A 71,167-nucleotide genomic window follows, 5' to 3' on the forward strand; every position below is an offset into this window, starting at 1 on the left:
ACACGCATTTGAACACACTAACTCACAAACTGCATCTTTCTAATACCATCTAATGAGGTGATGACCAACCACTTGTTATAATTGCTTCAGTCTCCTTTTAATTTTCAAGCTTATTAATCATATGTAGAGTTATTTAAGAATGCATAAATTAATCTTAGATTAAAAAGCCTATCAAAGCTTCAAAACAATTAAAGAGTAAGGTAAGATTTCCCCTGGGCTGGCACTTTTATTTTAATAGAGTGTTCAGGTGATTATCATACTTTGATGCAGCACTGTGATTAATGCAGACACACTTTTAAACGAGCTGTTCTGGCTTGCACACATAAAAAGGTAGAATAAGCACGAACCTGACGATGACCTCACTGACTTTTTTTTTTTTTTTTTTGGAGGGTGGGCTACTTTTCCCATTTCCTCGCCTGTAGGTGTGGTTGAAAATCGCTTTTTACACACCACTTCCTGCAGAGAGGGAGTCCTGCGAAATAAGTCTGTAGCATTAACAGGAGGTCGTTGTCAGTCTTTTGAATACTTGAAAGCATGCTCATTTGGAGTGGTTCAGTCTGTCAACACAACTTTTGATTCATCTGAATGTAACACCGGCTGTTAACGGGGTTTACTCTGCTGCTTCAGTGATCAACGGATATTGCCATTCAATCTGAATCTGGTTACTCATTTGAGATGAACAACACCATCGCATTCTCCTTTTTAGCAAAAATAAAAGAATATTTTTTTATCATACAATGTGGACATTAATCCCATTAATTTGCATTCGGCGAATATAAATGTTTCTACTTCCACATTTAACGCTGACTGGACAGAAATCTGCATTAAATTCATAATTCTGATATCAGTAATATGCATTTTTATTAGCATTTTGCAACTGTTTTATTATTATTATTATTATTATTATTATTATTATTATTATTATTATTATTATTATTATTATTCGCGTGGTATCACATGGTACACCTCTCAGAATAAGTGAACAATTACAGATACGTTGTTATTACCGCTCTGCCCCACTGGGGTCGATGGGGCCAACGGGATCGTGTCCTGTTACCTTCATTAATATTACATGACTGCCTGTCGCAGCACTTGTGCCAGATGAAAACAATTAATCCAAACCTTTATTGGCTTTTAAAGGGTAAATGTTGGTCGTTTATGGCACGAGGCTTCACAGTTTTCTTCTCGTGGATGCCTTTCTTTCAAAAAAGAGGGAAGGACCCAAGCGAGAGATCACCAAAGTGACCTTATAGAGCAGCTGGTGATTGTCACAGCGCGCGTTTAGGCCGGGGAGCTGGTAAACGGCGTGTCCGTGGGAACACAGCACATGATGAAGGCCTGAGCGCCGTATTCATAGGCGGACGCGCACAACAATGTGTTGGGGGGTCCCTGCTGTTTTTAGCGGAATGCCTGATCCCACTGCAGCCTCCTCCGTGCATAATGCCAAATAACCCTGAGAAGGAGCAAAAAATAATGAAACGCATGTAACCGACACCACATCATGACGGAATTATGATAAAATATTATATATATTTTTTAATTTAAATGTATTTTTATCATATTTAAAATATAAGAAAGCCGATTGCTTTAAAAAACAACAACAACAACAACAACGATTTATTCATTTATTTAATGTATCTTTTCTAAACACTTTACCCAATAAACCTCCAGGCTGCTTTGAGACTAAGCACTCAGATCAGCTCATCTTCATTGGTCATGAATCCATAGTTAATTCAGACTGCCTGTGTGAGTGGGAGTGTCTTGCCATAAGTTTTGCCGTCACTTGATTGCGATCGTTGTAGTGGAGTGGGGGGGCTGTACCACAGTCTGCCTGCCATGTGGACTCTGCTGCTGCTGGTGGCGCAACACAAACCATCCGCACACACTGAGAGGGGAGCAGAGAGGCGGGAGGGAGGCGGTGCTGCACGGACAACTGCGTCCCACTCCTAAAGCAAACATCTTCAAGTCCTCCAGCGCGGAGTTGTCATTGCTCCGACATTCACTTGATCACAGCTTTGTCGTTCACGGCGGAGGGGAGCTGCGCGAGCGTCTGAGGTGAGTTTGGGAACAGACTTTGGGCAGCAGATGCACTGAGTGTTTTTGGGGTGTTCCTTATTATTTACGCGCAGTCTCTTTGATATAATCGTGTTCATACACTGAAGAGGTTTAAGATATTAAAGCAAATATAATTCCGTGAACTTTAAGCGTGGAATAGCTTATATGATTTCTCTGCAATGTCCTAAACACGAGTGTCTGCTTTAAAGACTAATTTCTAAAAATAAAGCATCAGCTTCGTGTGTCTTAAATTAAAAACGAAGGCCTGCAAATGACTTGTCCTCGACCTAAAAACGCTGCAGTGAAAGCTAATTATAAAGCTGGAGTTTTGGCGTTCGTTTAACTCACGTGTTCATATCAAACCTTGCTTTTCTTTTTTTTTCCCCTGCAGCTTCTAGGCCTCCAAGGATGGACTCGATACCTGCGGGGCGAGACTCCACTTCCTCGCCAAACTCCAAACAAGAACTTTCCTACCCGAGCACTAACTTGAAGCCCAACCAGGTCGGAGAGACTGTGCTGTACGGAATACCGATCGTGTCTTTGGTAATAGACGGCCAGGAGAGACTGTGCCTCGCACAAATATCCAACACCTTATTGAAGAATTATAGCTATAACGAGATACACAACAGGCGTGTCGCGCTGGGGATCACTTGCGTCCAATGCACCCCTGTCCAGCTGGAGATCCTGCGGAGAGCAGGGGCGATGCCCATCTCCTCCAGGCGCTGCGGGATGATCACTAAACGCGAGGCAGAGAGACTTTGTAAGTCCTTCCTAGGAGCTCACTCGCCCCCCAAACTTCCGGAGAATTTTGCCTTTGATGTGTCCCACGAGTGCGCCTGGGGGAGTCGAGGCAGCTTCATCCCGGCCAGATACAACAGCTCCAGGGCCAAGTGCATTAAGTGCTCCTATTGCAACATGTACTTCTCCCCGAATAAATTCATATTTCACTCCCACCGCACGCCGGAGTCCAAGTACACGCAGCCAGACGCAGCTAATTTCAATTCTTGGCGGCGGCATCTAAAACTAACAGATAAAGGCAGTGCCATGGAGATTTTACACGCGTGGGAAGACGTGAAGGCCATGTTCAACGGGGGGAGTCGCAAGAGGACGCTGCCAGGCAGTGGGTCCGGGTCTAGCTCTCCTTTGAAATCACACGAGCCCAGCCGTCCACAAAGCTCCCCGGAGATCCCCGCAAAGATCCTAAGCTGCGAGGGCAGCCGGGGTGCTATGACGAGCACGCGCAGCTACCCGGTCATCCCGGTGCCCAGCAAGGGCTTCGGGATAATGCAAAAGATCCCACCGCCCCTCTTCCCTCACCCATACGGGTTCCCGGCTTTCGGCCTGTGTCAGAAGAAAGAAGACGGCATGATGGGCGAGCAAAGCAAAGGCGGCCTCCCGGGTGTGCTGTGGCCTGCCACCAAGGACAGCGCCTACCACTCCTTCCCCATGTTCTGGCCCGCGGCCGGCGCGCTGCCCATGCCCCCATATCCCCAAACCCACCACAAGCCCCCTCCAGAGCTGCTGTGTCCGCCCAGGCAGACTGACATGGACATGTCCGAGCACAGTGACCGCAGCACCAACACATCGAAAGACAGCGCGGTCGATAATGACCGATGCTCCAGCACTCAGTCTCTGCGCAACGAAGAAGACAAGTCAGGGGACGAGGGGAGGCCGGCGGAGGGGGTGCCGCTCCAGCCCCGGAAAATCAGCTACGTGTCGGCGTTCAGACCTGTCATCAAAGACGCTGACTGCATCGCCAAGCTGTACGGCAACAGAAGCGCGTACAACGGCTGTCGCACCGGTTACTTATCGCCCGACTTTTTAAGCGAGAGCTCGAGCTACCGCTCTGTGTCCCCGTGCGTAGACAGTGAGGGCGAGCCAGACGTGGACGTGGAGACAAACAAAACGCAGGACGAGGAAGAGGAGGAGGGCTCCCGGCCTCTGTCTTCGGTGTGTCCTCGGACTCCCCTAGCTTTGACACACACCGTTTCACCACACGATTCTGACTCTAAAGGCCTGCAGGAGAGCAGCCTGGTCGATTCCCAGAAAACGAGCCTGCACGTGGCCCAGTCCTCTGAAAGAGAACTGCAGACCAAGCAGTTATCAGAGAGCCACATAGCTGCACCTTTCACCGAAGTGAGTGACTTCAAACACGGGCGATAATTCAGAGCTGTAATTTTCCCCTGAAGATCGGGTTCTGTTCTTTTTGCCTGTATGTGTACGTTTCAGCAGAGAAATGTGTGCTTGTGGGGGAATTTCTGTCTATGTTAAAACAGTGTAACACAACAAAAGGCATTTCCACATCACTTAGGAGGGGGAATAAAATCTTTTATCGTTTCTCTAATAAAATATCTATACATTAATTAAAGGTTTTCATTATTCATTTTTTTTATGTTTTACTCCATTACAAATATTTTTTTTTTCACCAAACTTCAAAGAAGTGGTAATTCTTTTTCCTTTAGGTTTACACACCAGAGAGGAGTGAGCTGCAACAAAGGAGCAGTCCGTATCAATTCAGAGCTGCGAATTACCCGCCTGGAGTAGGCCTACTTACAACAAACGGTTAGACTTTTATTTTCCTGCCTTTGTTTAAAAAAAAAAGAAAAATGAAAAAAAAAGGGAGGGAAAAATTATATCGACTTATTTTGTCTTAAGATGAGAGTGCAAGTAAAGAAGAGCCGTCTTCCACAGTGGAGGAGATCGAAACGAAATCTTTTAACGAACAAAGCAGCGAGGAGCACCAGCGAGAGCCGGATGAAGGTAAGTTACACCGAGGTCAGAAAAAAGGGATTTCAAACAAAACAAAAAAAAAAGCTCAGTAGATGTGGGACTACATTTTTGCCGAAGAACTTAATTTATATTATGTGTACTCAGGCGAGGACGCGCCACCCAGAGCTCTACCAACACAAAGGGACATACAAAGTCTGGCAAAAGGTAAGCTATCTACTGCTTCTAATATTATTATTATTATTATTATTATTATTATTATTATTATTATTATTATTATTATTATTATTATTATTTACATTTGACGTAGCCTACATTATTGAGTTTTTCTCCATCACATACATTTATAAATATAAAAAAAAAGCTCATGAGAGGTTGTAGATTAGCGGGCCTAAATTTTATAAATCAAGCAAAACTTGAGTCAGTTTCAACGTCCTGTCGCTCATCTGCACCTTCAGAGTCTTTGTATTTTCGAGGTGGAGCGACCTTTAATTAAAAAATTAGAAAAACTGAAGTTAAAGTTAATAAGACAACACCTCAGACTTTCCACTTTCATCTTTTGTTACATAAATGTGGGGTTTGGCGGGGGTGTCGTCTGCAGTCCAGGAAGACCTGCTCTGAATTTTCAGTGCAGATGATGATGATGATGTGCTCATCACTGTCATTAAAAATAGCAAAAGTGTCCTACATGGAAGCTGATGGGAAAGCCCTCATCTTTTCTCCTTCAACACCCGGCGTTTTTGTTTGATTTTGATTTGTTTCTTTTTCTGTGTTTATTTATTTGTTTATTTTTGCAGAAGAGCTACAAAAGCAGCTCTTGGAGCAGGTGGAGCTGAGGAAAAAGCTGGAACGTGAATTTCAACATTTAAAAGGTAAGCTAATCTCTGCCACGGTGCATGTAAAGGCAAATGTTCCTCCTCTCTGTGACTGAGGCCAAAACATAAGCCTTAATATATCAAATCCACCTCAGCAGTAGTTCCCATGTGCTGCAGCGGAACTAAATAACTGCTGCTTTTAATCTGATCTACCTTTGCCCCTTTTTCATATTGATATACTGAATATATGTTTTTTTTTTTAAATATATGTGGACAGCAGAAAAAAAAGGGTAACTTTAAAAAGTCAGTGTTTGATTTTTATGAAACACTAACTGAAAAATATCTATAATAATATAATTATATATAAAACGGTTCCCCATCCACCACAATGAAAAATGTTACAGAACATTCCCATCTGCAGTCCATACATTAAGACCATCTGGATATGACACTAACAGCTTCACACTGGCAATGTAAAGATCATGATTTTGAAAATGAAACTAACCATGTCCTCAAGAAGCAGCTGCATTCAGGTGATTAATCAGGTGAATATCAGGTGAGATATGAGCAAATATTTTTTTTGTAACTTAAAATAATTTTATCCACCTTTTCTTACAAACAAATAAATACCTTTTTTCTGAAACATATTATATAGCAATATGAATATTTGGCAGACTCATATAAAAATTGAGAATTGATGTAATACCCAAAATATGTGCACTGGTTGCAGTACAGGTAAAGATGAATAGAAATTAAGATAAACCTGCAAGAATGGAAACTAAACGATGTCACATACAGGTAGTTAAGTGATGATGAAGGCTTCCATATATAAAACTATTTGTTTTTCAAAATTTTTGGAAAGAAATTAAACCTATATGTGGCCCATTTAGCATATATATATATATATTAAAATTATTATTAAAAATCTAGGGACAAGACAGTAAAACTTGTTAATGTTAACCCTGTAATATCATTAATATTGGAAACTTTTTTTAAAAAATTTTGATACCTAGCATAATCATCCTATTACTATATCTGAAAGTAAGACTGTTATGAATATAAGAGTGGTGAAGAAACATTATCAAACAAAAATCTGAGCAGATGTTATGATGTAACATATTTAAAGGGTATTCCGTTTATATTTCTCCTAATATAAACATGTCCTTGCAAATGCTTTTTTTAACTTTCATCAGTGGCATCAATATTTTAATTATAGGTCGGATTTATTTTCATTTAAATGCTATAAATAAAAAAAATTATTGTCATAAGAAAATGTTTTTGTTTCCAGCTGAAGGCATGCCCGGGTGTTTGCTACCGTTGATGCCCTTGGTTTGTAGCTTTAGCTTGAGAAGAGCGCCCTCTACTGATCAGCTGCCCGACAAGTTTAGTACATGCATCTGTTATGAATGGCATCAGCCTCTTAAAAGCCTTAATTTATAAGAAACTATTGCCTCTCTCTAAACAAACATTCCACTTTGTTTGTTTATGCTGTGGAGGTTACATGATTGTTTAAAATGACAAAGATCAGAGGTGCAAACATTTCCTACATGGTTCTGTCAGTAACTTTGGGGACAGCGGTGGCTAAAATGAAGGGTTTTTTTTCTGTCTGTGAAATAATTGTGGTTGGTTTACTGACTCAGATCTTTTATTTGCTTCTCAGATAATTTTCAGGATCAAATGAAAAGGGAACTTTCCTACAGGGAGGAGATGGTCCAGCAGCTTCACATAGTCAGAGGTGAGAAAAATAAAGCAAAGGCAGCGCACACAACAGCGTTTCAAGATGTTTCTAACTGTGGGATTTACAGATATTTTATAGCTTATTTTTCATGTAAAATCACCGGCGACAGTCTATGTGCTCAATTAGGTTTATTTTACTGTTTTCATATATAACGGACAAGCCTGATTTTTCACATGATCTCTGTTTTTGGCATCGGGGGTGCAAAGTGGTGAACAGTATCATAACGTAACTTTATATCAACAGATATTAGTGGCCAGCTCTTGCCTCTTGCGTGCACACTTACCCCAGTGAATTGCTCCAGAAAGAGAAGGTCGAAGGGTAATTGTGGATGGACAGGCTATTTGAGTGGATGGTCCACAGCCTCTTTAAACGCTTCCAAACTACTTGTTTTGAGCAACTCCTACTCATATCATGAATCGATCATATCATCATTTAACTGTAAACGTGCAGTTGTGTTTAACTTGTCTTATGTAGGTCTAAATATTTAAACAGCAGCAGCCTCGGTAATCCCCAGCAGGATGATTTACGCTCACATGCGCGTGCACTATTGATTGTTTGATCTCCTTCTTCATAGAAGCTCACGACGCTTTACACCATTTCTCCTGTAAGATGTTGACTCCTCGCCACTGCACCGGATCCTGCTCCTTCAAATCGCCTCTGCTACCACCGTGAATCAGACACAGGGGCGCGAGGACGCAGCCACAGCTTCTGTTAAAAACCACACCACGGGAGATTTAAAAACCACCACGGACACTCTGAGCCAAGCTGAAAGTAGTCTAAAGTGTAATTACCTGTAATATTTTAAAAAAAAAAAAAAGTTAAAAAAAAGTGGATCTCCACCCTCAGCGTTTATGTATCTCGCATACAGTGATTTGTTTTATTGAAATTATCCCATCGATTATTATAATTTGTGGCAAAGTGCAATGACAATGTATGTTTGTTGTAAAGGTGGGTTATTATTTCTTCTTCTTCATTTTTTCCTCCCCCTATCAACAATAGCAGCTTTGATTAGACTGTTCATTGCTCCTTATCCTCTCAGTATTGTAAATAAGTCTACTAATTTTAATGTGTTCTTCCATGCAGGCCAGTAGCTTACCTTGGATGTTATGCACTTTAAACGAGTGGTGGGAATTACAGTAAAAAACAAAGCAAAACAAAATACAAAAAAGCCTCCGCGTTGAAATACAGCATATTTATTTCTGTAGCGGTCAAACTATGCCTATTTGCTGTTGGAAATTTGAAAAACACAGAAATTAGTAGGCTGAATTAGTGCATCTGCGACCTTGTAAGCAGTGACATATCCTATTAAGAATAGTCTATTCCTCCATGTAATATTTGTTTTTGTCGCTAATGAATAAATCATTTTATTTAAAGAAGTGTGATTTATTTCCCCCCATATTTACATTTCTTTTTACCTTTTTGATTCCCACAACTTTTTTTTCTTTTTTTTTCCTGCAAGTAATCAATCAACACAGGATCTCGTGAGCCAGTGGACTCCTAATTTAGCAAAACCCACTTATGTGAGTGCACCTTTCACCTTTGTGAATGAATGAATGAAGCTATATGCTGTAAGCGTTATTTAAATAACTGTTTGTGGAGGGGGAAATAATGCCATATCCATGAGAAAACAGCTTTCTACACGCGGAAAACAAGCAACCCGAGGCTATTTTGAGTGTGGAATATTCGTCTAGGTAATCGACGACTGAGACCTAGATCCAACTTCCCAGAGCCCAAGGAAACAACTTGAAATGATCAGGTGTTTAGTTTATATATATATATATATATATATATATATATATATATATATATATATATATATATATATATATATATATATATATATATATATAAATAAAGTGATAAGACAAGGAAAAAGTGGCGGATTCCCAAGTTAAGATTGCCAATATTAATTACGTCTAAATGACTTAATTATATGGATCAAATATTAACATTGTCAGTTGACAAATTAAATAAAAGATTTACAAATTATAGCACGAATAAAGGGAAGGAACACTGCGTCTTAAGCCTAATCGCGACCCTGTTTTATCTTTACGTACTGCAGAGCAAAACGCATCAAGCCAACTAAGATCTGAAGGTGCGCCCTGCTTTTGTTCAAAGTAGTCTGTAATACCTCGGAGACGCCCTGTGGTCGTTTGTGTGCCAGCAGCGCCCCCTGCTGTGCACTGTGGAGAATGAAAACTGACTTTTTATGTTTCTTGAGGATGGCTGTTGCGCCTGCGCAACCAGTGTAACAAGATGGCGGAGAGTGCGGAACTGAAGGTAAAGCGAGTACATACGTTAGCTTGATAAATAAACGTTTCACACACTGAGATTTCAATTTCAGGTGTTAGCGCCGTTGACACTTAACAGTAGACACCCGAAGAGTGTTGTTATGAAGGCATATGATAAGAAAACAGCAGAGCAGAAACGACTAGATAGACAGTTAGCTGACGAGCTAGCTCGGTAGCACTAGCTTTGTTATTGTTGCACACTCTGCGTTAGGCTCTGTCTGTGGTTCACCTGCACTTATATAAGGTCGGATGTGGGCTTTAGCAAGAGATGAAGCTAATATTCCTGTCAGCGTGTGAAACCCACTGGCATTGTAATGTTAGCCTCCTAGCCTTAACAGTAGTTCGCCGTGCGAACCGCAGTGTGTGTTAAAGATGGGCTCTGTCTATTCCCTGGAATCCTAGTGCAGGTTAACTTGGATTGGCTATACTTTTGACATCTAGTCCAACAAATTACAGACACTGTCCACACTCCTGTTTTAGTGTAATCCAACGCGATTTGTTTTCAAACACAAGTTAACACAATGAAAAGTCTTGTTTTGTTTCAGTGAGGTCACACCAGCATCATGCGGGCGGTGTTAGTTAGTTTTTACTTATTAAACCACAGCGGTGTGTCCCCACTTTCTAATTTAATATTGTTAATGGATTATTATTTCACTGTGGATAATTACACTACATGCAAAAGGCTTTCATTTTGATCTTCACTTCAAATGAACTAATATCTGCGATACTCACACGTTGCATTGCCAAAGGTGATCATATCAACTGTACTGTAGCAATCATTGAGGTTGATCAGTAAGTGTTACTTTTGTACAGCATAAAATGCATTTGAGATGAGCTCACTAAAGATTTAAATCTATCTGTAATTTCTAAGAGTACCGCTTTTGAGTTAAGAGTTGGATTTGCGCAATACTGCAGTACACTTCTTTAATCTGGCTTCATCATTATGTAGGGAATGTGTTATAAAGGTGTTTTCATGCGTGATTCTGATTTGCACTGCTGGTGTTGCAGTTAAAAGAACACAGATTCTAACACTAATTAGTCATTTGGTATTTAAAACCACCAAGACTGTCTTTATTAGTGGTATATACTATACTGAGAGAGAGAGCTCTCTGTGATCCCTTATTCTTGAATATGGCAGGCACCACCCTGTTATGGGAGTGTGTTACAGAAAAAAGAAATGCCATTGTAGTTATCTCCAAACTATGTTTTAAGTTTTCTCAAGCCAGCTTTAATAAGTACATATTATGCAACTTCACAGTATAATTTGCACCTCTAAGGCGTCATGAGAATATTTTCCATTGCTTAAATATTTATCCCGGGTAGGTCACTGATTGATTGTCAGAGGAGATTACCAAAATATTTGCATATGGACTATATGATTGCAGCCTGTCCTTTTAATGCTGACGTTGCTTTATTTGTCTGCAACGCAGTCATCCACAAAGATATTACAGCATGTAGTCAGCACAAGAATATGAGTGGAGGCTTTACAGTAGAATGTAAGATAGTAGAAACTATTTAAAATTGACTTTTATTCTCTCTGTGTCTCAGAGGCTGTCATGCAGGCTAGTGTTGTTGCTTTGCTTCACTGCATTTCACTCTAAAATATTTGTTTTGTTTTTAAACAAACATAAAAGAAACTCACGTCCTGCTAAATCCTTGAAAAAAATAAAACCACCATATAGTTTAATGCAGTCTGTTGCAGCGTTGCCACCTTCATTGTCAAACATTACCAGAGTTAGATTATCTTGGACAATGTCTCAAAAAGTTTCTGTAGTGGATTCCATTATTTTGTACAGCTGACCATGTCCACATCCTGTTTTACCACGAGCAACATGTGCTGATGTGTTATGAATTAAAAGTACAAAGACGTTGCATTTAGAAATGTGCATTTCTGCATCTAACCAAAAGCCTGTCTCTTCCATAGTCATCTCAGAGGGGCTATGTTTACAGACAAATATTAATGACTCAGTGAAAATGTTGTGTGTGGACATTGCAAGATAGCAAAGGATTTAAAAGCATTATTTATTTATTTAAAAATAAGAAGAAGAAGAAGAAGAAGAAATTATTTAACAGTTGTATTTAATTGACAAAATAGTTTTTTGTTTCTTTATGACAGATTAGAAATTTTTGTTTTTAAGTTGTTATAGATCTTCTTTTCCTCACTCTTCATTTTTCACCAGCAAATGGTAATGAGCCTTCGTGTTTCTGAGCTCCAAGTGTTGTTGGGATATGCGGGACGGAATAAGCATGGGCGCAAACATGAACTTTTGACCAAAGCTCTCCACCTACTCAAGGCTGGTTGCAGTCCCGCAGTGCAGATGAAGATCAAAGAGCTCTACAGGCGGCGCTTTCCAACCAAAATGGTTTCGCCAGTGGACCTAGCTCTTCCCGGTGTTCACGCTGCAGCCAGCTTGCCCACTGGCCTTGCCCAACTGGGGTTTGACAGCCACGGTTCCCCATCACCGCTGCTGCCTGTTTCCTTACTCGGGCCTAAGCACGAGCTGAGTCTGCCTCATCTTTCCTCCGCTCTGCACCCTGTACACCCTGATGTCAAGCTCCAGAGATTGTCATTCTACGATGTGCTGGATGAGCTGATAAAGCCAACCAGCCTGGGTGAGTCCACAACTTCCTGTTCAGCTTTGTTTAGTGATAGCACCTCTCCATTGCGTGCATCCCATGAAAGCACCGGGTAAAAGTTCAGCATCTGTTGACCTCAGTCGTTTCTGTAGGTTTCCCCACTGACTCTGTGTTTCTGGTTTCTTTTTCATAGCTTCAGACAACAGTCAGCGGTTCCAGGAAGCATGTTATGCCTTTGCATTAACACCGCAGCAAGTTCAGCAGATCAGCAGCTCCATGTAAGTGAGAAAGCTTCTTGGTACATTCGGCAAGTTAAATAAATGAGAAGGCAAATAACTGTCACTTTTAAAGCTTTATCGCTAATTAACCTTTTATAATTAAATATCGGAGAAAACCGAGTCATTCATGTGTTGTGTGTTAAATATTTCTTCTTTTTGAATTCTTCAGGGACATATCCGGGACCAAATGTGACTTTGCTGTTCAAGTCCAGTTAAGGTATGACTAAGATAGCCTTTTCTTTTGAGCATCTGTTTTAATCGGTGTGATGTGGCGGTGTGAGTAATGGGTCTGTTTTTAGCTGCTCTCCATTTTGAATCAGCCAGAAATAGTAATGTCACATGAACAAAAGTTTAGAGAAAAAAAGAGCAACTGTGCACACATCCAGACTAACTTTTCTTTTAAGTGACAGAACAGAAAAAGGTTTGAAAACTAAGTGGCTACAAGTAATAAGTGAACCCTTAAAACACTGATACACAAGCAACATTTTGATCCTCAAGCGTGCCAAAGAACAAAAAGCCTAAGAGAGCTCATGCAGCTGGAAACTTGTTTCTAAATGTTTTAATCCTGAACAAAAGTTACGACAGTTTTGTTTGTTTTAAGCATGCTGCTAGTGTTTTTCTTTTCAAATTTAAGAAATGAAAGCCTCAACCTGCTAATTATGATTTTAGTTATCGTTAATGATAAGTGACAATGATGAGATCCTGCCATCCATGCTCTTCTGCTTATCGTTATCAGGGTCATGGGGGGGGGGGGCTGGAGGGCTGGAGCCCATCCCAGCTACGCAAAGATAAGAATTGAGTTGAATTACATTGAGGTCAAATTTTCAAATGAACAGTGAAGGATACAAGGCATGTTTTTCTCTTGGGGGCTCAGGCTTTTGTTTATATTCACAACGGACATGAGGGATTACAAAAATAATCAAAGAAAAGTACAAGCATATTTGGATGTGGACACATTGTTACCACACTAAACAGTAAAGGGGAAGTTTGCTTTAAAGAACACATAATTTATCCAGTCTAGCCTGTAGGATTTCCCAAGCCAGCATATATATGACAGAGAATACTTAATGACATTAAAAACTGGTGAATGACATCCGTTAAGAAGTGCTCTCCTGTATCATAGATGGAGATGGCTGTACTTGACACAACCGAAAACCTAAAATAAGCAAGAAAGAAAGAAAGCCAGCCTTTTTGTCAAAGTGGTAACTGAACAGAAACAAATTGTGTTTGCCATTTTTTCCTCAACATCTGAACTTATCCTCGATGCAATTTGTTTTCTCTTATTTTCAGATTTTGCTTATCGGAGACAAGCTGTCCCCAGGAGGACCATTTCCCCCCAAATCTGTGCGTGAAGGTGAATGGAAAGCCTTGTAATCTTCCGGTGAGTCCTTGGTGTTTGTTTTGTTTTTGTTTGCTTGTCATAGAGCATTTCCAGTGTTTAATAATGTGACTGTGAGTTACTAAATTTGTTGTGTTCCTTATAGGGATATCTTCCTCCCACCAAAAATGGAGTTGAACCAAAAAGGCCCAGTCGCCCCATTAACATAACGTCTCTTGTCCGGCTGTCTACTACAGTCCCCAACACAATTGTGGTGTCATGGACTTCAGAAATTGGCAGGGTAAACACACTGGATTCTCATTTTTTTATGTTTAAACAAATGGTCTGCGGAGTTGTGAGGAGAACATGAACCATCAGCATGACCTGGTTTGCTTATTATTTCCTCTTTTTTTCAGTGTTTTTCCATGGCTGTGTATTTGGTCAGACAGCAGTCGTCAGCGGTGTTGTTGCAAAGACTACGCGCCAAAGGAATCAGGAACCCTGACCACTCCAGGGCTCTGAGTAAGTCACGATATTAATTGGGAAGTACAAAGAACTGGATCTGCCCCATGATTTGTGAGAATGACATTTAAGAAACAGAAATTTCATACAGTAACTCTGCTACAGTTTTCTAACTGGTCTGACCACAGAGTCGAAACAAAGGTAAAGGTACTTTTCTTTGCATTCCTCATATGTTCTCTGGAAAAGTCCCTCTGTTTGTTTATGTGAACAAAGGCCAACGGTGGAGCTTACATTTTCTGCTTCACAATTTTGTAGTCCTTACTGTATGTGGGACTCTACAATACTATCAGAGTAATTCCCCTGAATTTGCTTGTTTCAGTTTGGTTTTTAATGTTTAAAGTGTTTAGTTTTTACTTTAGCTTTGTTTGTTTTTTTATATTTGCAATATGAAATAATTTGTCAGTAGCAAGGTCACAATTGTTCCTTTAACACAGACACACTGGGAACAATGTTTGGTCTCAATAAATCTATGCAACAACATTGTGCTTCAGTTCAGTTCAGTTTTACTTCTGTAGCACCAAATCACAGCAACAGTCGCCTCAAGGCATTTTATATTCTAAGGTGAAGACTCTACTGTAATATAATGTTTTAAGAGCTTTTCTTTTATGTTATTTTTTTTTTAAAGTTTTTCAATACATGTTAACTTTTTTCCACTTTTTTAGTTTTGTTATGTTTTTTTAGTTCAACAAACTATAATAACCTTAAAACATTGTTACACAAGCAACATTTTGAACCTTAAGTGTGTCAAAGAACAAATTCCATTAAACATTAAAAAGTTGTGACTCTAGCACTTTGTTTTGCTTACAGTCAAAGAGAAGTTGACGGCCGATCCAGAGAGTGAGATTGCTACCACAAGTCTAAGAGTTTCTCTCCTGTGTCCTGTAAGTACCATTCATCACTATCCTCCTTGCTTCTTAGTTGCTTCTTAGCCTGCTGTTAGAGCAACAAGAAATGCGTTTACAGTTTTAGTGACCTGAGGTTTACGGTATTTGGATGTAAAGTGGTTGGGGACTGTTGCTTTTGTTCTGTGCTATTATATAGTATAAAACTGATCACTGTGTCAGTCAATGAAAGCGACATTTATCGAATTATCTTTCTTTTCTTTTCTTTTTTAGTTGGGGAAGATGAGGCTGACAATCCCCTGCCGAGCAATGACATGCTCACACCTCCAGTGCTTCGATGCTACTCTTTATATTCAAATGAATGAGAAGAAGCCAACATGGGTTTGTCCAGTCTGTGACAAGAAGGCACCATATGAGCACCTAATTATTGACGGGTGAGCACGTCTTTTTTTTTATTTTATTTTTTTAATGTCGGGTATGGTTCCATGCCCATCCGTTTAGTATGATGTAGTCAGAAATGCTCTCCTTCCTCTACTTTGTAGAAATGTTAATCCAGTCGTCTTCTGACCAGAAAGGGTGGAGCAGGTTTCTTTAACATTGGCAAAAAAGGGATGCGCTGAATGCCTTTTTAATTTGATTAAACCCACTTGTTCTGGGTGGATGTTGCTGATCAGACAGCTTTAGCAAAAACGGATGCAGTCATCTGGTTATGAAGTTAAAGTTGGCTTAACTTTAACATCCTGCATTCCTGATTTTTATCAGGATAATCCTGCAGCTTGTCTGACAGTTGTCAAGATAAATAATAATAAAACTGCATGCTGCATAAATAGCGTGTAGCTTTATAAGCAATTAAACTCAGTTAAACTTCTTGTTTTAACTTGAAACAGACTTTCTTTGGTTTGTGTTTTATTGTCTCCTGACTATCTTGAACACAGCTGTTTCTGGACTGGATTCCTGGACAGGAATTGCCAATAATACAAATCCTTGTTTATGTTTATTTAGTATCAGTTGCTCAATCTGCTCATGATGAATCACAGCTGTATTGTAATTCTGAAGTTTGACTTTTAAGTGACTCACAAGTACTTAAGATTATTGTAATAGAATTGGAATGGCTTGTTTTTCTAGGTTGTTCATGGAAATCTTGAATAGCTGCTCTGACTGTGATGAAATCCAGTTCAAAGAAGATGGAAGCTGGGCCCCTATGAGGTCAAAGAAAGAAGTGCAGGAGGTTTCTGCTTCCTACAACGGTGTAGACAGCGGTATGTCAGTTGATTTTAATCTTTAAATCTAATCTTCCCCATGATCTGGGAACGCAGACTGACATTGCTGTTTCCTTGTAGATCTGTCTGGAACCGATGCGCATGAGCACAAACGGTCTTCTAATGACAACTGCAAGAAAGTAGATGTGATCGATCTGACACTGGATAGCTCCTCAGAAGATGAGCTAGATGACGAGCCGCCTCCTAAAAGAGCCTGTCCCTCGCTGTCACCCGTCTCTCCACCTGCAAGCAAAGGGTAAGTCATGAAACTGCAAAGGAAGTGAGATGACTGTAAAAAATGTGTTCAACTCTGTCTGCTTTTGTCTCTAAACATATGATGTTATTTCCTCCCAGAGTACTAAACCTGCACAGCCAGGCCTCACCTGTGAGCAGAGCTCCCAGCATGCCACCTGTGGAGACCAGTTACATTCCTCCCCCACCACCTCTCATCCAGGACTACCGCCACTACTATCACACAGCCAGTGACCTGCCAGGTAGCCCCGTCAATTTCCCTAAAGGAAATGAATTTTATCTCACTGCCATCATAGCGTGTATGTGTTAAATTCTGTCATCTGACTACCAGCATGAGTGTGCCTCCTGATAGACAGAACTAGGGATAATGTCGCCATGTCATAGGGAGATAACTTCACAGTGATTATTGTAAGTCATTAAGTGTACATTAGTCACGTAGGTTTGCGCAAGGGTGAGACAGTAGAAACAAAAACCTGTTCGTTTGGTTGGTTGTTTTTTTTTTTTGTTCTGTTTTGTTTTCGTGCAGTGGTCAGTTGAAATTTTGTAACACTTTTCTTTTTTTTCTTTTTTTTTAAAAGCATGCTGAGAATGATAAGACTTTGGTTTTTGTTACAAAATTTTCCTTATCAGGACACATTTATTGTTGTACTGAATAATTTGGCTCTCTAATCAGATAATTTATCAAATGTACCAGTGTAATTAACTGGGGAAGGTGTTTTTACTTTAAATTTTTACTTTAAATGCTACTTTTCCAAAAAAAAACAAACCCAAAAAAACTTTTTCTCAGAACTTTTTTTTTTTTTTTTTACACACTGAGCGAAAAGGAAACTGAAAAAATGGAGAACATGGACGCTTTTTGGGAGGGATTAATAAAATAAAAAGATATTCAAATTACCTCCGTAAAAATATTTGGCTCTAATGTGTCGATTAAATTGAAAGAAAGGTTTTTGTTGTGTGAAATATTCCATATACTGGAGACCTGGGGAATTTTCATTGTAATACATCGGTTGTAAATTATTCACTTGTAATGACTTCATGCCTCTGAACGCAGCTTGTAAAGTCGTTTCTTTTTCTTACAGATCAAAATTTCTTCTCCTTCCTTCAAGGCGACAATCAGGTACAGTTACTCATTCTCATCCAGCGACCACAAACCCGCCTAAATAGATTGTAAAAGAGTGATATATTTTCAGTAAGACAAATCTTTAGATCTGTACATTGAATTAAATAAATTTACAGATGTTTTTTATCCAGTGATAGCTGTGCAAATCAAAACTAAGCTTTATTCATACATTTAGTGCTGTACATACAGCAACCTCACTTTTTCTCACATACTTAAGTTACTAAAGTGCTGTTTGAATTATTATCTCGCTAACAAATAACACTTGCAGGTAGGGCTGGGCCATATTATACCGTTCACGGTAATACCGGTATAATGTTAGGCAACGATAGGAAAATGAAATATCGCGATAGAATGGGAGTAAAACGCGCATGCGCAGTGCCTTTGTTTTCATACGCACATGGCCGATTGTTGAGTGAAACAGATGAACCAGAATTGGTTTGTAAAAATGGTGCAACTTCAGTGATGTGGAACTGGTTTGGTGTTTGTCCGTCAGATACACAACAAAGCACATTTTTTTGCAGAACATGCAAGCCGAGGTCGTTATTGTTGTATTTGTCGGACTAAGATGCTCTTAAATCTGGGAGTAATCTGGGTCCTAAACTCAGTATACTTCAGGTCAAACAAACACTGCAGCATCACTGAGAGTTAACTGTCTAAATTCTTTCATCTTTAATAAAACGATCAGCATTGCTGCTTTACCAGGTGTAACAATTCAGTTTAACTTCCAGGCATCCATGAAAACAAAATTTATTACATTTAACGGAGTTAGAAGTTAGCAGGAAGCTAGCGGAAGTTAGCTCGCTAGTTTCGCTAGTTACCTAAGCATGATATAGCATGTTCTGACTGAGAGATTTCTGAAAAAATTCAAACGTACAGCTCTGCTATCACTTCCAACATAAATGAAGGCAGGAAACTAAACAGCAGTGACGTTTGTAGGGTTACTGAAGTTGGGCTAGCTGGTATATAATGATGTGCTACGTGATCGCTAGCGACACAGCTATGTTAGCATAACATAAACAGTGAAGCTGGAGGATGAACACTAAGGTTCCTCATGGTTAGAGACAAATGCAATCGCATGGCAGGATGCTGTAAACGGACCAAACGTCAGTCAGGAGAACAACTGAGATAATCCATCCACAATACAAGGCTAGTCATTAATATACTGCAACAACATGGGAATAGAGCAGCTGCCAGAGAATTCAACATCAATGAATCAATGGTACAGAAGTTAGTGATGGTGAGATGAAGCCTCATGATGAACTGAAGCTTTCCATCCAATTGGTCGACTCATGGTTCGAAGCATTGTGATGATTCATTTGCTCTACTGCGCCATCAAGTGGACAATTCAAGTGAAGCGGGCTCTTTGATTATAATGATGTGTAAACCTTATGTACATCTGGATAATGACACAAACTAGTGTTTGGTGCTTCACTTTTTAATAAACTAAAAGACAGAAATCAGATTATAGGATGTGTAGTGTTGTTTATTTATATTTTGGTGTTTATCATTTGTGATATTTATTACTGTGTGCATACTTTATTAGGAGAGACAAAATTAAAAAAAAAAAAACATCTCTTTCTTACTGGTTCCATCGAAGAAGAAATGCACAAGTAACTATGTAGCACGTACGTAATCCAATTCCACAACACGGTGTGATGGGGAATCAGCTGTTTTCCTGCCCATGTTATTTCGAATCTGGCGCGAACCGGTGAACCAGTCCCTGAATCAGTCACGTGGTACGGACTGCCCGCGAGGCCTCGAACGTCACTGCATACGTAATCAAAGCAAGCCTCGATACGCGCTTCAGAAAAACGCCCCCGCGATTACCCGACGCACGATTCGAAGCTTCGACACACAGGACACATCACTAACAGAAGTGGAGGAAGCAAGAAGAATGAGTTTAATAAAGTTTGATTTATCTGACTGCTTTGTTTAGCTCAATGTGCCTTATAATCCCGTGCACCTTATGGTCCAAAAAATATGTACTGCACACTACAGTTTAATGTTGCAAAGCACCTCTTTTTAACTTCAGTGGATATTATATATGGTTATGCTCAGGATATGTCAGCCCATTTCTACTGGAAATGCCTTTTGGTTAAACTTTCAGCAAGGAATTTGCATTTGCACTGTTACATTTTTATAAAGCTTTAATGTACATAAAAACCAGCTTCTTGTTTAAGTGAAAATTAATGGAAGGTTGTCTTTTTGCGCTAGTAATGTTGTGGAGTATTTTGTCTCGCATCAATTATATCGTCAGTTATATCGTTATCGCAAATTTTCAAATGTATATCGTGATAAATATTTTTGGCCATATCGCCCTGCTCTACTTGCAGGTGTACGCTGAGGTCCGTGTCAAATCTGAGGTCATTTGGAAAACTGATTCTCAGATTTCTGCTAAAACTAGTTTTCTGTTATCCTCTTACAACAACTGGTGTCTTCATGTGAGGCGTTTAGTGATTGTCTTTGTAGATTGTTACTAATGAAAGTAACTTGGTTTGCATCCCTCTTTCCAAATTGCACGACTCTCTGCCCGCACATCACTCACACACAGCGCCATTCAACACCACAGGAAAACATGCCAGTGACATTTGGGAACAACCTTAAACTTAATATTCACTAAAACAACTTAATTTGCCATTTTGCTTCTATCTTTAGCAGCTGTTAGTTGAACTACTGTTTATTATATTAAAGCATGCATGCAGTCAGACAGGCACAGGTCTTAGTAGTTTGTCTTAAAACTAAAACTTGGTCATCTGTTTTTGCTTTTTGGTTTGTTTTATTCTCCCCATTCTTCAGTGTCATGAAGTTTTGTAAATATAGCACTAGGCTTTAACATATTTCTTCACAGTATGCTTGACTGTTGTCACTCTTCTTTGTCCTGTTAGCATTACAATATGGTGATGGCTGCTGCAGCAGCTGCGTCGGCTTCAGCCTCAGAGGATCATGACCTGCTCCTCAACCGTTTCCTGCCCTACAGCTCCCCTCAGCTCTTACATGAACAGCCAGGCACCCCGGGGAGCAGCACATTGGCTGCCACCAACGGAGGCAGCAACAGCGGCAGCACCAGTAGTTTGGTGTCTTCGAGCAGTCTGCGGGACCGCGACAAAGACCGGGATCGGGACAGAGACAGGGACAGCCATTCCATTTCAGGATTATCAAGGTCCTCAGTGGAAGCAGCAGCAGCTGCAGCGGCCATTTATGGCTCCATATCTGACATTATCTCTCTTGACTAGATCCACTCAGAACTGAAAGACAAGGGAGACCTCGAGAGCAGGAGTTCTTTGTAAATAAAGAAGAGGAAGATGAAAGAATACAGTGCTATGTACAGAGAGGAAAATCTATTTTCAATTTTACTTATCATATGTATATAAACTTAGGACGCTTCCTGTCCGGTGAGTTACTTCAGTTGATATTTTTCTGTGAATACTGAAGACTTTTTCACACCTCTTCATGTGGTCCTTTGATTAAATTGTACCTTTTGTACCTGTTTTTACGGTTTTGTTTCGATAATTCATGTCAATGGCATTATTTCAGTATACATGCACAGAACGCAGTGGGGGTCACAACCTTATGGAGCGTAATATTCAGAATATAAAGCAAAAGGGCATTGTTATAGATGTACAAAAGGCAAGTCTCAGCAAAACAGGAAAATGGGTAACACTTTCTTTATTTTCTAAATGGCTTTATTTCTGTTGACATGCTGTGGGCAGCAGAAAGATCGGCCATTTTTTGCCATCACTGTAGAATTTTTTCAGTAGAACATTCATGCTGTGGTCATTATTTTAAATAATTATTTATGATGTAAGTTATGTAGGATGTGTGCTGTTTTTTTTTTTTTGTTTTTTTTTAAAGAAGCATTCCCTATGCCTCTAGGAACTGTTGCCACTAGAAATGCAGGAGTAAATGCTAGATCCTTCTATTGTCGTAAGTGCTCTCTTTTCCTCCTCACTTCTTTAACTCAAATCAAACATGAGCGATGTTAAATTGTTCAAACTGTACCTGGATGACATAAATTGGGAGAAGTCAGTATTGTTAAGACAACACTTTTATTTTAATTTTATTTTGTTGTTGTTGTGTGAATGAAGGGCACAGGTCCAGCAAGAACCACTATCGGACCTTTTATATAAGTCTTAGATTTGCAGTATTGTGTAATTTTTTTTCTCTCAAAGTGTAGTTGTTTTACTTTGCATATTATATTCTTAAAAACATGCACAAAAAAAACACAATTGATGAGTTGATACCGATAAATTTCTGCTCCACCGTCAATGGGAGACTAGTTTCTGGTCCGCGTGAGGTGAAATGCTATATTTGAAAGGTGTAAAACTGTTCACTGAGTGCAATTGGATTAAATACATTTCACTGGGTTTGATTTTAGCACTTGTTGCTTTTTGTTTTTTAATTTACAGAGAGCCTGTTTGGAGCAGTGAAGCATTACAATGTGCAATTGAGTAGTTTTCAGCTTTATGTGTGTCTACAAATTACCTGAAAGCTCACCTGTTTGAGTGAATCACAACACCCTTTTTTTTGGCCCAAAACTCAAAATCATCTATGTTACTTTGGACTCCTCCCTTTCCTTTATTTTGTTTGACTTGTGCTTACAGTTAGAATTATTTATTATCATATATATTTTTCAGCATTTGTTTGATTAATGAACATGCATTGCTGTCATTGTATGTGATCATTTCTTTTGTAATTATATATAATTAATGCTATTTAAAGATGTCATTGTTGCTTGACATGCATTGTAACATTTTCTGTTTGTCTGTTTTGCTATCAGATGATGTCAATAACTCAATAGAAGCTTTGATCGTTTTGAACGGCTGCGAGGTCTACTGTGCTGTTTGATATTTGTAAGAATTAAAACCAATACAAGGAAGTGCATGTTTTGTAGATGGCGTGAGGACAGCTCCGTTTGCTTCTCTGGTAGCTTTTGAGAGCATTCAGTATAGCAACAAAATCACTCGGTTGAATGTCGCCAGCAAAAAAATGTACCGTCTCTGAGGAGCGGCGTGGCACTTAAAAGAAATCTGCATTGTTTATGAAATTGTTTTTCAGTATCAAGGTCTTAGGTTACAAAAGGATAAAGCTACGTAATATCATTGGCAGTTATTATTAGAAGAAGAAAGAAAAGCAACATTGTACACATTTGCTTGTTAGTAGTTTTCTTGATTTTGGAGGAGTGGAAATGGCCTCGGGGTATCCCTGTGTTTTAATGGTTAATTTAAACTAGGAGTGATGGCATATTCAAAAAATACAAAATAACTGAAATGATATTTATGTACTTACAAACCAAACTAAACTAAAATATTAATGCATACATATACAGGAAATGTCACTTTTTAAGTCTTTCTCAATTTGGTTGAGTATGTAAACCTGACAAAGTGCCGCAGGCTTTCTGCATTTGTTTATTCATTCAGCATGGTCAAAGTCCACTTCCCTGCTGTGTTTACCATACAAAATACGTTATTTACCCTGTATTTAGAACTTTTTTTTCATGCAGTTGAAATGGACAGGTTGCCAGTCTGTGGCAGAGACTCAGACGAGCATTCATGTTCACATTCACACCGATAGTCATTTTGAAATCAGTATTATAGGACTGTGGGAAGAAGTCAAGGTACCCCATAAGGAACCCGTGCAGGCACAGGGAGAACATGTAAACCTCACTCAGTCATGCCCAACTGGGGGCTTTTTGCTATGAGGTGATTACCATGCAGTCCTTAAAAATACATCTGCCAGATGACACTCTGCCAGACAGATAATTTGAATTATAGATGATAGTAGCATGAGATATAAATTATTTCCTGTATCTGTCTTTGTGGTAGTGGAGCTGAATCAGTCTGTTACATAAGGTGGACCTCAGTGATATTCCTGTCCATCACAGCTTTAAAAGTTTCCTGTTTGCAACCAATCACAGAGCCACAGAAGCAGATGATTTCTTCATCTCAACAAAATCATTTACTAGTCAACAGTCAAACATGGTGGTGGTAGTTTGGTGGTCTGGGGCTGCTTTGCTGCTTCAGGATGACTTGCTGTAATTGATGGAACTGTGAATTCTGCTCTCTTCTAGAAAATCGTGAAGGAGAATGTCTGGCCATCTTTCCGTGCCCTGAAGCTCAAGCACACTTGATTTATGCAGCAGGACAACAATCCAAAACACATCTGCAAGTCTACCTTTGAATGTGCTGTGCTGGCCTAGTCAAAGTCCAGACTGAAATCCAAATCAGATACTTTGACATAACCTTACACAGGTTGCTCAAAAATGCTTAATTAAAACAGTTTTGCAAAGAAAAGTGAGCCAAAATTCCTTCCAAGTGATATGAAAGATCTATTGCCAGTTACCACAAATGCTTGATTGCAGTTTCTGCTGCCAAGGGGCACACAACTAGTTATCAGGTGTAGGGGACAATTTTAACATAGCACCAGTTGGTTTGGCTATCTTTTTCTTTTTTACATTAATAAATGAAATTATCATTTACAATTTGTGTTTTGTATGTATTTTGTCTTATATTATGCTGGAGAGTAGTGACAATCTAATTTGTTAACTAATGCCATTGTGCAGTAACTTGCAGGTAGTGCAGTTACATACACATTTGCATTGTTTTTATTTATTTTCTATCTATTTATTTATTTATTCATTGCAATTTTTAATAACTATTGAAATTATAATTTTTGGGAGTATAAGAAAAAATATATGTTTTTAAACTTTTTTTTCTACCCTGGTCTCTGGTTTCTGTAAAAGAAATTAACTGGTGAACATTGTATACAGAATCCAGACACTAAACATGGCATACCTTGTTGACATTTTACCTCCTTTTTAAAATTATATTTAGTTATTTATTTACTGCGTTGGTTCAAATTTTATGTTAATTGTCATTTCATGATCAATATTATTATTTATTTTTACAGTATTGATATTATATTGAACTTCTGAAAACCTGCTTTTGGCAGTTATCCCCCACTTAAAAAAAATAATAATAATGATAATATTGAAAAAAAACCAAAAACTAACAGAAACCTGCCAACCCACTCTGAAACTTTTACTTAACGTAAACAAACACCAAATAAAAATAATATATATATAAAATCACCAGTCTTTGGAGCATCTGTTCATCATATGACACTAATTAATAGCACACTTGCGTTCGAGCCAAACCACAGGTCTGTCTCAGAGGACATGGGCACAACCAGCTGTTTTTAGCTTAAAGCCGTTTCATGACTTGTTGTCTAGCCTGCATTTTATTTTTTTTAACAGACACCGATGCTTCAAAAGTCCAGCAGAAGGCAGAAACGTGTAAGGTAAATGTGAAAAGAAATCCTGTTTTGCATTCATTGCTGATTTGGAGTGTGGATGTGGGTTTAGTCGGGGCATTAAAGCGTCATCGCGTCGGTCATGACGTTTTTAGAAAGCGGCGCCGCTGCAGACTGGAATGGGAGCTGGCGATTTTTCCCATATTTTGATAGTTTAATCCGTGAATGGCGCCGAAACAGGACCCGAAACCTAAATTTCAAGAAGGTAACAGTTTGTTTCCTTCTTGTTCTGTTAGGCTTGTACCAGCAGCGAGTGCTGGAGTCGCCGAAAAGCTTCAAAGTGTCAGCTAGTTACTGATCGTAACAAACAGCTAGCCGTATTAGCTCTCATTGTTGTTACTGTGAACACTAAATGGGACTCGGGAGTTTTTATTCGCCTCTTTGGTGGTTTATTTCGTCCTGTCATTACTACACAAACCAATTTCAGAAGTAAGAAGCTATATAAACTGTGTTTTCGAGATCTTTTATTGAACTGAAGGTTATATTTTCATTCATGCAGCGTTAGCTTCTCATTGACTGTTAGCTGAGTCCTAGCTAGCTTTTTTTGTACACGGCGTGTTAGCACCGCCTGCTGCTGACTTGGCGCTCATTTGTTGAATTATATACAAGTGGTTAAGTTATTAAATTAACTAGCAGGACTACGTTAAATTTATTTAGTAAAAGTCTTCCTTTTTATTATCAGTGACCAGAATGTTCTCTTGACAGTTAGTCATATTAGTGAGATAATAGTCGAGTTTTCATGTAAACTTCCCTAAATATGCAGTTGTGGTCAGATGTTTATATGTAGTCGTTATGGGCATGTAATGCCATGGTATTTTTTTCCACCCTGGAAAACGAATGAGTATACATCATTAATGACTTTAACAACCAAGAACGTGGTACACAAAGTATACATACAGGCTCAAATGTATACATACATACATTCACTTAAAGCTTTTAAGTAGTGCTTAAGGTTCTACAGTGTCTTTTTAAATGACAAGACCAAGGCGCATTAAGTTCTTGTTGGTGATCATGACTGACTACAACTGGTAGTTTTTATTTTTTATTTATTTTTGTCTGGGGAAAACATTTGTTTGACAGCATTAATTGGGCTGACCAATACCAAAAAAATATGATCTTCTCGATCTATAAAGAAAAGGAAAATATTTAAATTAAGTGAATGTCTCTATTTAAAAACAAACAAAAAATTCATGATGTGATATTATAGTATATAGTATATCAGAAATCTGTTCACTATTTTTATTACAAATTATATCAGTAAGGAAGCTGACTAAATATTCACTGATAATTTATAGCAAAGGGGTGGGATTAAATAAGTGTATACTTCTTCCCACTCCCTTTCAACATGTAAATTAATCAGAATGTTTTTTGTATGTAATTTGTATAGTATTTTTTTCTCTCTTATTTCTTTTCTAAATGTACTTGTGTATTGTTCACATGTTGAAATAAATTACCAATCAATCAATACTTTGAACAATGGGACTTTGATGGACCAGTTGGAGAAGTCTAAGTAACTAGGTAAAGATCTAAGAAGAAGATTATAATTTTATTCAAGTTGAAAAGTTGAACAACCCACAAACCACCAAGTCTCAAGCCTGCCATGAACTGGAAACCGCTGCAATACCACCATCACTGTGGTTTCACTGAGTTTTACATTGCTACGGACTAACAGGGTGCCGACCAAGAATAAGCCCCAGCTCCAAAATCAGCACCTTCAAGATCAACTGAAATTTGCAGTTGGCCACATGAACAAGTCAAATGTCTTCTGGAGAAGTTTTATGATCAGATAACTCCATCCCTAGTAAAAAGTTGTACCGTATGTCTTGGCCAGGAATCCAACAAATTTATATTGCCTCTACCAAGTCTGCTAAGAAGAGGGGTCAGATATCCAGTCAGAAGCTTGTTGATGACTACCAAAAGCATCTGGTTGAGATGGAGCTTGCTAAGAGACACAATCAAATATTAGGAGTGTATGTATACTCTTGAGCCTGTGTGGTTAGGACAACATCTAAAATAAATTCAAGTGTGTGTTCGTACTATCCTGGTGGGGATCAAAATCTGACATATACTATACTGGTGGGGAGTTTCTGCACCGTGGGGACCAAAATCCAGGTCCCTACGGGGTTGAAAGCAATTTTCACACTCAAAACGTGGTTTTAGTGCCAGGGTTACAATTAGGTTATGGTTAGGGTCAGGGTTAGGCATTCATTTTTGATGGTTAGGGTAAGCGGCTAGGGAAAGCATTATGTCAATGGGATGTCCCCACGAGGATAGCAAACCAGACGTGTGTGTGTGTGTGTGGGGGGGGGGGTTCTTTCTTCTCTCCTGTCAATGCCTTACTCACGTCCTTATTTTGTTATCTTTTCAGGTGAAAGAGTGCTGTGTTTTCATGGGCCATTGCTCTACGAAGCTAAGGTAAGCTGCCTTAATTAAGCGTGTCTCTCATTCAGTCGTCTTCTTTGTGTCTGTGTTTGACAATGAGTCATCCCTCTCTTTGCAGTGTGTTAAGATAAACATCAAGGACAAACAAATCAAATACTTTATTCATTACAGTGGGTGGAATAAGAAGTAAGTTTTTGGTTCCAATAAATCCCGATTAACGTTTGTACAGGAACTGTTTAACAAGTGCTTACATTCTTTTGATGTTGTGTCTTCCAGCTGGGACGAATGGGTTCCTGAAAGCAGGGTGCTTAAGTATGTGGATAGTAATCTGCAGAAACAGAGAGAGCTTCAGAGGGCCAATCAGTACGTCAATACTCTTTTTCTATTCACTATCGACTTTGAACTGACTGTGAGTTCCTTATGACTGTTGGAGCAAGTTAGGCAAAATCCTTCATCCAATTTCAGTAGCACACAATGTGTGCTATGTTTTAAACGTATTGGGACACAACAGAGTTTTAGTCTAGCTCACAATGGGCCTCTATGGAGTCACTATACAAGTGAAGCACATTCAGTCTTAATAGAATATTTTCCTGTAATTTTATTTACACATTAATCTGTTATTTTTATGCTCGAGTAAATGTCCCACTTAGAACCCCCCCCCTTTATTTGTGTACTAAATCCCTTTATGCAAGTGCCAACACTAATGTGTCATGCCTATTCATAGTACTACAAAAACTGTGTTGGGTCACGTGCTACAGTGATTTTTAAATCTTGTGAAAGTGTAGTGAGTGTGGTACAAATTAATTATTCCTGAATATCTGAACTTGTTTTAATACAGAGACCATTATGTAGAAGGAAAAATGAGGGGTCAAGCGCCAAATAAGAAGATACCTGCTGCATCGCAGAAAAACGATGTGTGAGTTTTTGTTTTGTTTTCCTCTGTAACATAAGCTGCCAAACTGCTTTTCATATTAACACTTCACACTTAATTAGCTCTTCTTTGTTTGTAGGAAAACCAAAAAGAACAAACAGAAGAGTAAGTACATCACATTGTCTTACAATGTTAGAATTTATAAATGCGATTCTTAAAATTGACTCATTATAAGGCAAGAGTGGCAGTTAATTAAAGCTGTGTCTGTGCAGCTCCTGGAGCAGGAGAAGGGACTAGTTCAGGGGGAGATCCAACCCATCCTCCACGCAAGAAAAGAGCTCGTGTTGACCCAACTGTGGAAAGCGTAAGTTCAGAATTTTGTTTCTGTTGGTAATGTCAAATAATACCAGACTGTGCGAAAATGAACAGGCTTAATGTGCCAATACACCTGCTGCAGTGGTCGCTTTGCTCACTGCCACGCCATCACACAGATGCAGCCATTTATGCCTGCAGTTAAGGCGCAAGAAGTTTGTAGTATTCTCCTAAATGATAGGTGTCGCCACTCAGACACTATCTTGTCATATGCGCTGATGGGGAGAAGTCAAACCGGGAAACCAAAGCTTTGTCAAAGCTTTGTTTTGTTTTTGTTTTATTTGCAAAGTTCCTTTGACAAGCTCAGCCGAGCACAACGCACCAAGTCGCAAAAATCAAGAGGTGCACGACCGACCAACATGGCACAAGATGTGAAGTGAAAATTATCAAGAGACTACACAAGCGACGCGGCAACCATAAAAAAGCCCTAAGGCTGCTTTGTTTTCTCCTCATGTGGTTTATGAGAACAAAGTAATCGCACTTGGGTGCAGACCAGAGCAACCGCACTGAAACCCTTTGGGGGAGCTGATCTTTCTTTGGTTTCAAACAAACTTCAGAGCGGTTTGTTTATGGTTGTTTATAGGTTTGAGTGGAACACCTTGCTATAGCCGAGAATGCTTTGCATTCTGGAGTGTTGCAGCGTGTATAAACTGTGAAATATTAACCAGATAAAATACAAATGTTAGGACTAAATTTTCCATGTTATCCACTATTCCAGACCACAGCACCTGTTTCCTGTATTTACTTTTGTTGCTCTCACTCCAGACTCGAGTAAGCATACCGAACATTGTTGCATCGTTTTTAGTGACGCATTTTGGCTCACTTGGAGTTTGATTGGCATCTTCTGTGTGAAAAGAGACGAAACCATGGGAAAAAGCTACAAGTTTACAAATTCATGAACTGCATCAGACCAGAGTTAACAAACTATAGGTGTAAAAACGCCTTAATTCACTGCAGTTGCAGCAGTGTAGCAGGAACTACATTTGAAACCACTGTTTATGAAATGTTTCTGAGGCTTGGTTTCCATTTAGGTGTGTAAACATGATTGTTAAAAGCTTTCTTTTAATTAACTTTTTCTTTTTTTTCCCCCCGCACTCCTGTTTACTCAGGAGGAAACTTTCATAAATCGAGTGGAGGTCAAAGTGAAAATCCCGGAGGAGCTGAAACCCTGGCTTGTGGACGACTGGGACTTGATTACACGGCAAAAGCAGGTTAGTAAGCACTGACCTTAAACTCAAGTTTCACTTCACAGCATTTTATACATTGTATTTGTCTACAACATTTCCAAAGTTATTTCTTTCTATTTTGTTTTTCTTCAGCTTTTCCACCTACCTGCCAAAAAAAATGTTGACGCAGTCCTTGAAGATTATGCAAACTACAAGAAATCAAGAGGAAACTCAGACAGCAAGTAAAAACTTCTACTTTTCATCTTCTCAAGCAAAACTGTTTATGGTGCAAGCAATGCAGAGAGAGAAAATGTTTTATTTAAAATGTTTCTAGGACATGGTGAACAAATACTAAGAGTAAAGATTTGACTTTTCTGTTTTCTCTTCACTGATCAGGGAGTTTGCTGTAAACGAGGTGGTTGCTGGTGTCCGTGAATATTTCAATGTTATGCTGGGGACACAACTTCTCTACAAATTCGAGAGGCCTCAGTACGCAGACATCCTTGCCAACCACCCAGATACACCAATGTCTCAGATCTATGGGGCTCCTCACCTACTCAGACTCTTTGGTAAAAGCACTTACACATCATCATGTTTGGTGAAAGAACTAGACAATGAAAACTGTGTAGAAGAGCTAAAGATTGTCCTGTTTTCTTATCAAATTATTCATATAAACCATTAGCAAATGTATATTATAAAACTATCAGATGTGTGTTGTAGGTCTTAATGCACAAAAATGATTGAACATGTTTTTGTCTAAGCTTTAACATATTAAACACTGAGCTGTTTCTACCATAAAACTCCAAAGATGCAAAGATGCTTTTTTAAAAAAGATTATCTGCCTTTTCACTTGTGTTGAAAGAGCTGACTGTAAAATCTCTTGATGATTCAGTTGTTACTGGAAATTAACTCTTTGATCTGGGGGAGGTATTATTTCCACTGTAACCACAGTTTGAAGGCACAGCCAAAAGTTTTTCAACTTCATCATCTCTCAACTTGGACTAAGCCCAAAATAACTCCCTATTGGCATTGTCATAATTAAGGTTATAAAAGGTCAGATTCTTTTCTGGATTCGGTCCATCTTTTATGGATGCTTTGTGAAGATAAGATTGGGCCTAGACAGGTGTTTAGTGTCAGGGCAGTGCCCGAGAAATCAGAAAAATATATGCCAGCATCAATCATAAAAAGGAATTGATAGCTTGGAGGCTGTTTATACCCCATCTAGGGCTGGCATGGACAAAACACGAAGTTCCAAGGAGCCACAAAAGCCACTTGTTAAGTTGGTGAATTAACTCTGGGGTGAGCTGAGGCCAGAACATCAAGCAAATCTGTCCACAGATTCAAAATGGAGATAATCCAACCAAAAGAAACAAAAGGCAAAACGCAGCAATTCATTACCCAACTGACATAAGTATGAGAACTGTTCAAAATTGAATGCAGCCCACCCTTAGTTATTCACACTTGAACACAAACACATTGCAAGAGCTACATGTGTGTGGCAGGTTGAAGCTTGCAGCCCCCCCCCCCCCCCATGCAGATCTTTTAATCCCTTCACGACCCTCAGAAAATCGGGGGCTTGATAGAAAAATAGCTGCAACTCCTAAATGATTTATACGTCTTGATAAACAGTTATAACTGAGAGTCTACACTTTAAAATAAATTAAGATATGACTAAAGTCTCCTGTGGCAGTGTACAGAGACAAAACTGCGAGAGGTTTGTGATTGGCCAAAAGCCTATGGCCCTGACTGCGATGCCATGTTTATTACAGGGTATGTTGTCTCAGTTAATTTCTTGTCATAACAAAGCATCATAAATAAAGTCAAATGACATAAGCTCGGTAAAACATTTGTTGAGAGAAGTGTTGCACACACACCTCCTTTAGATGGTGTTGATTTTTGCTTAAGCAGTAGTAGTGTAGAGGTGTTGACCTTCTCTGTCTAGTCCCGACTTTATCCTTTTTGTGTGTGTGTGTGTGTGTGTGTGTGTGTGTGTGTGTGTGTGTGTGTGTGTGTATTAAACACACACACATATATATGCAAGCATCAACATTTAAAAATAAGGGCTGCTTTAAATTGAAAGTGTGCGGGTGAGGCATGGTTTTGCAATGAGCTGTTATAAATGAAACTGAGGTCAGTGGTCACATGACTTATAAAAGGCTGTCATTGTTTGGTTTTGAAAGTGAGAATCGGAGCCATGCTGGCGTACACGCCCCTGGATGAGAAGAGCCTTGCACTGCTGCTCAGTTACCTACAGGACTTCCTCAAGTGAGTATTCAGGAATCTTAACGAGGCTCATGATGATTATCAAAGCTCAGCAGAGATGAGTAAAATGTTTCTTCATTTCAGGTATCTTGTAAAAAACTCTGCATCGCTCTTCAATGCAAGCGACTATGAAGTTGCCCCTCCAGAGTACCACCGCAAGGCAGTGTAAGGTTTTTTTTATTTTCGGATCAGAAGGCTTTGTGTGTTGACGTTTGGAGACATTCTTCCCAGTTGAAAGGATGTTTTCACAAAACGCCTTTGGAGAGCGGATTGTGAGAGATCTGTTGACGATGTAGAGGAGAATTGGAGCAAGATGTCACACTAATCCCTGGACAAATCCATTTTCTTTCATGTGGAAAGCTGCTGATTATGCTGTTCCTGTACTGGTATGTTTTTGAGTACCACTTTGTAGTTTTTTTTTTGTTTGGGGTTTTTTCTCTCTTTAGAGAGAAGAATTTCACGTTCCCTGTTTTAATTCAGATGCTGGCTTAATTTGTCATGTAGGCTGTCACCATTTTTCTAATAAAACCATTCTCCAGATGTTTGTCCTTACATTTACATTTTGTTTAAAGACGTGTTTACGTGAAGATCCTTTGTTTTGTTTTTTAAATGTAGTGCTTTATGGGAGCGTTACAAAAATCAAAATGAAGATGTGATTAGTTGTTTACAACCAAGGTACAGATTTCTTTTCATATATTTTGTTGAAATATATGAAACCCGTTAAGACAAGTCAGTTGTATAATATGCTGTAAATATTTTTAATAGATTAAATATTATTTTGCACTTTTCGCTCAAGTTTAATTTTACTTGAATTTCACTCTTTTACCCAGCGTCATAGTTAATGAGCAAGGACCAATAACAAAGCTTTTCTTTTATGCAATGAATGTACGCTAGGACTTTTTTTTTTTTTCCCCTTAATGCCTTTTTAGGAAATGTGTACTTAATAGAAGATATTGGTTTTTTTTAAAAGATCCGTAATACAAATGGAGGTTTTAAGTGCAAACATTAGTGCTTGACAACTTATTTTCTCCATCTTTTGATTCTGCTCTCATTTAGTTTTCATTCATTTCAAGTATTTTATGTAAACATGTAAATTACTCAACACTGAAACACAGTGAGCTTTTAAATGCACAACTTGTACATTTAGTCATTTTAAAGACCAAATTTTTAATTAGTACATGGTGTTTAAAAAAATAAAAAAATAATTTTTAGAAAAGTATTATGTCTGAGGTCTGCAGAGCCAAATCAGAAAGATTAAAGTTGCATCTACTTCTGTCATGTGAATGAGCCATTACTTGGCTTATCTAACAGTGTATGTGGGGCATTTGATGGTGTAACAAATGCAGCAGTGCCATTGCACTGAAATATTTAAAACCATATCTAAATATTTTAACGGCTATTTTGTGCCTGTTGTAATCTACAACATTTACTGTTAAAATACATTTATATAAAATATATGCTATAGAAAACAAGCTTTATACTGTTGTCACATTTGGCATTTGGTTGTCATTTTATCCTCTTGGCTACAATTTCCCATAATCAGATCATCTCAAACTGGTTTCTTGAACATGACAAAGTGTTCACTGTATTCAAATGGCCTCCACAGATCTCAGTTCATCTGTGGGATGTGGTTGAATGGGATATTGACATCATGGATGTGCAGCCCTCAAATCTGCAACGGTGTGATGCTAATATGTCAATATGGACTAAAATTTGGTATCTAGCCTGAAGATGGAGTTGACCACATGAGGTTTAGTCTTTTAAAAAGATCACCCTCTAAACTTTAGTGCTGTTCTTGGATAAATCACACCACATTGCACCCAAAGTCTGCACTAAATAACTGAAATAACTCCACTGACCATAACAGTTCTTCCAAGTGAATTATTTGAACTTAAACATTTGGATACCCAGAAATCTTTACACTCCATGAAGGAAGGGGGGAAAAAACGGATGCATTGTGTCATTACAACCAATTGCTGTTAATACTTTTTGTTCAAAGTTGAAATTACTCAACTTTATTTAGAAGAACATATGTACTTTACAAAATGACCTCTATTACATTTACAGAGGCATTGTGACAGGGCTGGTGTAGAAAATCAATTGTGCCTGAATTTCAGCTCAGTTTCAGGGTCCTGGTTTTGTGCACGCTGTCTCATTGTCATGACTCATTGTTGAGCTATCAGCAAGGTTAGTAGCAACACCTGTGCTTTTCTTATGATCAATCAAAACGCCTACTGTGAAAATATTTGTCTTCAGCTAGGATTAACAACGATTTAATTAGTCTTTTAAATCATCCTGTCTCGGTCTGTGCTGTTTAGACAGGGATATTTGAGTGTCAGCCACACCAGGCCTGTTCTGCTTTATTTCAGCTAAGTGCCGGATCAGGGCCGCAGCCAAGATTCCTTCTTTCCTGCAGAAATTAAATGTAACTGATGACTTACTTAGTATGAACTGGACAGATGGTCTTAATTTAAACACCTAAAAGGCTGTTCTCTGTGAAGCCTTTAATGCTCCACTTAAAGAATCATTTCAAATGTAGACACCTGTCTTTTTCCTCTCACGCTGGTTGAGATGATTCTCCTGCTCTGATGATCTGAACAAAGGGAGCAAACCCAACTCTTTTACTGCCAGCGGTGGAATAACATCTGTGTGATGGAAAGCATGTGCTGCGCTCAGGCCTAAGAACAGTTTCTGGCCACTTGAGGGACAATTTATAGGGCCGCAAATTTTCAAGCCTGTCTTAAAACAACAATCAGGGACCCGTGTGCAAATAAAGCCTTACTATATGAACCCCGAAACACGCTTTCATGCTGTAATCATTTCACCTTGTTGAGGTAAGAAATATAATAATCTGTCCACATCCAGAGAGCCTTCCTCCACTCACCTCTCTCCACTGTTCAGCACAGTCCCCTCCAGCTGGCTTGTCTTCCACTGTTGTGACTGAGTCGACATGAAAAAGAGAAGCTAAATATTAGTTTCAGGCTGATTTGTGGTTTCATCTGTCAGCTGCTTGCAGTTGTTATGGCAAGAACGATGCCGAGCGTTTCAAGAAGAATTTCTTTAATCCAATTTCCCCCGGCCTCAACCAGAACCATATGTGTTTTCACTGCAGTGCGCTCTGAGATCACAGCGCCCTGATGGCTTTTAACAGCCCATCAGGAAGACTGACATGAAACTAAGACTTCTCTGCAGATCCGTTCAGGGAGACACCTCAGCGCCTGCTTCTTGCTTTGGCGTCATTTACTGCTGTGATTAACGCGTCACGCTCCCAGACAGAGGTCGGGTCACCGAGAGGTTTCCTCTGGTGTGAGAGCTTTCATTTGACCCAGGTGACAAGTAGCCTTAGTGCTGTCATTATCTGACAGATGAGAGAGACATGTGCGCAATGTGGCCTTCACCAAAATGGGAAAGATTTAAGTCTGAGTGATGTTTTTTTTTTTTTTCCTTCACGTCTGCTCTGATCTGCCAAGTAAAAGAGACACTTCAGAAAGGTCTGCAGAAACCACTTGGATCAGAGATCACAAAACGGCCCGAGTTCACTGCCCTTTGGGAATGATCAGAGTCAGGATTTACCAGAGTATTCCAGCAACGACTTGTGGTTGTGTTTTATATATTAAAGCAAATTAGCCTTTCCTCTTGTGGAAAAGTTTTTACTTTTACTCGTCTGCATTTTTCGTTGCTATATTAAAAATATAATATAAAAGTTTCAGCTCAACCAAAACACTATTTATATTTACCTCATATACTCACATTTTTGCTCCAGATCCTCTGGAAGAGCCCGTTCAGCACTCTTAAGTGCAATTTGCCCGTCAGCTGCCTCTGCTATTTGTATTAAAATGTTCAGTGGTGAGGATGTGGGTTTGTATTTCAACGCTTGCTCACTCGAGAATCTCACCAATATTGTTTTGATAGTAAACAAACATTTGTCTTCTGTCTTGAAAATATCATTATGTTGTCAGTGGAAAAGATGCAGGTCGAAATCCTGATCTAATCTATTTAACTACAAAATCCCCCCATTTTTTTGTGCCCACCAAACAAGCTCACTGTAATGTTTCGTGAGAGCCACCAGATGGCAGGATTTCACAGGATAAGTGCAAAGCCAGACAAGACCTGAACGGTCCAAATCAAGATATTCTGGTTTGCGGTATACTTATCAGCTTTGCTGGTTGGTTTGCTTTTTTCTCCCAAATAAAGTTTTCTCTATCAGAAGCACATGTGAGGCAATCACTCCAGAGAAAGATTAAGTTACTGTAGAAATGTAATGCCAATAAAAAAAAAGAAGACTGTCATCCAGTCGTCTTCTGTCCAAACTGTCTGTCTGCAGTCCAAATTGTAAACTCGAGACAAACTCCTGCAGTGATGGCAGAGAACCCCCTATTATTAGAAAACAAATGTTATCAGTTTAACTGACTGATGAAAGGCATTTGTGCTCGATTACTCCCTCAGAACGCATCCATCTGTTTCAGGCTCTCTGAGGTGAAAGACTGTCAGTGTTTAATGTGGTTGTGAATGTTTCCCCAGACTAGGATTTAGTGGTAGACTAATTACACAATGGGCAGGCAGCCTCAGCAGCACACTGCTGCCAGAGTCTTGTGTGACTGTATGTCATTAGTATTGGAACAGAGCGTTTGCCACAAAGGGCTGCGGTCACTCTGAGCCATTAAAACATGAAAGACGCCTATCCCACTCTTCTGGAGAAGGAATTTGCAAGACATAAACAGCCTGTAAAATGGAAAACTACATCTGTGTCCATTTGTTTTCCTGAAAGGCGGCCAGATTTGGTAATTCGTACTGAGATTCTTTCCAATAACAGAGCGCAGTCCAAATAAAGGATAAGGACTATTTGATCCATCTGTTTTCAATGTGGCATAGTAGTGGTTTTGTGCACAGGATCTCGATCCAGTGGGAGAGTAAGGAACTGTGAGGGCTTCAGAGTATGTTGGTGCCTTTGCTCAATTTGCACTCAGAGGTTTAGTACTTGTGTGATGTTTCTCAAGTGAAACACGAGCCACCCCAGTGCATTGCTGGAGAGTAACCCATTTACTCGACTACTGTATTTGGGTCTATTTACACTGTTGTATTACTGCTTATACAGGCCTAAAGTGAACATACCAGCATTTTTCCAGGGAGTCAAGAACTTCCATAATACTTTGCAGAATCCGAGGAATGTCATCGTTACATTTGAAATTTTCCATTTCCATAAAAAAAGAAGAAGAAAAAGAGAAAGTTTGGGGCCTGTAATAGCTGTATTTATTTTGTTAAACAGTAACTGTATTGTCTCTTTTAACCACATCATAGTCATTTTGTTATGCTCTAAATTTAACTGACAGCTGTATGAGGATAGGTTTTCTCTCTCTGGCAATCAGTCCTTGTTATTGCAAGGGAACCCTTGATTTTTGTATTTCCAAATCCTGCGAGTTGTGTTGCCTATTGAATGCCTTCTAGGTGATGTATTTTGGGAACATGCTGGAGAGATTATTTATCCTGGCTTGCCCTGGAGAAACCTCTGTATTCAAACAAAGAAAAAAGGAGATGGTAGGCAGAGAGAGGGAAGTTTGGGATAGCTACGCTGCCCCGCGATCCATACCCAGATAAGGAAAGGATGGATGCACAATCACTGGAACTGATTTTCAATTTCCAGAGCAGCAGATCATGACCATACCGGTTTGTGGGCCCTCTTCTTACTGATTGTTCAATCACTAACTTTTTGCTGTTGTTGTTTGCTTAACTATTTGCTTTTCCCAGAGTTTTCTGGAGTAAATTATTGCTTAGTTTTACTGGTCTACCGCCATGCCAACAATTTTGTAAAAACTTTGATCATTGTTAAGATGCTTACAATCAGAGTCACACCTGTAAAATCGGGCTATATTTTGTGCTCTTGCTTGAACCCCAACTGACCATAAATGCACAAAATCTGATAGTAATCCATCAAAGGCAGCGTGAAAATCACAGGAAAGTTAGTGAACTTCTATTCATCCTTTTGTTAATCTTCTTTTAGACCTCCTCAGATTAACCACATGACTCCTCAAGGCACCGATCTTTGCCCTCAGATTGGAAACCCGTGAACAGTACTCACTGAAGTGTGAAAGCGTTGAGAGGAAAATGTAAATGAGCCCTTCAGCGAAACAGTTAAACGTTAATTTAACCTGCAGGGACTTCACTATATTAGACATTACCTTGCCAGAAAATTCAATCTTTCTTTTGATGTTGAGCAGGGGTGTAAAAAGACTGTGAACTGGCAGCTCTGAATATCTAAAAAAGATAAGCCGGTGTCTCTCTCCCTCATTAGGCTGAATGCTGAGCTAAAACAGCTTTTCATGTCACCTTAGTAAACAGTTTAATGTGCACCTCTTTCATCTGCTATTCCCCCCCGCAGCTTTGATCCACGCCTCAGTGTCTGGGTACGATTGCACCTCTTCACTGTAGATTTGTCTCTATGCTAATTGAGATTTTTTTTCATGAGCTTGTTCTGAAAACACCCACTGAGATAATAAATGAAAGGCCGGAGTGTCGTTTAACCTCTGACTCCTCTCGAGATTGAGATGGAATATCCTGATCGTTCATTGTTCTTTCATTTTATTTTTTCAGTCAGATCACATCAGGAATGTGTGCACCTTCAACATATTTTAGCAAATCACCATAAAACAAATCATAGGGAGATTTAATTAAAAACAAATACGGCGTATTGTGATGACTAACAGGACGGTTTAATAGTTTAAAGTTTCTCTGTGAGGATGAGGTGCTGTGCTTTAGTGCTGTAACCTTCTTCTATAGATTGTCACTTGAAACAGTAGGGGGGCAATTAGTGGCAAATCTAGTCAGCTCATGACCTTCTGAGCGGCCTTCTTCTTTAGTGATGAGTGAAAATGAGAGAACCACTTTCACGTGACATTTCATTCATTGCACAGTGTCAGGGATCGAACCATCGGCGCTCCAAACTGCTCCACTTTCCTGAGCCGCAGCCATAACCGAGATAAAATTCGAATTAAAAGTCAGCTGCATAAAACTATTTACTGTGAAATCAAAATCAGGTGGTAAAGCGGTCATATTTGTAACCTGCAGAGGGCAAGCTTGGCTGAGAAATAAGCATCAGAGCTGAGAGCCACACTCAGCAGCCACTTTATTAAGCACCCCCAGCTAACGTATTTCTGTATATTTAACATAGTCCTGCATCAATTTGTGTCTTTTTTTCTCTGATGTCAGCCTCTTTGCAGTGTTTACTTTTTGATTAAAGTGTTTCAAGTATTTTATTTTGATATTTTTTTTACACCTCATTCATCTGATGGTAGATTAGATCTTAGAATTAACAACACCAGCTGTAGCCTCAAAAATTAACTACAAAGGTGAAACAGCAGATCTCTAGGACATTTTTTAACACAGCTGAGCATTATTAGATTCATGAAGGTTGAATTGACAACAGAACAGCTGCTTTGTATTGGTTTTTTTTAATCTAGAATCTCAAACTATCTGGCATTCAAGTGTATGATGTACTTTGAGGTCCACTGCTAACAAGGTAACAAGATCCAGCTTTCTCAGGATTCAGCTTCAAGAATCAGGATTTATATTCAATAAATCAACACATAATCTTATTAGACTGTGGTAAAATAGAAGGCTTATGTTTTATATTTTAAAAATAGTTGCTTTTCTGAATGCATTTCTCAACAGGAGATGTGATGACGTATTTTAGGTTTGCAGGAATCTAACAGCGATATCTCTTTAGGAGGCCTGTACCGAGACAGTTACATCTCCTCCGACTGTGCTGCTGGTCAGTTCTAAGCTGAGTGATTTTTCCTGACCCTGACGTGCCACAGCAGTGCCCTCGGTGCTCAAACTATCCATGTTGCTTGTTGACAGCAGCTCCTCTTTGGGGCTGCCGGAGATTGGCCCGAGGCTGACCTCCCGTCAGTCTGCTGGAGGAAAGCAGGAGACTAGTTTGGACTGGGAAGACAGGGTGAAGCCTAGAGGAATAATAAGGAGGGGAGGGGAGAGCCCGACACACAGACAGTGCACTGCGCATACACACATTTGACAGAGTTGATCTGAGGTTTTTCTAGGCTTTCCTCCCACACATTTCCACCGCGTGAGTCAAAGGGCAAACTGTTAATTTATTAAATTACTACTTTCTTTTTTGCTTCCAGGTATGTTTTCAAATGCTATAATTAACTGTCAGGTGTATAATGACACAAATATTTTGATGGTTGTTATTCATTTTGTAAGTTGATCTAATGGTGCATGAGCTGTCTTCATGTCTAACTGGGTTTGTTGACTGCAGGAACAGGACAGCACTGTGTTATTATGATTTGAGAGGAAATGTTAGGTTTCATCTGCGCTCATAAATAGTCTATCATCACAGAGCAGCACATAGTGGGGAAAAATTAGTGCATATTTTTGTGCTGTAGATCAAAGAAAAAAATGGCACAGAATCAATTAATGATTAATATGCCATCTGTTGGTGGTGGCGTTTTGAATATCAATATGACTCCCCTCGGATGTTTAATCACCTGATACCATTGTGTTGGAACACAACAACGGAGCTGTTGAAAGTGCCGTAGTGTCAGAGAGCCCAAATGTTTTGATCCACCTCCACGATATCATAAGATATTCATCGCTCCAGTGGAGAAACACGTCTTCGGGGCCCCGACAGCAGAGCACACATGCAGATATCTGCTGTGCGTGCAGGGCTGCTGTAGAGATCCCACCCAAGGCAAGGCCCCATTCGCTCTCCAGCACGGAGGATGTTGTCGATATGGCCTTGACAGCGCGTTCTAACCCTGAGGCCCAAAGAGGGACAGGAAACAGTTGGCTCTTGATCGACTGAAGTGGTGCCTGGGACTTTCCCACACGCCTCGGGATGCTCCTCGTTGAGCCTGGTCTGTGGTTGGAGCGTGTGTCTGCACCACTTCACACCAGGGAGAAGAGGGAGGGGAGGGAGAGGAGCGGGGCACACTCAGCCTTACTGTAGAAGTTGGAGAAAACTTTTCAGAGGGGATTCATCGCCCCTTAGCTGAGAGAACAGCATAAATTATTTGCGCTGGCAGATGTTCACAGACCCAAATATGCATGAATTTGTAGAGCTGGCAGGCTTCCCTCAGTCAAACGTACTAGTTTTCACGATGCGTGCAGGAGCAGTTGTTATTCTGGCTGTTTTACAGAGAGCATTAATCTGAGCTGTCAGCACCACCAACCACTTTGGTGGAAATTATTTCACTCCTTAATAAGGGAACTCTGGTGCTGTATTACATATGGCGGTCAGGGTAACATTCTTGGTGGGTCTGTCATCATGTAGCTGCTCTCCAACAGTGAGCCTTCTGTGTTGGGCCTGCAGCACACTCTCTAACCCAGAGATGAAAAGAATACTAACTGGGAATTAAACAGAATAACTACCTCTCACATTCTCTCTCGTGGCGAAGATGAAGAAAACCTCCTGCTAGGAAGAACGAGAAACTCAATATTAGTACTATATTGACCTATTACTGAGCTTCTCTTATTATTTATTATGTATTATATGTTTTTTAATGTAATGTGACATAATACATTATATAAACCCAATTTAAACAAATTTAAAAAGTTGGGGCGCTGTCTAAAATGGGGGCGATCGTGGCTCAAGAGTTGGCACTTCGTCTCGCAATCGGAAGGTTGCCGGTACGAGCCCCGGATCCGTCAGTCTCGGTCGTCGTGTCCTTGGGCAAGACACTTCAAGTCATGCAGTTTGCGGTTTAGCATTGTCTTGCTGAAATATGCAAGGCCTTTCTTGAAAAAGATGTCATCTGGATGCGAGCATATATGCAAAGATAGAATTTCGTATTTCGTTCAGAACTGATGGTGCCCTCCCAAATGTGCGAGCTGTCAATTTCGAAGGCACAAATGCATACGATCAGGAATGCAGTGCTGATAACAAGCCGGATGGTCCCTCTCCCGCTTCCAAAAATATTTAAACATTTTTTATTTGTCTGACCACAGACGTTTTCCACTTTGCTTCAGTCCATTTCAAATGGTTCATACACAGCTTCTTGTTGGTGTGATAGAGCTTCAGCCTTGTTTATGGATGACACGGTGAACTGTGTTCACAGACAGTGATTTCTGAAAGTGTTCCTGAGTCCATGCAGTGATTTTCATGACCGACATCACGTCTGTTTTAATGCAGTGCTGCCTGAAGGCCCGGAGGTCCGAAGGTTAGGATTTTCAGCCTTGCTCCTTGTGCACACAGATTTCTCCAGATTCTCAGAATATTTTAATGATATTGTGGACTGTAGATGGTGAGATTGTCAAAGTCTGGACAATCCTACATTGAGGATCATTATTCTGAAATTGTTCCGTAATTCGTGGATGACATTTTTTGCAGATTTCTGAACCTCCTTTACTTACTTAGACAAGCTCTGCCTGTCTAAGAAGCTCTTTTTTATTCCTAGTCCCGACCTGTTTCTGGTTACTTAGCCTCCCAGCTTTTTTTTTTTTTTTTTTTTACTGTTTATAATTGTTAAAAATAAATTGTATGCTTCTCATTTCTTTCTCCTCTCTTATGTCATCTCTTAAGCAGCTCAGGTTTTAGCTGAAATGTACAGGCCCCTTTTCAGCCAAATGCATAAATCTGAGTACATATTTTTCTTATTTATTGTAAAAACAAAGTAAACCCCGGATGCCTCCCAGGCCAAAAAAACTTTAGTCCCGATGATTTATTTTTATTTTTTACTGCTGATCATTTTAGCATTACAACCTTCACAAATGTGCTATTTCTGCAGGACTGCTGTAATTACATAAGACCACAAATGTGCTCACTACATATGGGCATAATGAAAAATAGATTAGGGAAATGCATATTGTGGTGCCTTCTGTGGTCGGTTATCCTGGCCACTCTAAGCACTCTGGTCATTATATGGGTTCTAATGTAGCATTTTGCCGCACATGGAAAGCCAACGTTTGCAAATGATCATGTTTCTATTTTCCAGCACCTTTTATAGGCATGCAGTCATCAACTAAAACCGTGTGACACCTGAATGTGAAGCACAAAACATTAGACATTGTATAATCAAGCTTTCATCGGCGTTCCAAGAAGTAAATAACAATAATAAAGGTGGGTGAGACAACCTGTAACTGTCACGCTGTATCTAACTGTGGAGAGAGAAGTGACTTAGAGCCTTTCCAACAGGAGGGCTTTGGCAGACTGCCACTTAGTGTGGTCCCCCTGAGGGCCCTTACTCATGAATCAGAGAAAATGGGAATTACACATATTAAAGAGGGTAAACGTCAGTAATCACAGCGCTGGGAAGGATGCTTGAGGACTCATCAGGCCCACTGCTGCTTTTTTAGAGACACTTGTTTCAAGGAGCCACTGTGTTTAGTGGCTGGCAGCAACACTGCGACAGGCTAAATTACAGATTTCACCTAGAATATTCACCGTCAGCACACCTGCATCTACTCCCAAGCCTCCACGAGTCTCCGTCTCCACGCTGATGGTGCACACCACAATAACGCCGTCTGACTGCTCCCCCACTCCCCGAGTCACGCAGCAGGCAGGTCGAGTTACAGCCTGTCATGTTCGTTATTGTCTTCTGTGCATTGGTATTTCCAGCATGTTTGTCCGACATCGACTGCCTTGTGGTCCCTGATAGAGATGGGCTTGGTAGTTTTGACACGGAAAAGTTTGTTTGTTTGTCTGTCTGGTCAGCAGAGGTCACGCAGCAGTATGTTTGTTTGGCGGGTCAATTGAGTCTACTAACAGAGGAGGCCAGTGAGGAGAAGTGATGGAGGGAGAAGTGCTCATTAGTGGCCCTTTCCTCCTATGTGTTCCTCCTCTGGTGGAGATGGGAAGACCACCAGGCCCTTTACCCTGACTCCCAGATAAGATGTCTGGAGTCGCTCCACATGACTTAGTGTTGTTGGTACTTTGACAGAAAACAACCCTCAAGGGAAACTCAGGCAACCATAAATATTTAGGCACCAAAGAGGTTTATGGAGTTTGTTGTAAAAGGATTTATAGCAGCCTGGGAGGCAATGCATCAGTGTCTGAGGGCCTTAAGCATCCAGTGTTTACAGGACCCCGTATGAATCCTCCCAAAACTCTCAGCCAAGCCTGGAGAATTGGACCAAATAAGCACTCCAGCACCAGGAATGCAAACACCACAACTCCTCCAAATGAGTTTCAGAAAACAGGTGTGAGCGCAGCAAAAAAAGAAAAGAAACGAAAAATGACCTACAGATGATTATTCACAAACAAGTCAAGTTACTGGCCTTATATGGATCGACTTGGAAATATTGGTTCTGTGCCTTGTGAGGATTTGATGCAATTATTCGCTGTGTAAACTGAGACCAACAGCTAGAAAGGCCATCAATAAGCTTGTAAAAAATACATTTGGGGTTATGAATAGTTCAGGATCTGATTTACCTAGTTCAGCTGTGTATTGTTTAATGTAATATCGGCACTTGCTGTCTGTGTCAGATAGGAATTTCACCCCTGGACAGAGCCGAGCTTGTTGCTTCCCAATTTTGCCATCTTTAAGCTGAGCAGAACGATTCGAAAGATCTGAGCTGTGTTCAACAGGGAAGCTAAAAAAAATGGTTATTTTTTGCAGTAACTCATTTTTGGGACAAACTTGTATGCTTTAACCATCCAGCAGACACTGAGCAATGTTAGCATCCGTTTAGTCGCCTGCTTCCCCCCCCCCCAAATGTTTGTGTCTTTAGCTGCTTACCCTTTCTGTCTGTCCATTATTTGGTGCTAAGCAGTCAACACTCACTGAGTTTTATAATGGTTTTCCAATAGAAATTTCACAAATGTAGAGAAATTGTAGAGATATTTTGTGGACTTTTCACAAAGCTTTGCACCAGGAGGCCCTGTGGTGCATGGAGAATGTTATGAAAGTGAGAGTGTCTTAAGTGCTTACAGTCTTGCCTTACCACACCAACGTCAGCCAAGGATCTGCATAACTTGGATCTAAAGTTTGACTCCCCCCGATTCAGACTTTTTGAGAAAGGGAGCAGAAATCAAAACAGTTACATTGTGGGCTGTAAGGCTGAAATTTGAACATATGCAAACTTTTCAGACATGTGGGAAGTTTGGTGATTGCTCTCTCTCTTTAGTGTAAGTGACACCTTTCACATACTGGTTGAAGTGTCCCCTGTTAAAGCCACTTAAATCACTGGAGAGCTGTTTGTTATTCAAATTCAGCCTCAGCATGCCATGGTATGACGTGTTACACAAAAAGCCTTTATGGATATACGCTCTTATAATAATGGCTCGTTGAACCAGGCGTAAATAAACAACCGTGGCAGGTAGCTGATTAGTTATTGTTTCCTCTGTGGCAAACTATTGTTGCACTAAAACAACGGCACTCTCTAAACAAATCACTTGTAGCAGCAGGCTGTCTGGGCAGCCTCCACCGCAACTCTTCCTTTACATTCACTCTCCTCATCAATGTTGCATGAGGGTGTTATCTGCATCCCTCTCATCTCTCCCTTCCTCCCCAGGTTTTTATCTGACCAAGCTCTTTCATCTCTATCCTTAAGGGGAAGCCGGACATCTCGGTCCACTATCCACGCCACCCCTGTCTCTGCTGGCCTAGCTGCTCCTCTCTTCATCCTCCCATGCTGCCCTTTACTACCTCCCCGCAGGGTCACAGGGCTGCTTTGTCCCAGATTGCTGGAGGATCAGGATTCCTCATTATCCCTTTAACTGTACATTTATCTGACAAGACAGAAGAGAGAGAGCGACCCCCGGCATCATTAAGCTTTAATAGACAGCCAAGAAATGAGGGAGAAGCCATAAAAGCAGGAGCCGAACCAGAGTTTCTCTTTAATGTCTCTGATCGTCCTGACAGGATTATTAATCAGGAACTAAAGGAATTTAAAACCTTTGCTCTTGGCTTCCTCACTTAGAGTCTTTAGCTTGCACCATTACATAGCAACCCAGGGTCAGGAGGTCTGTAGCTAATTGGTTCTACAGGGTTTTGAATAACAATGAGCTGAGCCCAATTACTGAACTACAGAGAGGCGGAGATGAGAAGAGAGGGAGGGGGACCCGGTGGAACAGGCACAAGGATGCAGGGAGGAGGCGGAGGAGGAGATGAGGTGGGGGGGGAGGCTTTTTCACGGCTGCTGTCTCCCTCCTCCTTAGAGTGGGGATATTAATGAGATCAGTAAATGAATGCTGGCATAGATGGGGATGTGCTGCTGTAGAAAAGCAGCCGCCCTGCCCCTGCAGGACAGCAGCAGCAGCAGCTCCTCATTCACTATTCCATTTGACTCGCACGAAATGTGTGCGCCACGTTCTTTTTGTCCCAGATTTTTCCCCCTTCTTTGCATCACATGTTCGTTTATTAGTGATGTATTTTCCTTTCTTTCCTCTGACACAGGGGATCTGTTTCTGTGGTCTTTTGATAGCTCGGCCGTATAGCAGTCTGCCTTGTTGAGCCTTTAATGTTGTCTTCGGGGGTTTGTATTCAGTGGTGGCTAATGCAGTTAGTCCCAGCAGTTTAGAGGCAGTTTGGTAGTAAATTCACAGTCACTCCGAGGCATAACAGCTGCCGATTGTTCCTTATTTTTGTGACCCCTTCTGCTTTGGTCCACATCAAGACTTGTTTTTCATCCTCTTGCTTACCCATCATAACGTGCTGCTGCTGCTGCTGCTGCTGCTGCATATCCAGTGGGTAGATTAAGCCGAGCTGTATCCACACAATGTCTCTCCACTCTAGTGTGTCATGGCCCGTCTTGCCTTGCTTGTGCTGATGAAACTAGTTTGGATGGAAGCATTATCAGATTTAGAGAGCTAATTTGCTGCAGCGGCAAAAGGACCGTTCATCCTGTTCAGGGGATGCTTTTTTCACTTTGGTGGTGCTCCGTATTTTTTATTTTATTTTTTTTTTAGCCCTTGAAACATTGCATCAGTGCTGAGCTGTAAGACTTTTAAATTGATCTCTGCTTAAATAATCTCTTTCAAATTCATGAATTCACATCGAGCAATCCCCTCTTCTGAGCATTCATCACTTTCAATAAACCCCCGAGAAGCTGTCATTATGCCTCCACCTCCTCATCGTGCTCTAAACTGCTGTTCAAGGGCTGCAATTTGGAAATGTGATTTAAATATTGCTTGAAATGGATAGCTCGTATTTACCTAAGCCCCCCCCCCCCTTCACGGTGCCAGAGTCTGTCATGCGATGAAAGCCAGAGGATGTCAACTGCACTTCCTGTGCATGAGTTGTAGACATTAATTGCTGCTAGCACAAAGTTTAGCCCCGACCTTTCCAGGTCACAAGGCAAACAGAATTCTCTGTGGGCCTGCTTTTCCGCACGTTTTTGTCACTCCTTCTTCATGGCTGGATTTCTCCGAGATGAGAAAGGATTGTCTTTGCTTACACTTTTAATCGGCTATAGAGCGCTGAAATACTCCAGCTGGAATGAGAAGGAGATAAAGGCCTTCTTAACTCCGGGCTGCAAATGAACTACAAATCCTTGAGCTGGATTGCTGTTCATTCTTCAGTTATGTAAGCCCCAAATCAGTTTTTTTCCCCCTGTTCCCACTCAATGGTGTCACTGTGTATATACAAATAAATTCTTGACAGACAAGCCTTATAATCTCGTTCAACTTTCAAGTACAAGCATTAATAAGAGCACGAGTCAATTTTTCCCAGGGTTTAAAAGTAATCAGCACGCTCGCTGCGTGATGATCAACTCATGATGGCTTTGAATATTCATCACCAGTGATTGATTGGCTTCATATAGGTTTGTGCGAGGCTGTCTTACAAATACGCCTTTGAAATTCCTCCTCGGCAGCGTGCTTGGATGTGGATTACGCGTCGAATCTCATCTCTTTAAAAATGGTTGCGAGTGCCATTCATTCCAAACAATCCTTCTGAGCCCGTAATATATTCTGAACTCTCGAATCTGCATATTTGCGTACTGTAACCGAGTTGCAGCTGTGGTCTCAGAAGAGTTTATCATTATTTCACATTTATTTTGTCTCCCTAATTACCTAATTAATTCTGTTGTTTTGATTGTGGTGTTTACCGTTTGTTTTGTGGAGGCGTAATCCTGTTCTATTTGTCTGTTTGAAGAAGGAGCAGTCTCGCTGAATTATTCATGCTGCACTCCAGCGACAGCACAGCCGTTTAAATGATGAAGGCATTTATGAAATCCTCTCTCTCTCTCTCTTTTTCACACACACTTTCTCCCTTTCTCACTCTAGCCTCTCTCTCTCTCTCTCTCCCTTTTTCTCTCTTTCTCTCAGAGAGGGCCTGAGGCGATGGAGTGTAAGGAGGGGAGAGGATTTCACAAGGCGATGAGGTGATGGAAAAACATGTCCCTCTAATGTGTCTCACCGATCTCAGAGAGGGCCGGACCCCAAAGCCACGTCTAACCTGACGCTATCATTTGACCTTTTATCTCCACTTCTCACAGGAAACAGTGCTACGCCCTGCTCATTGTTCAAGCCTCTATGAGTGTGTGTGTGTGTGTGATTTTCTGACCGAGCCAAACCCCCACTGAGCAGAAATGTGGACACTTGAGCCGACACAGGCGCTCTGAAGTGCTGCTGAGGTGTCAAAACGTTGTTCACTGATTGGATATCACTGTGTCATGTGGTGGCTCGGTGTCCACTTCACACCTTCAGCTGTGACTTCTTTCAGTGTTGACGAGACTCGATAGAGCACAAGTCAGCAGAGGCTGTGGATCTATTCAAGGTTTACTGACATCTGGTTTGATTTTTCCCCCCTTTTTTAAGAAAATGCTTTGTCTCCGCTCTCAGTGTGGTCTTAATGGTGTTCCCACTCAAAGAGTATTGGAGGAGGAGGAGAGAGAAGAGGAGGGGGGGTGATGGGGCTCTCTGGAGATTGTCTGTTTGCTGTGTTTACTGCCAAACCCTTAAGGACTTACAGGCACTTTCATCAGCACTCAGCAGTACATAATACACACCTCCCCGCCTGTGTTCGCTCAGCTTCTAATGTCTTATTTCACTCTCACACACTCTTATGCGTTTCTGAAAAACTATATATGACACCTTTGAGTCCCAGGGGTCACTTATGTCCGTCTGTAAGGCCTGATTACCATCTTCTAGTGGCAGCACACCATTATACATTTACATGAAAAAGATCTTACACCAGACATCATTTGTTTGAGCTTCCTTTCAGGGTTTCCCTGTGGGGCGGCATTGTCCTTAAAATGCACAAATCTCAGATAGTAGCTCTGGTTTTCAGGAGGCCTGTTTCTTTTGACGATTGCAAGCTTGATGGACGTTATCAGCCGCCATGTGACTCCAGGCTCAAACAAAAGCCTTAAGCAAATAGTATGTATGATTTTATTAAAAATCTTTCCTAATGTGTTGTTTTCTCTCTGTGGGCCTGTGGATTTTGCATGCTATTTGATCTGCCCTAAACATACATCTTTAATCTTAGCTGCAGGCTGTGTGAGAGGTAGTGCGTGTCACTGCCTCTCCACTGAGTCTGCGGGCCTGCTTTTACACCACTGCAGTCCCTCTGGGAGGCCTGCAGAGGGCAGCATGCTAAACACAGCATCCTCTCCTACAGCAGTTCCTTTGCACCTGCACCACCCCCTCCTCCTACTCCTCCACAACTATCTCTATTAAGGTACATCTTCATTAGCTCACAAGAGGAAATAAAAAAAGAGAAGAAGAAGAAAGAATAATAATAATAATAAAAAAACAGGCTGAGAATGAAACCATCATGGGCCCGCGGGGTGTTCTACTGTTTGTACTGACACAGAGGACAAGTTATGCTAATTGAGAGTTCTTTGCATAATTAGGCAGAAAAAACTTTATCATTATTATTAGTGGAGAATAGCCAGACAGAGGGTAATTTCAAGTTTCCCAGCAGGGTGCTGGCAGAGAACAGAAACAAAAAGGACACACTCTCAATGTTATTCCTGCTGTCTTTTGATGCAGGGAGCATAATTCATCTAAGATACTTAGCCTGAGTACGCTTTAATGATGATGACTTTTCCCAATGTGATTTTTCAAAGTGTTTTAATGTATTGTCTTCATAGTGGATGTGTTTGCTGTGGTAAATTCGAGGACTGCATATTAAGTTATCCACCTAAATGAGATATTTTTTTCTTTCGTGTTTAATGAGCCTTCACTTTTTGCCATTTTTTTTTTGCAGACATCTTCATTCTGCTTTTGTGTGTGTGCGAGTGCGTTGTGGTTTGTGGCACATGTTTGGTCCTGTGTTGAGACTGGGAATGTGTGATACCACTGAGAGGTGATGCGGCTAGCCGCTCAGCTACACAGGGCTGTGAGTAAGTGGGCCGTGGTTATAACAGGCACACAGGGCAGTCACAACAGAGTGCTGAATCTATTAGTTCCTCAGCAGGATTTCAGCAGGTCATTAGGGTTCAGTAAGATCCTGTGATATCCTGTTATGCACTTTACCTCTTCACTTAAGTTTGATGATGCTAGAGCCAGTGTGTGTAGGAAGATGTCTTTTCCCTAGGAGCGCGGGGCCTGTGCTTGCTTGAAGACGGTGAACGATAGTTTATGCCGCAGTAAGTATTCCTTTCAAAGGCTTTACAAGGCACTGGGGATTAAGAGACTGTACCACACTCATCTCATTTGTGTCAGAGCCGAGAAAAGGGAGCACTCTAAACACACACTGCACCAATAAGCCGTATAGGATAGAGTGGAGATGAGGGCTCTCAGAAACATTGCACCTGCCCCAGTTGTTCTCCACCAACATGGCCGTCTGTGCACTGCCTGCTTCACAAATTCAGGGAACATTCCCTCGCTTCAAAGGTTCCCCTGCATTTTTTCATCTCTGTGCACCAGCCCACGGCCAAAACCACAGATTAATATTTCAAAACATGTTTCTTGCTTGCACCCCGACTCCCCCCTCTTCCCATCTCCCCGCTTCTCTCTATACCTCCCCTCCCTCCTTTGCCTCAATGATGCCCCCCACCCCCCAATCTCCACCCACCCACACCCCCAGCATCATCTCTCACACATGCAGCCCATTCCCTGTTCACCACTTATTCTCCTCTCGCCCCCGCCCCAACCCCAACCTGCCTGCCTCCCCGCCTGCTTGCTCGCCAAAATGTGTGATATTTTTCCATATCTCAAGTTTTGCTGCTCCACTGCTCTCTTCAATCCAATCACCAGTGCAGTATGTTTTATGGATTAATAAGAAATGATCTTGGAAGGTCCAGTCAAGGCAGCTGAGGAGCCAAAAGCAGAAGGATGAAGTGATGAAACAGAGGGGGAGAGGGGCAGGGTGCCGTCTGCAGTCGAATTTTAATGAGTACCAAGGGGAATATCCAATTTTTTTTTTTTTAATGGGGTATCCTTCTGGTGCTTTGCTCTAAATCACTGTCACACAAACAAGGTATTTCCCATCATGCCTCTGATTTGGCTTGGTAACTGTGTCATCCCGTGGCAGAGACACCTCACCGACGCACCTGCTCCGCAATCCTAATTGAACAGATGATCTGCCAATTTGTCATGTTTATCTTCAGAGGCATTCTGGCGTCAGTGCCCCTGCTCTGCTCAGCCCCCTCAGAACACAGTGCAGATGTTAGCAGAGCCTTTTTTTATGACAGATCTTGTAGTCATTACTGAATAATTCATTGCAACATTAATGTCTTTAGATAGCATCTCCAGCATCTTGCTCTGCCTTTTTGGCTCCCTCTCTCTCTTCATTCTCCAGCTCCTCACAAGGGAAAACTTTATTATTCTCTCCACTGACAGCAAAGTATATGGATAAAAGATAATTGCCTGGCTTGACTCAGCCATTGATATGAAAATAGAATTGAAATTATTCACCGTGTTTTAAAGGTTAGTTGAAGGTTATTATTCAGGGAAAGGTGTTCTGGAAAGGAGTGTCTATGCGCAGCCCAGTGGCAGACCTGACAAGACATTTCTGAAAGGCTAATATGCTATGCATGCTGCAAAGGCCATGCAGTGAATAAACAGAAAGGGTCTCCTGAGATCTTAACACAGGAGAAGTCAATTATTTATGAGCAAATTATAGCTCACTCTGTGCATAAATATGATACGCTCCAAAAAAAAAAAAGAATGAAAAAAAAGATGTGGGCTTGATTGTGAGCACACCCCACTTTCTTTTATTCACTATATTGTTTGTCCTTTCATTCGCGCTTCCCTGCATGGTGGAATGTAATATGAACACTCTAATGAAGAGCGAGAGGGTTTTCTCAACCAGTTTAATGTATTCGATCTGTTGCATGCTTATAGGCTTGTTATGGTTCAGATGGACTTTGAACATGGGCTTAATAAATCACCTCCGCCAGCAGTCGTCTGATGTTTCTGCTTAACAGCTGCTCTGATGTCTGTGGTTGGCCCAGCACTACTTACGCCACTCTCTATTACCATGGCAACTGTGGGGACGTATGCAGGTAGCATGCTGTAAGCTGGAAGAAGTCATGGTGTGCTTTTTGATAGCAGCCATAGAGGAGCAGACAGCCGCCTGCCTGTCTGTCTGTCTGTCAGCAGGCGGCTGGTCCGCTGCACATGTGAGCTAATATCTAGTCAGGTTTGTCTTTTAAAGATTCCTTTATGCATTTTAAAGCTTTGTTTTTCTTTGTTCCCTGACTTGAATGAGTGAGGTGTAATGATATTATTTGGTTTGTTTTCAATTCACACTTAAAAATCCGTTTTAGAGTATTTATGAGCAGATTTCCTCTCGTATATCTTTATTTATAGGCAGGAGCGTAAAAGCAAAGTAAGGCTAAACAAATCAGTTTTCACACACTGACTTGAAGTCAGATTGGAGTCTGACTTCCATGTAAAGGCATCAAAGAGAAGTGAGACGAGAGGCAGAAATGAGCACTTCTTCTAGGAAGATGCTGTGGTTCACACCTCCTCTTCACCTGTTTCCTCAGCCTCTCGTTCGATCCTTTTTCTGTTCATCGAGCTTCGCTGACTTCATTCAAAGATGCAGGTGTGATCACTCACCCATTCACTGTTAGTTAAGACCACCTCTTCTGATCCCAAAATAGACAGTTCCAGTTCCTTCCATAAAAAAACACCTTGCTTTTTAAATATTTCATATAAACTTTCGATTTGTCAAAGTCATTCAGATACTTGATTTATTTGTTTTTTTTAAAGAAATGCATAAGTATGAATAGAAAGCGCTCTCTAGGCTCAGTATTGCAGAATTGTGGCTTCCCATTTCTCAGTTTTGTTTTTGACATCAGCTACTGTGCTGCAAGTACGGATGGGAATTGATCAGAATTGATTAATTCTCTTATGAATTGTCATTGGGTTGTCATTGGCTCCATTTTGAGAGTCACTACCATTACTAAGCAGAAATAAAGAGAAATAAAGAGAGATTTGTGCAAATTAATTGCATGTTGTGGATCAAACATAGCAGCCTAATGGGGTTGTTTCTGTCCTGGATGCAGTTTTTCACTTTACCATTTATCTCGTGCTTTTGTGCAATAAAAAAAGTCCACATTCATGCTCTAGACTACATTGTTATTTTCCTCCTCTGACATGCAAACTGAAATCAGCCAATTGCAAGTGCAAGAACTGATAAGCACAATCGATAAGCAGGCAGACTAACAATTCCAAGAAAAAATGACTGCTGGGAACCAGTTTTCTACAAGAGCCGGTTCTTGATTCCCATTCCTAACTGTAAGGCTTGGTTATTCGATTGTGGGCTAAAACATTCAGCACTGCTGCTGCGCTTTCATGCAAGTGTTTCCACTGGATCATACAGGGGCAGATTTAGGCCTCCACTGCTGATGACAGACGGCATCATGTCGATATCTGTCTGCTCTTCTGTGTCAGGCCTCGAATAAAGATCATTGACACCGTATCTCTCTCCCTCCCTCCCACCTTCCTTCCTTCAGCCCTGTCTTGCACTGTGGAAAGAAATTGGATCCTCTTCTTAAAGCTAAGCACTTCAGGATGAAGTTTTTCTGAAGCCAAAACTGCTTGTGTGATTACAGACAGATCGATACCTTGTGGTGTCTCCAGCCAGCTCACCCTGCTGGCACAGGAAATGATGCGATCCATGCAGCTCTGACATTGACAGGCCCTAGGGAGGCAACAGCTTCACTTACTAGAAAAATGCTCTCCATTAGCTCGGCTGGGTGGCTTTGCCCTGTCATTGTTATGCTAGCGAGACTGTGACATTTATGTTATGTGGATGGCAAATGCCTTTCTCATCATCTGCTCACAGCACAATTTAAATTTTCATCAACTTTGATGGACAGCTCCTGAAGAATTATCATCAAGAAAATGAAATCTTTCCTGACCCTAAATGCCACCGCTGCTGCCACTCCTTGACGGTGTCCCACAGTGCTGCTGACAAAGGCTGTAGACAGTCACACAGTGTCTCCCTTCAAGCTGCTGCCCTTTAGCTCTTGTGTTACTGATCAGAGGTTAAACCTCACGGCTTTTCTCATAGTCGTGGAGAGGCCTGGTGAGAGGCCACGTCCTTTCTCAGACCTCAACAACACCCAGACCCCATGCCCTCCCCTCTGCCCAGGAAGTGGTACTCATATCCATGTCAGAGAATAGTGGTACTTTAGAGCAGAATGTGTGTGTGTGTGTGTGTGTGGGTGTGGGTGTGGGTGTGTGCGTGTGTTTACGGCTGAGCCAGCATCTCTTAAACCCAAGCACTTGTATTGACCCACCTCCCATCTCTTTCCCTCTCTCTCCCTCTCATCCCCCACGGTTTCCTTGTTTGAAACAATATAGCCTGCCTGTTGTTATTGATTCAGAAGATTGGATCCTGGTAAGTGCTCCATCGAGTCTGGTGTTATATTAAGCAATTGTTCCAACAGCAGATGACAGGGCTGAGAAAGTTTTGGCTGACTCTAATAGGCCTGGTATTACGTGTGTGTTAACTGATTGGATAGCAGAAGGGGCAGGGGGGGGAGGCTGACTGTGAGAATTCAGGGCTAAGCAGCTGATAGTTGGACACTAATTCGGAACATTCGAACAGTGTGACAAAATCGCTGTGGTCCAAACAGTTACATACACTCGCTTAACGACACAGGCCGCTCTCTTGTTTTGATGAAAGCACATGATAATAACATGACCGTACACAAAAAGAAAAGTTTAGAACTTGTCTAAGGGGCAGATCAATCCATACCCTCAATCTTTTTTTTCTTCTTCTTGGCATTAGTGAAGCCTAACTTCATCCGGTCGGCCATGCTGGGTGTATTTGCCAAAGCGCCTGAGCTGCACAGCCAGTATCCAGACATTGTCAGCAACACAGGGGTAGTATTGCATGGAAGGTTGTTTTATGGAAGCCACCCGAAGTAAACGCTCCATTCATCCTGTCTGTCTGCACTGGCCTCCATTTCCTCTTCTGTCACACGCATGGTTAAGACCAGCTTGAAGCATTTATCACAGAGCCAGAACATGGGGTGGGGTAGGTGGTGTGCTGGTGGAGATCAAGCAAAGGGAAACCGAGCCCACCTTGCTCTTTGTTTGTCTAACATCCAAACATCTCTCACTTGTCAGGGAAACGTCAGCAGTGAAATCCCCCCTCAGTTCTGCTGTCAGAGCTGCACAGCGATTCAGCATCAGTCTGATGTCTCTGGAAGTGATGACATTATTTTGACAGTCGTAATGCATTATGCATCTAATTCCATTAGCTGTGAGTGGTCATCGTTTGTTTTCAATGAATTTAGTGTGCGTGTGTGTGTGCACTTGGGTGTGTATGTGTGTGTGCGCGTGCACACATCTTTATTTTGGTCAAGTGAATCCCATTAGATTCCATTTCCAATAACAGCATGTTCTACTGTGGTTGCATTTCAGTAGAGAGGTAATTTGCTAATGGCATGGCCCTTATTAGAAAGCAATTATTATTAATTACCAGTGGGTGATACAAGAGCTGATTTAGTCTTTAAAGCCCACTGTTTTTCTGGCAGTGTGGCCAGTGTGTGAGTGTGTGTGTGTGCACATATTTGTGTGTCTGTCTTTCTCGGAGATGATTGCCAGCCCCACGCCATCGCCCTCACCTCCCACTGGCCTGCTGCCAAGCAGCGACATTGTCATTATCAGTGTGCCAGAGGGCTGGGTAAATGTCATTATTGTAGCTTGTGGATTCCTCCAGGGAATCAGCAGCTACCCGTTTAATTTCTCTAACAGCCCGGGAAATATTTGTTGCATCACCAGCCTGGTTCATGGCAAACATCTATCGCTGCTATGCAATTAACGACATAGATCATTTACATAGTCACAGAGCTAATTTTCATAATGTTCCCTTTATTATCAGAGGAAGAAATTAACCCAGGAATTTATTTACACACCCACTGCAAATGGTAACAGTGTGCTAATTGGCTGTTAGATGATTAATAAGCTTATAGCACATGCTAATGAATGGTGCACTCACTGTTTCAGAGGTGCTCCAGCACTGTGCTTGTGTTTTGGCAGCTTAATTAGACAGATAATTATGTACTTGTTGCTTTCACTTTCAAGCAAATACCATCAAACATTTTAAAAGATTAAAATGGCTTGCACGGGTATGCTTGTGTTGGTTCTGCTTTGTTTTAAATGGCCACGAAACACCGGGGCTCTGATTTGTTAGCATCCAGTGGGGTCTTTAAAGGATCTAAATGTATGTATTTGGGGAATGTAGGCCTTCATTAGGTGGATAAATCAGAAATAAATAATGAATAAATTATTGAATATGACAACTACATTGAGTAAAAAAAAGCAAATTCACTAAAAACACATGATGTTTGGTAACATCAAACATTCAAATTCCTGAAACTTTATCATCGTTAGTAATATAGTGATCATTTGATGTTTATGGTGCTGTTGCTCTTAAAAGACTATGTCCACTCTTAAGTAACTCTTAATTTCATGAAACAATGACAAAATCCATCTGACGAGAAAGGCGAGTTTGCCTCATTATTGCAGTGTCACCGTGTTTAAAATGCTACTGGTTGGGTAGGAGGACAGAAAGAGAGCCCTTTTTTTTCTACTTCTCAAAACATAAAGCAGCTCTTTGTTGATAATCACTGCAGTTTGTAGCCGTCCTTACACAAGGCCCCAATCTGGAGCAGCTTCACAGAGAATGCAGTTTTGTGGTTGTGTTCTGTTTGCTCCCTATAGGATAAAAGTCAGTGGTTGGCTGTGGTGTTAAATCCTCTAGGGAAACTGGATATGAATATTTGATGTAAATCCTCCTTTTTATCAACTGACATGACTCAAAGCAGGGGTCCTCATTGATCTGGTGTTATAAATACAGATTCAAAGAACTCTCCCCAAACAACTCCCTGATTAAAGCTGTGTTTATACGTTCTGTTCATGACTGAGTGAGATTCACACGCAAGCCCAGAAGAATGCCCGTGTAGTAGGAGCAAAGCTGTGAACAGGCTGTCTTTAATGTGGCTCCCACTGGCTGTTGTGAACACCGAGTCTCTGGATCTGCTTCAACTCATTAGCTCCCAAACTTGGACTGAATCTAATATGTCATGCTCATGAATCAAATCCACAGAGAGATGAGCAGATACAACAGAAATACAAACTGAGACACGTTTTCCCGATGTATGGTTCAACAGATTTGTTTCCTGTGGATCTCTGTGGCATTTTTTTCTTTTTTGTTAACATGCTAGTTTTCATATGGCAGAAGATATATTGTGCAAATGAGTTTCTCTTTCATCCATAAAGCGAAAAGACACGCTTCTATCGCGCACACTCCAGCTTAATATGCATCTAATTACATTGTACATGTTGTCTGCTTTCTCTGATAGTCCCATTTGACCTTGACTCAGACTTCTACTGGAATCTCAATCCTGAATGCTGATTAAAGAAACTTGAATAGCCCCTGTTCCATTCTGCAAAGACAGATGAATTTCGAAACTGCACGCCAATAGTATTTCAATAGGCTCTTGGCCTTCTGTCAAACGTCCATTTGTGAGTTTAAATGACTGGTGAATTTCATCTTAATTACAACGAAGTTAAACCAAGCCCAGAGTTCATTCTCATTTTGTTCACTTTGCCAATTATGGATGTAGCTGGCAACGCTGTGGCTTCCACCTCTCATTTCTCAAACTCGTATTGTCCCTGGAGCAGAGAAGATTGGTACGTGCCCGACGTCCCGCCGCTGTGCTCAAAGTGAAGCAGATGAGATTACTCTGTGTGCATGAAGACGGTTTCACCTAATATCAACTATGAGCCTGCCCCATGCATACTAATCATATGGATATGCTCTTTGATATGAACCGGCTCTCACCTTCATTAGTGTATAAAATGAAACATACTTTTTTTCACATATTTGATATTCTGGGGAAGCGAGAGACTTCTGAGACTGATAACTGTGACAAAGACTCGCTATCTTCTCCTGCTCGGTTCAGTCTGCACTGAAGAAAAACCTCACTATAGAGCACATTAATACCCGGGAAACCAGGACAGAGAGGTATTTTTGCTTGCATTCAGCTGCTTTAAGAGGGACGGCTAATTCATGTTTTCCCATATCAGATTAAATTTGCTTTCTTCATGCATGTGCTAAAGATAATCTGTTCCAGAGCTCAGAGTTATGATTATCCTGGTGGCAAGGACAGAAACATAGAGAGGCTATAGCAGCCCTAAGTAATTAAATTAGCCCTGAATGGCTAATTGGATCAATTTGGAAGGCAGACACTGTCAAGGATAAGAGTAATCATCTATGCAGCAGCAATCTTTTATTGCTCAGCCACGTCTTGTAAAAAGACAAGGTGTGATCCAGAAGGTTAATGTAATTACTGTCCAATTCTCTCACTCACTGTGCACAATAATGCTAATTAATCTAAGATCTCTGGACTATAATGAAGCGCGACAAGCCAGGTAATGCTGATTATAGTTTTAAGGACATGACTGAATGTTCTCTGTTATTTCCTTGTCCTAGAGTCTGTGATGATGCTGTAATTAGAGCACTCATTTCTCGCACTTTTACAAGACTATTGCCTTCACTGAGAATTTGATCTACTGCAAGAGGAGTATATTTGGTTCTCACCTGGATGGCATTTAGTATGATAGTCATGCATTTCCCCCCAATAAAGCAGTGATTTACATTTCATCCAAGGCAAGCTCCCCCGGCTCAGCGAGGTGTAAAGCAATGTAATGAGAGAAAGACTTGGCTTATGAGCAGAGCATTCATATTCATTAGCAGCTGACATTAACATATGATGCCCGTGACTGATCTGTGATGCATGTTTTATGAATGCAGTTAATGGCACGCTGACAGCACGGTGAGCCATAAAGGACCAGAGCAATCCACCAAATGAAAGCCACAGAGCAGCGGGACGATTATTGATTCTCCCCTGTGTCCTATTGATCTCTGATGTTTTCATCTGGCACAGAGCTGCTAATCTGCTGTGTATCAGAGAGACACCCACAGTGCAGCCCATTGACTCTGCTATCAATAGCCACAAAGCTGGATATCATTAAATCCTCATCACTTTGTTTCCCCCGGCCAGCCGCCACAGACGACTGAGCACTCTGCGTGACCTCTGAAAAACCACTGTCCACTGGCTTGTTTATGGCCTCAGCTTCTGGTGCCTGGCATTTACTGCCTCCTTTTTAATAGGCCAGTGTAACAGCTTTGTTGTACACAGAGCTGATATTGACCACTGCCGAATAGTGTGTGACTGGTTTATCCCATCAAGTGAGTACATACAGGGCTTCAAGGTAGCCCATAGTTAATGGAAAATAAACTCTAGCTTTGTCTGCAAACAAGGACAATATGTGGCTAAAAGCTATCAAGGCAAGTGTTAAAAGCAGCTTACAAGCTTACTGAAAACAAACACTGGGTAAATTTACACATTTATAATCCCATACAGCAATTAAAACAGCTGGGTAATGTCTTTAAACTGTTCTCCCAAGAAAATCAGCAGCGTCAGTTCTCTGACCCAAAATGACACATTTGCTTTTTCAGTTATCAACATTGGGAGCAAAAGAGTAAATCTGATGACATTGCTATAGGTTCAAAGTAGTCCACATGGGAATGGGTAAATTATACCTGACTGACTGTAAATATAAGAAAGACGCAGCCACCTGAGAGCACCTATTAGTTTGTGGGTTCTCCTTTTAAAGTTTGGCATTTTGGCATCATGAGCAGAAATTAAGGATAATGTAGACTCATCCTGTAGGTATTCCTGGGTCTCAAAGCAAACCCTACTTTATTGTCTGTTTTACGCCATTATAATGTGAACATCATGTTGTTTTAAATAAGACTTTAAAGTAACCACCAAAGCCATAAAATCACCAGGAAAGTGTTTACCGAGGTTATAAATAAAGCAAGAAGTTCAGTCACTTTTTCACTCACATGCCAATGGATGCATATATGACTCCAATAATTATGTGTGTGCTACTGCTGTTTAATTTAGAGGCCTCATTAGTATGTGAAAATAACTCTTATTATGTCACAATGATGTCATTAGGGTCAGTAATTTCTCCCAAACTCTCCCTGGATTAGCCCTTTAGCTACTAAGAACAAAAGAGGAAAGACATTCCTAAAGAGGAAAATAATGACTCTCTCTTGTTTATGCCTCTTCCCAGAGGATGAATAATGTGATAGGTCGGAGCGTGATAATATGCTCATCATTGTTTCCACCTTGCACTGTGACAAAGTACCAAGTAATCAGCAGGACAACACCAATGAAAAACATTGCAGAGATGATGGTACAGGAGGAGCCACTCTCCCACAGAAAATGGGGCCGCAGTGGGACAAGGACGGGTGACAACGGGATCAATGATGCTCAGGGTGTGGGGGTGACAAGGACAGGTGCCGGGGAGCACCCTACCAGGGGCCATTAGAGACGGAGCCTGCCTGCTGAGAGCAGACAGCGTGATAAACAGCTTCAGCTCTGATAATACTCTGGCTGATCAATAGCCTGTCTACCTGCTCTCCCTGAGGGACAAGCTGGAGCAGCAGCCATGACAGCTGACCCTCAGGTCGTGTGTGTGTGTGTGTGTGTGTGTGTGTGTGTGTGTGTGCGCGTACCAGGTCCCATGATCACATATGCACAGGGTAGGTTTGGGATGGTGAATGGAGCAAACTATCACCGAATCAGACGGAGCATCACATTGGCCTCTTGACCTTTCCGCCTAACCTTATCTTCACAGTGTAATAGAATCAACCAAGCATATCCAATTAGTATCTACGTGTCCTTCAGTGAAGCTCTAATGGTTTATTCATGGCAGTACATAGGAGACATTTTCACATTCTCCCCTGCCATTCTCACACAGAGTACTTTGTTCCAACTATACTCCTCTTTTCTTTGGAGAGTTCATCCTAATAAGGGAGTGCACACAGGTAACAGTTACTGTCAGGTATTAGAACTACACCTGTACTGATAAGCTGAAGCATTCAGTTGAAGTGTTTTATGATTTTAGTACATTTGTTTTAGGCAAAAATGCCATTCATCCACCAAAAGTGGCAGGTTTTGCCACTTTTCATAGTCTTTAATGATTGCAAAATGAAAATTTTGCTTATTGTACTGCTGACTAAAACGAGAAAACAAAAGTTGAAGGTGCTGTCTGGGTTCTGTGAAACTGTAACGGATATTTTTTAATACAATTTTCTGATATTTTATAGACAAGAGGAAAGGCCTGGAGCCCTAATTATAACTGACATGTGTGTGACATGTAGAAGCACTGATGACAACATTGTCATTGACATTATGTCGATAGCATTGCTGTGTTGGCAATGCTAGATGGTAATTTCTGCACCTGTGAAAATGAATGAGTCTCCGTAGGTTTACAGTTGCTGTAAATTACTGATATTTATTTTGTGCAGCTTTGACATTCTAAATATTGCACTTTTACTCCACATATTTGCTCAACTGTCGTCAGTTTTTATACAAACTATTTTTTCTGGCTTGTCTAATGCTTCTATTGTCACAATGAAAAGAGCCATAAATCCCTTACAAGTGTCATGAAAAAAAATCCACCTGTTTTGGATAAAAGTAACTAAATGAAAGCAGAAAGAAGAGGAAGTAATAGTGTTTGGGCAAGTAGTTGCTGTGCTGCATCAGTGGGTGGATGTGGAAAAACAACAAGAAGTGAGACCCGCGCGCACATACGCACACACTTGCACACACATGCACACATACTGTGTTGTCACTCACTGAGGCAAGACCACATATCTGCTCTGAAGTCCTTTCTTCTCAACGTGCCTGTGTTATCGCACAGCTACAGTTGTGGCTTCAATGGCGGTGAGACATCCTGACTTGGAAAGTGAGACTCCATATCTTGAGCAACCCCACAAGCCATAAACCACAGGCAGCAGCTTCTGCAGCCCAGCTTGCTGTGACTTCAAACACTAACAAGCTGGAATAACATTTTGCTTGGGGTGGCTTCCCTTGACAGCTCCCAGCTGCTGGCAATCTGATGGAAGTAAGACAAGATTTATTACAGGCCTTGTCGCATTTGGATAAAACCTAACCACATCGTATAGAAACTGTGGGATCACAGAATGTGTCATTACAGCTTCTTTCTCTGAAGATCCGCACAAGATCCAGGCTGGAATCAATCCACTGGAAAATCAATTTCTGTGTCTGAGCTTGCATCCCGCTGTCAGTGGTTCTTGAAAGCGATGTGTGGAATTGAATTGACATTTTAGGTTAGCAGCGAAGCGGCTTCAATTTAAGCGACACGCCAAAATCAGAATAAAATACTAAAATGAAATAACAATCATCATCATAGGAAGAAGAAGCTGAAAAACCGTCATCCCACATAGTTTCAGCTCTCATGGTTTGTTGAGGCCTGTTTTTCCTGCGTGTTATTTCACAACAGGAAATGTGAAGTGAAGATGAGCCGGCAGTCTCAACCCCCGGGAGTATGGAATTACAAAGTGTGCATATGTGGGAGTCTGCATTTGAAAAATTCACACAGTGCTAGAGGACAGCGGTGAATTGTGCCTGCTGAATCACCCACTTAGCAATGACTATCAAATACACAAAAGCAACACTTACTTTACTTGACAAGTCTCAGCATGTAGTGCTGTCACAGTTCACAGTGTTACTTCATACCTGTGAGACAAGGAAGTGAAAGCACAAGTGAGCAATGCAGTTTCACCATTAAAAAAAAAAAAAAAAACAAGAAGTGGGTGGAAAGTATATGAGTAGATTTGCACTTACAAAAGGAGTTTGTGAGCTGTCAGCACTGCTGTTGAAAGGTCAAGTACTCTGTGTCTGTGAGAGAGACAGTATGCTGTGTCTGCATATGGTAAGACATCAGCTCCGTGAGGCTGCAGAACAAATCTATCACAGATGCTCCGACAGACGAGCTGCTCAGAGCCGATAGGTGACACGTCGCTATAACCCAGCTCCTATCTTGCCATATTGTTTTCTAAACTGCTTTGCCTCCTCTCACCTTGACTTCGGTGTGAATTTCAGTACCGCAGTGGCTCAAATTACGTTAGAAGCTGCGGGAGCTGCACACGTCTAGCTTACACAGAGCACAGCTTGCTTGACTTTAATGAAATTATAATTAGGCGGTTTGTTTAAAACAAAACAATATGAGCAGGACGTCACAGGATACGTGCTGTTTGTGCTCCTGAGAAATGGACACGGGAAGACGCTGAGGCCACCCACCTCGACTTCAATATGAGGCAGGCGGGCTGTGGCCGCAAAAGCAACGAGCCCTCTCTAACCAGATAAATCTCTGCTTTCATGAACCACATGAGAGGGGCCTACATCTGCAGAACATTTCAGACTACATTTGGACTCGGTGCAACATACAATTTAAACATCAGAGAGCTGTGAAGAGGTGGAAATTAGGGATTTGGGTTTGTATGATGGAAATTTCTGTGGTTACAAAAACAGGATGAGTGAAGGGTGGCTATTCATCTGAGCTGGGTGGATTAAACAGAACACCTGTCTGCCTCAGCGGCTTGCCTTTCCTCTGCATGTCTGTCTGTCTGACTGGCTTTGTGTGTGTGTGTGTGTGTGTGTGTGTGTGTGTGTGTGTGTGTGTGTGTGTGTGTGTGTGTGTGTGTGTGTGTGTGTGTGTGTGTGTGTTGGGGTGCAACAATCTTGAGAAGCTCTGTAGACATATTGTGATGCATGATTTTTAGACAGAGCGCATCTTCGTCATCAATAACGCTCACCTATGCAGAGTTTGCTGTTGGTGAATCATCATCCGTGTGCCTCCCAGATGGGCTAAATGAAGTTAAGAAATGGAAGTTGATGTTGGCGATTGTTTGGTTTTTTCCTGCCCTTTCCCCACATTATTTTGATTTATAACAGCAAGTCAGATTGCATTGCGCTAAAAATAACAAAGGAGCAGAAGAAGCACTCGTGGTTCTGTGATTGTATTGATTCTGATAGCTGGCCGTTGTGTTTGTGTGGCTTGGGGCGTATTTTATTGAGGGCAGTGAAATAACAGAGGAGATGGGCTGGAAGTTTTCTATGTATACCAATCAGAATTTATAAATTGCTCCATTACCTTTATTTCCCTTGGTTACTCTGGGAACATTAGCAATCATTCTCTCATGGGCTTGGCTCATAAAACTAATAATCTGGTGATTTAGTGCCTCGTGGCACAGTGCACCCAGTCTAGCCCACTCTAATCCATTCATCTTGCCACCTATTAGTTTTATTTTGGAGGGACAAATTGCTTTCTGAGAGAAAATGGGTCAATAGGTGTCCTCTATTAGAAATTGCTAACAATGTAGCTGCTTTTTTTCTTTTTCTCTGTCCATGTGTTTGCTATAGTGAGGCTGATTATCATTCTATTTGCATACTGGGAGGTTGCCTCAATTATCTTTCTTGGGCTGCATGACAAATTGCAAATAGCCAAGGTTATATATGCAGTACTTAATTTATTCTGCATTCGCTTCTGCGAAAGTGTATGTGTGTGTGTGTTTGTCTGCGTGTGGGAAGTGGGCTTGATTCGCTGTGTTTGTGGGGCTCAAAAACAAGGCCCTCGCTACACATGCATTTACATGTGTACAGCTGGCCGTGCTGCAATATGAAATCAGCATTTTTCTATTTCTTTTGTGATGATAGAGATGGATGTCAGTGCTGTGAGCTGAAAAGACTTCTGCTGCATGGTGGCTCCATCCCACTGTCCCATTAGTTTCTCCCCAGGGAGAGAAAGACCTGGAATCTGGGGAGACAGACCCAGATTAGCTCACAAATCACTGCCCTGGGGACCATTGCAAAGCAGTGACTTCATCATTCTGAGACTTTTTGTCCTGTGATCTGGCTGACGATGCATTCCAGCAACAGTCGCTTTCAGCTGATATGAGTTGGCAGCAGACTGTGGTACAACACAGTCCACCCAAAACTGCCAGGGTTATTCAGCATCTATATGACTGCAGTAAGTTTGTCATTCCAGTTACTTGTTCTGTTTGTTTTACATGCGAACCAGCAAAGTTAAAGTTTACTTTCTAAACTGCACTTGCAGTGCAGTACACGCTGAAACATTAGCTACTAGTTATTCTTGTTTGTAATTGAAAGTAACACTAATTCTTATGCTGCCTTAGTACAAATCCTGCAGTGCTGTTTCTGCTACTTGGTGGCTGCCACTGGCTGTGAAGTAGTTGTTTGTGAGGCCCAGTGTGGAGCTGGGTCTGTAATAAGGTCTGTGGGTCCCTCCCTCCATCTCTCCCTCAGAGGTCTGTGGTCACACAGCTGGCCCCATCTGGCCAACCGCTGCAACCTCACCACTTCCCCTCTCTGGGTGGGATGACAGTCGCAGGGAGCAGAGAGAAAAGAAGGATGGGGGGTGGTGAGGGGGGTTGCCCTTCCATTGGTCGTCCCCAGATGCGGCCTGTCTGGCTGGCTGACTGGAATTTGCTGTACATACAGTATACGAATAGAGAGGCTTTTAGACAAACAGGGAGGGTGTGTTTATGTATCCTAAAATGAACCCCTCACAGTCACATGGCACCTTTGTGGTCTCTGGACCGCAGCAGCCCGTCCCACGTCAGCGGTGTGTTCTTCCTCCGTCAGGACACACACCTCCACACAGCTGTAATACAGACGTTTATGAAAAGTGAGGTATGCTGTCCACTAATATCATTATCACAGCACACAGTGTGCAGCTGACAGTGAAAACAAATGCTACAGGGTGAACTTCTGCACTAAATAGAAGTTGACAGTTTTAATTCTGGTTCCTCTAGGGACTTGCTTTAACTGGCTGAGAGGAGTCATCTCCCACAGTACACCCTGGTCTTACTTTGTTAGTCCATGAAGGGTGGAGGGGATGCATTTGTCGCATGAGGGGAGTCATCGTGGTCCCCTGGCGGCTGGCCTCTGTCCCCAGCAGGCTCTGCTGATGTAATCTGCCAGACTAAAACTTACATTTGCACAGGATGCACAGATGAGATAAGAGGCCCCAAGGCCGACTTATCTGCTGCTATCAGAGGAGAGGAGCCGAGCCAACTTTCCTTCTCCTTCTCCCCCTGTGTCCTACAGCCCTGTTGCTCTGTCAGACTGCAGCAGATTTGTGTAATGACATCAGAGGGAGACTGAGGCCTGGCGACAGTGGCCCAAAGGCGCCCGGATCATAAACCTAATTGGTGGCTGTCGCAAGTTAACTACATAGCAAATTTCCACATTCTCCCGGCGCTGCTTTATTATTTGAATTGCTGCAAGCTGGGAATAGCTGTCTTAAACAGCTTGTATCATTTGTAAGCAGCTTTTGTATAGAGGTACTTAAGCCTATATAAGTGTTTTGGTAGAGGAATGTCACTATACCTTTATTTGAGTCATAGCCTTTACTTAGCTTGCCTTTTATTATGGAGGTTTGGGGAGCACGAGGGCAGGTAAGTAGGACACAATGGGGGAAACATAATGTGCACATTTCTGAAGAATCTTTAGCCTCTTTGCCTAAGGAGCCATTATAATGATGTGTAGGCTGTCTCGGTTACAAAGCCATAGCCACTGCACGCAACCATAGTATCTCTGCCGGAGGCGCACACACACTACACTACCACATTCAAAATACCGTGTTTGGCCCAGCCAATCGGCTGGCTCCAGAGGCCAGGGTTAAGCGGCTTCCCGACCTCAAAGCAGTAGGTCAGTGTGGAGAAAAAACATCACACAAGAGCCACAATTGCAGCCCTCAAACATGAAAAGTCTCTTTTTATTTTTGACAGGCTTCCCACTTTTAATGGCCGGGTCTACGTGCTGCATAAACAAACAGTGGAGCTTGGTCTGCACAAGCAGCCAACAGCGGTGGCTTTGGTGGTGAGCTGGATTACAGGCTACGATGGAGCTGTGGTTAAGATGGCACACACTGAGCTCTACTTCGACTCTGCGACAGTCAATCGAGCTTCTCTCCCACTTTCTAACAGCTCAGTGGTGACTGCAACATTTCCAGATGTCAGAGTTGTGGCTTCTGCGCTAGCCTGTCCACACTGCAAGGTTCTCTTAGGTGTAAAGTATTTCCTGCATCTGCAGTTGATTATAAACAGCAGTGAATTCATTTCTTCAGACACTTTAGAGACTACTGGAAATTATGTTTAAATCCTATACCTCCCATCCTAACATCACGACCTTTTCCCACAGGAGCAGACAAATTTCTTCTAAAGAAAAAAGCCCCAGTTGAGTTTGAGTTAAAGAGGATTTAATTCCTCAAATAAAACTTAAATACAAAGTCAGGAGTGGAGTTCACTCCTGCCGGGACACAATACTATCAAATCCACCCTGTCATATATGTATATATGTTTGTGTGCATGCTACTGCTGCTGTGATGCATATGCTTGTGTTTGCTCCTCCTATTTCTGTTGCAACACCTCCTTTTTCCAACACTGCTAATGACAGCAAGTTTAATTAGTGCCAGCAGATCCCCCCACTAACAGTAACTTCATTATCCGTTGTCAGCAGGCCAAGCAACACTGCACATAAACACAGCTCATTATGACTGCGCTCGATCTTTTTGTCTCCTCCCTGCTCCAGAATCTCACACTATTCATCTGGATCTATCTCTCTCTGCATATACATACATAAATCTCGCAGTATAATGAGGGTCCTCCAGTTGGGATGGATGGGAAGCCGTAAGGTCATTTTTCTCTCCCTGCAGAGACTGAAGCCAAAAATGAGCCAAACCCAGGCTTTTGTTATTAGCTTCCTACTAAAAGCTAGAGACAGCTGTGATGTGACATGTGTTTCATGTGCAAAATTGAATTTGGCAGTTTTTATCCAAACAGTAAATTTGAAGATTAATATCAAATGAGTCTTAATCACGACACTGTTAATTGGAGTCAGACATGGTTTTAAACAGACGCTGGAACCAGTGTGGAATCTGTCTCGTATTGATTTATTCCCTGACCCATAAATCTAATGCATATTGCTCTGCCGCTTGCATCAAAATGCATCGATTGACCCGAGATCAATTTTCTAAAATAAAGACCTGCAATGCTCTGTGAAGGTTTATGCAGTCCTTACAGTGGTTCTGGCAGTGTAGATGTAACACTGTGCCAGTAAATCCAATCTCAGCCCACAGAGGAGTGATTTATGAGACTGCAGAGGGTAAGCTTTCATGACTTCACTCTCTTTTCTGGAGAGCTTTTGTATGACATGTAAATGTGATCATTTGCCTGGTCAATTATCCTCCATCTTTACTCTGTTTGACTGACTCTGAGCTGCATTTCAGCACTGTTTGGCTGCTGATAGAGAGATAACCTCAAGCCTTGTTAGATTCCTGACAGGCATGGCTTGTCAGTCTGTGGTACTGAAACCTCCCTAATCAAAAAATCTCTTGGAGTGAGCCAGTGGATTCTGCAGGGGTGAGCGTCATCAAAGCCTTTCATGTTCTCTGGCTAAAGGGAGCGAGAGAAAAGAGGAGAAAGCTTTAGCAGGTACACTGTGCTCTTTGTTTACCCTTTCTCTTACCAATCTGGTGCACAGATGGCCAACAATTATTTCTCTGTGTGCGCATAGCCGCTGGCGAGCCACCAGCTTTTTTAGATTGGTGTAATCCTTTATTATTTATGATTGTCTGGGATTTTTTTGGATCAAGATTGAATACAATCTGTTGAATAACTGAGAGGAGCAGAGACAGCAGCGAGAAATGAAACGCAAACAAAGAGCGGGAACGGAGAAGTCAGGGCATCCATAATGAAGATGTGATGCTCACTGTTAGCAGAACTGCTCCTGAATCCAGCACACTTTAATCCCATTAACACTGACTAAATATACCATTTGTTTTAAGCTTGCCAGTGGTGGTGTTTATGCTAATAGCCTGCCTGCTTCAGGCGATTTCAGAAGACTTTTGGAGGGCACTGGCTAATAATTAGATTTAATAAGGAAGTCAATTTCTATCCTCATTTGAAATAAAAATAAGAGGCTTAGCCTCTCATAGGACAGGCATTAATTTGTTGATTTGGTCTCGCTTTCTCTCTCAGGGCTTCTGTCTCCATAATTCTTTAACCCTTTTTTGTCCTTGTTTAGGGGACAAGTTGGAAATAAATAGGCTGACAGCAGTGTTCTGGAAACCACACATACCTTTTCTTAACTGGGGGGTCGGAGCCTATACCAGCTGACATTGGGAAAGAGCAGGGGTTATCCCTGGAAAGGTTTGTCAGTCCATCACAGGGGCGACACAGAGAAACAGACAGCCATCTGCTCTCAGGTCCAATTCCCAATTAAATAACAGGCACATATTTGGAGTTTCACAGGAAGCAAGCGCAGTGATGAAGGCACAGGGAGAACATGCAAACTTCACACAGAAAGAAAGATTCAAGCAGTGCGATGCATCATTAAGAGGCTCAGGCCATTTTCTTATCAACAGTATTAGCATGACAAATTCTGCAATTCTATAAGTCTGAGTTACCTCCAACTTCTGACAGGTGGCTGAAGGAATTAGGAAATGTGCTACACCTAGAGAAAAGATACACTGTGTCAAATAAACCAGGTTTATTTCAGAAAATCTCACCAGTCACCAGTCTGATTGGAAAAACTGGCATGAAGCTTTATTGGTGTTACAGACTAACAATGTCATATTGTAATCTGAACCTTAACTTGGGTAAGTATGTAACAAAAACAAAAAGAAAAGCTCCAACTGTCCAGGACGTCTGACCCTAGAACCTTCTTGTTGTGAGGTGACAGTGCTAACCAGCACCCGGCAGGTTTGTTTTAGGAGCCAATAGCATTTAGTGTTTCTTGTTATAAACTATGCAGTGATATGAGGCCTGTAAAGATATGAATATTAGAAAGCAGGAGGATAGGAACTCTGAAATAAAGTGCAAAGGCCTTAGTGATTTTTTTTTCTTTAACCTACATTTTTTCTTTCTTTTTTTGCCACCACTGACTGTGATATAGGCTGGATAGGTGCTACTGTTCTGACCTGTCCCGCACAGCATAGCTCATCATGCCGGTCGACTGCTGGGAGCTGCTCTGCTGGACTCGTGAGCAGGGGTTCCAGCTGGAGGAGCGCTCTGATCTGCTGTCAGACAGCAGCCTTACTCTCCTCTATCCTGATAACTTCCTCAGCTCTCTATTATTCTTCTAGACCCAGTTGAGCTGGGATTTTTTTTCTTTCTCTCTCTCTCCCTATCCTTCCACTCTGTCTCCCTTTTTCAACTTAATAATGGAATCAAGCGCCCCTCCAGAGCAAGCAGCAATGCTGGCCCCTGGTGAAGGAATCATTTTCAGTGAGCATGTGTCAGTCAGCAGGTATAGGAGCACTTGTGGAGTCAATTTGGCATGGAGGAGTAGAGCTATAATACTGTGTGCCAGAGAATATGAAAAGCTCCTCAGTGAGGCAGAAGTGGTGAAATGCAGTATATTATGACAGAAGCTTGCGGTCTCATAAGAAGATTTCTGAGATACTACACAGCTCACATTGTCATTATGGAGCTAGTTAAAGTGGTCTGCTTACTATTCATTACCCTTGGTGATAAATTCAGCTGTGCTTCATCACATCTCTCACTGCTGAGGTGTTGCCCTTCATACATCACCATTTTATATAAGTGGATGTAATGTTCAGACACCTCTTGCATGGCCTGTTACCTTGACAACAATTTTTTTTCAAGACAGTCATGTGAAGTCATTCCCATGCCATGTGAATGTAATCATGACCCATAACTGAATTTAGCCCCCCACCAAAAAAATTAATCTTATTAACAATTTAGAAAACTGGATTAGAGTAACAAAATCTTTGTT

At 41.2% G+C, this 71,167-nt stretch overlaps 3 protein-coding genes across 8 annotated transcripts; all 3 read left to right on the forward strand.

Moving 5' to 3' along the window:
• The first annotated feature begins 901 nt into the window (after positions 1-901).
• skor1b (SKI family transcriptional corepressor 1b) lies at positions 902-8,677 on the forward strand. Of its 3 annotated transcripts, none has more exons than XM_004553055.3 (8): positions 902-2,055; positions 2,447-4,191; positions 4,518-4,617; positions 4,711-4,815; positions 4,930-4,989; positions 5,580-5,654; positions 7,258-7,332; positions 7,910-8,677. In XM_004553055.3, the coding sequence occupies exons 2-8, from the start codon at positions 2,464-2,466 to the stop codon at positions 8,005-8,007; spliced, it is 2,241 nt and encodes a 746-aa protein (XP_004553112.2). In that variant the 5' UTR covers positions 902-2,055; positions 2,447-2,463; the 3' UTR covers positions 8,008-8,677. The 3 variants fall into 3 exon arrangements, with proteins under 3 accessions (XP_004553112.2, XP_004553113.2, XP_076741934.1); XM_004553056.3 differs by having other exon boundaries at positions 7,913-8,677; XM_076885819.1 differs by lacking the exon at positions 902-2,055 and having other exon boundaries at positions 2,067-4,191.
• An 888-nt stretch (positions 8,678-9,565) lies between these two features.
• On the forward strand, positions 9,566-22,670 carry pias1b (protein inhibitor of activated STAT, 1b). Of its 2 annotated transcripts, none has more exons than XM_004553054.3 (14): positions 9,566-9,615; positions 11,807-12,239; positions 12,397-12,481; positions 12,651-12,698; positions 13,772-13,862; positions 13,966-14,100; positions 14,216-14,321; positions 15,129-15,202; positions 15,437-15,597; positions 16,289-16,422; positions 16,504-16,678; positions 16,777-16,916; positions 17,754-17,791; positions 20,680-22,670. In XM_004553054.3, the coding sequence occupies exons 1-14, from the start codon at positions 9,592-9,594 to the stop codon at positions 21,025-21,027; spliced, it is 1,992 nt and encodes a 663-aa protein (XP_004553111.1). In that variant the 5' UTR covers positions 9,566-9,591; the 3' UTR covers positions 21,028-22,670. The 2 variants fall into 2 exon arrangements, with proteins under 2 accessions (XP_004553111.1, XP_076741935.1); XM_076885820.1 differs by having other exon boundaries at positions 9,586-9,615; positions 11,921-12,239.
• Positions 22,671-24,928: 2,258 nt separating this feature from the next.
• Positions 24,929-32,695, forward strand: morf4l1 (mortality factor 4 like 1). Of its 3 annotated transcripts, XM_076885823.1 has the most exons (13): positions 24,929-24,952; positions 25,047-25,090; positions 27,471-27,517; positions 27,603-27,670; positions 27,761-27,847; positions 28,323-28,400; positions 28,495-28,520; positions 28,628-28,719; positions 29,837-29,938; positions 30,047-30,135; positions 30,290-30,462; positions 32,074-32,158; positions 32,240-32,695. In XM_076885823.1, exons 6-13 carry the CDS (start codon positions 28,345-28,347, stop codon positions 32,322-32,324), a joined length of 708 nt encoding a protein of 235 aa, XP_076741938.1. In that variant the 5' UTR covers positions 24,929-24,952; positions 25,047-25,090; positions 27,471-27,517; positions 27,603-27,670; positions 27,761-27,847; positions 28,323-28,344; the 3' UTR covers positions 32,325-32,695. The 3 variants fall into 3 exon arrangements, with proteins under 3 accessions (XP_076741938.1, XP_076741937.1, XP_004553110.1); XM_076885822.1 differs by lacking the exon at positions 24,929-24,952 and having other exon boundaries at positions 24,953-25,090; XM_004553053.4 differs by lacking the exons at positions 24,929-24,952; positions 25,047-25,090 and adding an exon at positions 25,175-25,307.
• The last annotated feature ends 38,472 nt before the right edge of the window (positions 32,696-71,167 follow it).

The sequence above is a fragment of the Maylandia zebra genome, linkage group LG7 (assembly GCF_041146795.1).
Source record: "Maylandia zebra isolate NMK-2024a linkage group LG7, Mzebra_GT3a, whole genome shotgun sequence".
Classification (NCBI taxonomy): Eukaryota; Metazoa; Chordata; class Actinopteri; order Cichliformes; family Cichlidae; genus Maylandia; species Maylandia zebra.

Coding starts and splice junctions, on each gene's coding strand:
- skor1b (XM_004553055.3), top strand. CDS start 2,464: ATGGACTCGATACCTGCGGGGCGAGACTCCACTTCCTCGCCAAACTCC. Junction 4,192..4,517: donor TAGCTGCACCTTTCACCGAA/GTGAGTGACTTC, acceptor TTTTTCCTTTAG/GTTTACACACCAGAGAGGAG. Junction 5,655..7,257: donor TGAATTTCAACATTTAAAAG/GTAAGCTAATCT, acceptor TTTGCTTCTCAG/ATAATTTTCAGGATCAAATG.
- morf4l1 (XM_004553053.4), top strand. CDS start 25,268: ATGGCGCCGAAACAGGACCCGAAACCTAAATTTCAAGAAG. Junction 27,518..27,602: donor CATTGCTCTACGAAGCTAAG/GTAAGCTGCCTT, acceptor CTCTCTTTGCAG/TGTGTTAAGATAAACATCAA. Junction 28,401..28,494: donor GCATCGCAGAAAAACGATGT/GTGAGTTTTTGT, acceptor CTTTGTTTGTAG/GAAAACCAAAAAGAACAAAC.
- pias1b (XM_004553054.3), top strand. CDS start 9,592: ATGGCGGAGAGTGCGGAACTGAAG. Junction 16,917..17,753: donor CACAGCCAGTGACCTGCCAG/GTAGCCCCGTCA, acceptor TTTTTCTTACAG/ATCAAAATTTCTTCTCCTTC. Junction 17,792..20,679: donor TCCTTCAAGGCGACAATCAG/GTACAGTTACTC, acceptor TTGTCCTGTTAG/CATTACAATATGGTGATGGC.